General features: G+C 58.4%; 3 protein-coding genes across 16 annotated transcripts; 2 read left to right on the top strand and 1 right to left on the bottom strand.

Moving 5' to 3' along the window:
• Nucleotides 1-14,133: 14,133 nt before the first annotated feature.
• Nucleotides 14,134-18,773, top strand: LOC100359185 (insulin growth factor-like family member 4). 13 transcript variants are annotated; one of them, XM_089320539.1, is made up of 6 exons: nucleotides 14,134-14,208; nucleotides 14,513-14,578; nucleotides 14,865-14,915; nucleotides 15,012-15,274; nucleotides 15,437-15,503; nucleotides 18,162-18,773. In XM_089320539.1, the coding sequence occupies exons 1-6, from the start codon at nucleotides 14,181-14,183 to the stop codon at nucleotides 18,641-18,643; spliced, it is 957 nt and encodes a 318-aa protein (XP_089176665.1). In that variant the 5' UTR covers nucleotides 14,134-14,180; the 3' UTR covers nucleotides 18,644-18,773. The 13 variants fall into 13 exon arrangements, 8 of the variants coding, with proteins under 8 accessions (XP_089176665.1, XP_089176664.1, XP_089176666.1 ...); XM_089320538.1 differs by having other exon boundaries at nucleotides 15,012-15,316; XR_016225459.1 differs by lacking the exon at nucleotides 18,162-18,773 and having other exon boundaries at nucleotides 14,412-14,578; nucleotides 15,437-15,942.
• An 18,942-nt stretch (nucleotides 18,774-37,715) lies between these two features.
• LOC103346278 (insulin growth factor-like family member 1) lies at nucleotides 37,716-39,433 on the top strand. 2 transcript variants are annotated; one of them, XM_051837425.3, is made up of 4 exons: nucleotides 37,716-37,953; nucleotides 38,360-38,413; nucleotides 38,516-38,759; nucleotides 39,016-39,433. In XM_051837425.3, the coding sequence occupies exons 1-4, from the start codon at nucleotides 37,929-37,931 to the stop codon at nucleotides 39,035-39,037; spliced, it is 345 nt and encodes a 114-aa protein (XP_051693385.3). In that variant the 5' UTR covers nucleotides 37,716-37,928; the 3' UTR covers nucleotides 39,038-39,433. The 2 variants fall into 2 exon arrangements, with proteins under 2 accessions (XP_051693385.3, XP_051693387.3); XM_051837427.3 differs by lacking the exon at nucleotides 38,360-38,413 and having other exon boundaries at nucleotides 37,777-37,953.
• A 7,599-nt stretch (nucleotides 39,434-47,032) lies between these two features.
• On the bottom strand, nucleotides 47,033-55,997 carry LOC138846695 (insulin growth factor-like family member 4). Its single transcript, XM_070063200.2, has 4 exons — nucleotides 55,778-55,997; nucleotides 55,031-55,081; nucleotides 54,676-54,934; nucleotides 47,033-52,032 (listed from the first exon to the last, which is right to left on the bottom strand). The coding sequence occupies exons 1-4, from the start codon at nucleotides 55,803-55,805 to the stop codon at nucleotides 51,996-51,998; spliced, it is 375 nt and encodes a 124-aa protein (XP_069919301.2). The 5' UTR covers nucleotides 55,806-55,997; the 3' UTR covers nucleotides 47,033-51,995.
• Nucleotides 55,998-68,106: the final 12,109 nt, after the last annotated feature.

Raw genomic sequence — 68,106 nt, 5'->3', positions numbered from 1 at the left:
GGATAGAAGACCTCTCTCTCTTTGTCTCTGCCTCTTCCTCTCTGTAACTCTGACTTTCAAATAAACAAAAAACAACAACAAATAAAAAGCAGAGCCCTGTCATCCTGAAACTATGCAAAAGAGTTGACCAGTTGGCAGGCCCTCCCTGTGTAAGTCCCCAATGCCCTGAGCGGGACGGACCCCTCCCGACAGCAGGAGTCTCTGTTTCCTGATAATTATTTCCACTTGCTTTGTTCACACCACGCCTTCTCTCTGCATCGTAATTCTTCATCAGCCTGAGGCAAAGACTGACCCGAACTCCTGTAACACTGCTTATAGAAGAGAGAGTGATTCTGTGTGCATGAATGTTTCTTTTGTTATAAGTGTTTTTTTTTTTTTTTATTTGAAAGGCAGGGGGAGAGAGAGAGGTGCCTTCCATCCACTGGTTCACTCCCCAAATGGCGCAACAGCTGTATTTGGGCTAAGCTGAATCCAGGAGCCAAGAAACTCCGTCCTGGCTCCCACAGGAGGCAGAGTCCACGCACTGGGACCATCATCCGCTGCTTTCCCGGGCAAATCAGCAGGAAGCTGGATCAGAAGTGGAGCATCTGCTATGGAAGCCAGAATTGCAGACAGGACTGATCCACTGCAGCCAGCACAGGGGGGATGAGACTGATCCACTGCAGCCAGCACAGGGGGACAGGACTGATCCACAGCAGCCAGCACAGGGGGGACAGGACTGATCCACTGCAGCCAGTGCAGGGGGGGACAGGACTGATCCACTGCAGGCAGCAAAGGGGGGACAGGACAGATCCACTGCAGCCAGCGCAGGGGGGGATGGGACTGATTCACTGCAGCCAGCATAGGGGGACAGGACTGATTCACTGCAGCCAGCGCAGGGGGGACAGGACTGATCCACTGCAGCCAGCACGGGGAGGGGGGCGGGACTGATCCACTGCAGGGAGGGACGGGACTGATCCACTGCTGCCAGCGCCCACCCTGCCCGGCTACCTTCTACGTGTGTAACTATATTGAGTTTTTGGAAAAATACAAACACTATGTGGTACCCACAGTTACCTGCGGGGGCAGGAGGCGGACGGAGCGGAAGTGAGGGGAAGATGACCCTCACTCGCTGTGTGACTCTAGGGCTCAGAAGACAGAACGTTTTCCAGTTGAGTTATTGCCTGCATTATCTGTAATATGGGAGCGGCCCTGAAGGCTGAGAAGAGGAAAAACCAGTGCGGGACGGAGGAGTGGAGGGTGGGGGAGACGGAGCAGGGAGCTCAGGGCAGGAAGCCGGGTGGAGGGACATCGATCGGGGGAAGGGCAGAGATTCTGCCCCCAGCGTGGGCAGTGTCGCCTCGGGTGGGCCCTGGACCTAAGTCCTGCGATCCCTGCTGTCTGGGGGCAGAGGTGATGTGAGGGTTCCCGCGACTCTGTGCAGTGCTGGCTGGACAGCTCCCTGCGTGCTGCCCACATTGTATCCTGAGCCTGGACTCAGCAGCGCCCCTACAGGAGAATCCTGAACACAGGACAGCCGCACCCTTCTGGCCCCAAGCCCCTCATCCCAGCCCTAGCAGGGAGTAGCTGGACAGATGAGAGACGCAGTCCCAGGGCTCAAAGCGGAGGCGCCAGGCCTGGGAGGTCCTGACGCTGAGGAGGGGTCACCGGTGCCTGAGATCCCTGTTCCTCAGCCCGTGGAAAAGCACCGGATTGCCTCAGCCTGGGTTCCCAGCAACAGTGTCTGCCCGAGGGTATTGACAAGAATTCTCTGTGGGAGGAAGAGGTGGGTGGAGTATCTTAGAAGGTGGCAGGGGACACCCGGATGTGCAGCACGCCCTGACCAAGTTTGGAAGCCCTCCAGTTCTCTTCTTGAATATTGTTATTATCCTTAAAGATTTCTTCATTAGTTTATTTCAAGTGGGGAGAGTAAGATATATAGAGAGATCTTTCATCACTAATCACCTGCAGATAGCTATCATGCCCAGGGCTTGGCCAGGCTGAAGCCAGGAGCCAGGAGCTCCATCCTGACCTCCCAGAAGGGTGCAGGGCCCCATCCTCTGCTGCTTTCCCATTGCAGTAGCAGGGAGCTGGCTATAGGTGGAGCAGCTTGGACTGTGCCAGCATTCATTAAGGGTGCTGGCGAGGCAGGGAGCAGCTTAGCCAATGCCCCCGCGGCCCAGGGCTGCTGCTCTGGTTCTCCTTGGTCAGGGAAGGGCGGTGTCCCTGAGAGCAGGTCTGACATGCCAGCTGTCTGCCGTGCCGCAACCCGAGGCCCAGCGCTGCATGGCGGAGCCCGGGGCGGAGGGCAGGGGTGGCAGGGAGGTTCCTGGCTGCTGGGGATGACGCTGGGGCAGAGGGCCTGCAGGGCCGTCAGGTGCAGGGGAGCTGGGCTGAACGGGGAGGGGGCAGTGATGTGAGCTGGGCAGAGGCGGGACCTGGGGTTGGGGTCCCCTTAGCCAAGGCGCAGCTTCCGTGAGCAGCACCAGGGCACCAGGGGAGAGGGTGAGGCCCCGAATCCGGGCCTCTTTTTCTTCTCTGGGGTCTCTGACCTCTGCCGGTGGCGTCTCCCGCAGCACTCACAGGCCCATCTGTGGGCCCTCTGCCCTCACCCTTTCCCGCCCAGTCCTCCCGTGTCTCAGCGCTGCAGGGAGTTCTCTGGGTTCAGGAAGTCCCCTTTGCTCAGGGGGCGCCTCCTGTGATGGCTGACGGAGCACGCAGCTGCCGTCACGGGGCCTACGGGGGGACTGGCGATTCCATAAACGGCCGGGCTCCTGCAGCTCAGGGCGCAGTGGGCTGGGCTTGGCGTTACCGTGGAGGGCGAGTTTCCACGCTGTCCCTTGTCACATGCTTTTCTGAGTCCTTGAGATGAACGTTTTGTTGCAAACGGGAAGAAAGAACACTGAGGTACCCCGTCCCCAGCGCTGAATGTCTCCCCACTCGACCTCTTATTCCCTGACTCCCCGGCGGTGGAGTGAAGCCGTCCGCGCCGATCTGGCTCCCTTCCGTTGGGTCGATCGCTGTGTATTAGGTCCTTCCTGGCCGTGGTCATCAAATTAAGTTCGGGTCCCCTCTGCCGCCCCCCGTCCTGACCACTGGTGCTGCCGCCCGAGCCCCGAGGCCCTGGTCTGGATGCAGAGTGCATGGGCGCAGACAAGACAGACAGGACTATACCTGGGACAGGAGCCGTGAAGGGGTAGGGGCTGAGTCATTCCTCAAATATCTTTCATTATTGAGTGGCGACGCCCTGACAGAGAGAGCTCCCATTCGTACCAACTCCCTGAATGCTGCGACCACCAGGGCCAGGCCAGGCCAGGGCGGGAGCCCAGCCCTCCAGCCGGGTCTCCCGCATGGGCGGCAGGGACCCAACTACTAAAGCCATCACCGCTGCCTTCTGGGGTCTACGTTAGCTGGAAGCTGGAGTCAGGAGCCAGGGCTGGACTCCAACGCAGCTGTGGCAGCTTAGTCTGCGGGTGCTGTGACCGTGTCCCCACCGCCGGGCCGCACGCGGGCTCCTGAGGCGTCCCTTCTGCAAGTGCTCCCCGGAGAGCGGAGCTGACGCTGGGACCAGGGATGAGCGCAGGGGAGGGACTGCTCTGAGGACGAGCCTGCAGATTCTTCTGTATTTACTTAGAGGTAGAAACAGTGAGAGGGAGAGAGGGAGAGAGGGAGAGGGAGAGAATCGTCCACCCCTGGGTCACTCATCAAATGCCTCTCACATCCAGGGCTGGGTCAGGCCAAGGCCAGGAACCCAGAACTCCATCTATGGGTGGGAGGGGCCTTCATCCTCCCAGGGTTCCGTTAGCAGGGAGGGGCCGTCGGGAGCAGCGTCAGGACTTGGAGCCAGGAGCTCTGGGGTGGGATGCGGGAGCAGCATCTCAGCCATGAGGCCTAACGCCCGCCCCAGGAGGAGCTGCTTGAACTGAGCCAGCGATGACACAGGGCTGGAGTGGGCCGGAGATCAGTTATATGCCTGTGTGTGTTTGCAAGTGTGTGTTTGCATGTGTGTGTTTGGGTGTGTGTGTGTTTCTTTTGAAAAGGTTAAATGGAACATTAGTGGTGTCTGTGGGCACCTCTTGGTTTCCAATGAATGTAAGTGATTGACTGAGCGCCCAGCCTGTGCCCACGGGATTCCGAGCTGAGCGGGCCGTGAACCATCAGCCCTCCGCGGGGGGAGGGCTGCGGGAGACTGGGGCTGACCGCTGTGCACTCGACACTTCCACACGCAGCTGTGTTCCACTCTGCTGTTCCAGCCCATCCAGACCCAGTCGCCAGCCAGCGCCTCCCTCAGCTCTGGAGTCGCAGGTACGGTTGGATTTTACTTTAAAAATGGGTGTTTCTTGCCCTTTCTAGATTTGAAAGCCTAAAGCTCTTTTGGGCCAAATCCTGGGGAAAGACTAATAATTTCCTCAATTTGCAGACTTTCTTGTCCACAAGAGAAAATCGTAACAGCCTCTGGGACTCGGAGGGTTAAGGCGAAGAGGCTTGGAGCTGGCTGTCTTGCGGTGGGTTAAGCTAGGACCGGCAGCGCTAGTACATCATGTGGGTGCCAGTTCGAGTCCTGGCTGCTCCATTTCCCATCCAGCTCTCTGCTAATGGCCTGGAAAAGCAGCAGAAGATGGCCCAAAAGTGTGGGCCCCTGCACCCATGTGGGAGACCCAGAGGAAGCTCCAGACTCCTGGCTGCGGATTGGCTCAGCTCCGGCCATTGCAGCCTTTGGGGAGTGAACCAGCGGATGGCAGATTCTCTGTCTCTGTCATACCTCTCTTTCACTGGAACTCTGCCTTTCAAAGAAAGAAAGAAAGAAAGAAAACAAAACAGGAAGAGGGCAGATATGATCAGCTGGCTGATTACAGGGGTAGAGGAGGGGTGTGGAACTGTGGGTTCCACCTCTGTGCGGGGTAGGGCGGCTGAGGCAAGGACCGTGAGAAAAAATGCAAGTTGAGCTAAGTGTGGGAGGGGCCGGGCTGGATCTGAAACCAGTGCCCGCCTCTGGAAGGACCTGACCCACGGCCAGCACTGAGCCAAACAGCCCCAGCCCCAGCCCCGATCCGTCTCTGCCACCTCGCGCATCAGCTGTGTGAGGGTCCGGGGTAGGGTGACCCAAGCCTGGGCCCCCAGACCTTGCCCTCGCCCTCGCCCTCGCCCTCGCCCGCACTTCCTGATGCATTAGGAGGCACCTGCAGCACTGGAGAAAACGCGGGAGCTCACGGGGACCTGGGCCACACGTGGGGGCTCCTGGCCAGGACACACCGCTGACCTCCAGTGCACTGCAGAGGAGGGGGCACCTCCTGAGGGGCTCAGGTGGGAGCCCTGGTCAGAGCTGCACTGTGGGGCGACCCGCGGTGACCAAGTGCCCCGTGGGCGGAGGCCATGCCCTGACCTCGGCCCCGCAGGGCGCTGAGCACTGGACACAGGAGTGGGCGCTGACAGCCGGCATCTTCATTCTTCTCATTTCCACGGGCGTCCCGAGGCGTGCAGCACCCCGTGTTCCTGTTCCACCAGGGCTGCCAGCCCCATGGCTGCGTGTGAGGGTCGGGGGAGGGAGCTCCGTTCTCCTCACTGCTCCTCACCCGACTGCGCCCTGCAGAGACCAAGAGCTGTGAGTGGGCCCCTTCCCTGTAGCCCAACACGCAGGGAGCAGCAGGGACCTGGGCCAGGGCTCAGGGGTGCACTAGGGCCGGAGTTCCGATGACTCACAGGTTCCCTGAGCTCTGTTCACCAGACAGCTGTGGGCAGAAGCAAGAACATAAAAATGGGTGATGCTGCCAGCAGTCTCTTTCCTAATATCCTAAAGCTCTCGTTATATTTATCGAAGCCCGTGTTGAATATGCAATTAGTGTGCAGTTTGTTTCTTTGCTTATAGATTTATTTCTCTATTTGAAATGCAGTTTTACAGAAATAGGGAGGAAGAGAGAGCGAGAGACAGAGAAGCAGATCCTCCATCTGCTGGTTCACTCCTCAAATGTCCCGGGAGCCAGGAACTCCATCCGGGTCCCTCACGGGGTGCAGGGGCCCAGGCGCGTTGGCCATGGCCCAGAGCCTTTCCGGGGCGGCACCCGGAAGCAGGATCAGAAGCAGAGCAGCCAGGACTGCACAGGCGCCCCCTGTGCGGTGCTGGTGTTGCCAGCAGGGGTCTGAGCCACAGTGGCACAAGGCAGGTCCCCACTGGTAATCAAACTTCTGCCATGGTCACACATAAGTAAGTACACACACACACACGCGCGCGCGCGCGCACACACATGCACACACACATTACACACACATACACACACACTACACACACACGCACACACATGCACACACACATTACACACACATACACACACACGCACACACACAGTCTCTCCAGAAAGCAGGGATATCTGCAGGTGTTCCTAGAACCAGGGCACCCCAGTGAGTTAATCCCTGTGCAGAGCTTTGGCCCTAAGCCCTGAGGCTGGGCGCAGGTGCACACTTGGTTGTAAACTGAAATATCCCCGCTCCACCGCTCTGCAGACACGGAGGGACTCCCTGAGGTGCGGTGCAGGCAGCGGGACAGAGCGCATGGATGAGGACAGAGCTGCTGTCCTGGGGGGGGGGGGGCGTCCAGGTGACAGGTGCTGTCACCGTCCCTGTGAGAGGCGGGCAGGACCTCGTGACGGCCTTCACTCAGCTCTGTCTCCTGGGGCCCTGGCTCCCGGGCACGGACACAGCCCACGCTCCCCAAGCTCACAAAGCACAGCCAGGCCGGCTTCGCCGTGCGCTCACGGGAGCCCAGAACACACGTGCTGGGGGACGCCCAAGTTGTGCGCAGGCGCAGTGCCCACGGCAGCACCCTGCACGCCATGTTCCTCCACCTTCCACCACCGAGGACGCCCACGTTTCGTGCCTTCTCGCCGGGTCAGCTCGCCCTCGCCCTCGCCCTCGCCCGCGCCCTCGCCCTCGCCCTCGCCCTCACCGGCGCCCTCGCCCTCGCCCGCGCCCGCGCCCGCGCCCTCGCCCTCGACCTCACCGGCGCCCTCGTCCGCGCCCTCACCCTCGCTCTCGCCCTCCCCCCTGCCCCAGCACCCTCGGGCTCCCCTCCGCTCTCTGCGGACAGAGAAGCCCAACTGTGGCTCCCTGCGTCCCCGTCTTGCTCCCGCGTCGTTTGTGCCCCGCTGTGGGGCGCAGGTGAGCACGCGGGCAGCCGTGGGCACACAGCCAGGCTGGAGATCAGCAGGACGCCACCTCCCACAGCCGCGCGTCCAGGGAGGGGTCCGGTGCGCACCGTTGTGTGTTTTGTCCTGAGGTCCCCGAGGGGCAGAGGGTTCCCAGCTGCTCCGGGTGTGGACAGCAAGGCTGCTGTTGGCCTGGACACCGCAGGGGCCTCCAAGGGCTCCAGGCTGCAGCTTCCAGGCCGCGTGAGCTGGGGCTGGGGCAGCGTCCCTGGGTCCCTCTCATGGGCGGGGCTGTGTGCGCAGAGGGCGTGGTCTGCATGATTCTGTACCAGGGATGAGATAAGGTCATTGGACTGACGCCTGCTCCAGCTGAACCAGGGTGAAGACATGACCTGTGGAATATTTGACTTGATCCTGGCTGAGCCGGGCGTGAGATTACATCCAACACCGTTGTTGTCAGCTGGGGTTCCCAGGTGTCTTTGAAAGCCCTTTCAAATAGTTTCTTTATTCAAACTTCACACAAGCAAGGAACTTTGGGAGCAAGTGTTTCTGGGACTGACACTGTGGCGTCGGTGGTTAAGCCTCCACCTACAGTGCTGGCATCCCACATGAGCGCTGGTTCGAGTCCTGGCTGCTCCACTTCCAATCCAGCTCCCTGCTAATGTGCCTGGGAAAGCAGTAGGAGGTGGTTCCAGTGCTTGGGCCCCTGCCACCCAGTGGGAGACCTGGAAGAAGCTCCTGGCTCCTGGTTTTGGATCAGCCCAGTCCAGCCTCTGTGGACTTTGCATGGTGAACCAGTGGGCAGAAGACCTCTCTCTCTCTCTTTCTCTGTCTCTCTCTCTCTCTCCTTCTCTATGCATATATCTACCTTTCAAACAAATTTTTTAAAAAAAAAGTGGCCGGCACCGTGGCTCACTAGGCTAATCCTCTGCCTGCGGCGCCGGCACACCGGGTTCTAGTCCCGGTCGGGGCGCCGGATTCTGTCCCGGTTGCCCTTCTTCCAGGCCAGCTCTCTGCTGTGGCCAGGGAGTGCAGTGGAGGATGGCCCAAGTGCTTGGGCCCTGCACCCCATGGGAGACCAGGAGAAGCACCTGGCTCCTGCCATCGGATCAGTGCGGTGTGCAGGCCACAGCGTGCCGGCTGCGGCAGCCATTCGGGGGGTGAACCAACGGCAAAGGAAGACCTTTCTCTCTGTCTCTCTCTCTCACTGTCCACTCTGCCTGTCAAAAAAAAAAGTATAGAAAAATCTATTTTTAAATAAAGAAGTAGGTCTTCCTGTGAAGCAAATAGACACATCATAGAATTATCTGCGACTTACTCATCCAGCCACCCACGAGTTTTTAATAAGAATCAGCCCCTCCCAGGGCCTGAGTTTGGCATCGAGTCTGAGTCGGATCTGCCTTTTTCCAGCCAGCGTTCGGTTCTGCCTGCAACCTGTGGGCACCGACCCTGCTGCAGAACTTGGAAACACTAGACTGTCTCCAGAAACACTTTGTGAGAAATAAAGGGCAGATTTTGAACTTTCTTGAGTTTATAAAAATACAGAAGTCATAAGACAATGCAAATGTATCCAAAAAAAAAACAAGCAAAGAGGGGCCGGTGCTGTGGCGCAGCCGGGAAAGCCACCGCCTGTGGCACTGGGATCCCAGGTGGGTGCCGGTTCATGTCCTGGCTGTGCCTCTTCCAACACAGCTCCCTGCTACTGTGCCTAGGAAAGCAGCAGAAGATGACCACATGCTGGGCCCCTGCACGCACGTGGGAGACCAGAAGAAGCTCTTGTCTCCTGGCTTTGGATCAGCCCAGCTCCAACCATTGTGGCCATTTGGGGAGTGAACCAGCAGATGGACCACCCGCCCTCCCTTCTCTCATCCTCTTTCTCTGTAACTCTGCCTTTAAATAAATAAATAAATAATTTTTTTAAAAAGAAAGCAAAGAAAAATTGTTAACCTTGACTTGACTTTCTTTTTTTCTTCAGATTTACTTATTTATTTGAGAGAGAGAATCTTCCATTAGTGTTTCAAACCCCAAATGGCCACCATGGCCAGGGCTGGGCTAGGCTGAAGCCAAGAGCTCAGAACTCTGTCCCATGTGGGTGGCAGGGGCCCAAGGACTTGAGCCCAAATCTGCTGCCTTCCCAGGCACATGAGCAGGGAGCTGGATGCTCCCTGAGTGTTCCTGTGGCCATCAGAGGCGGCGCGGCAGCAGTCTGCGCGGAGAGCTCCCCTTCATCCTGCGTGGTCCGCTCTTCAGAAACCCATGAGCCCCTTGCCGCGTGCGCATCCCCGGGCTGCGTGTGCTGCACCAGGAGTCGGTGCCGGGGCAGCTCCTGCAGCCCCAGCTTGGGGTGCCGGCTCGGCCAGCTCAGTCACTCACGGCTGGCCCCGCCCGACATGCCTCACCTCAGCTACACAGGTCTAGAGCGGAATTTCTACATTACAAAAACGTGTGGCTTTAAAGGACACGGCCAGGAGTTCCCAGGTGGATGTACTCACGCCTGGTCCCGCCAGGAGGGGAATGAGCTTCCCAGTTTCCCACGTCTCTTCCCACAGCGGGTGTTACTGCTCTTCTCGTCTGTTCCTGTTTTTCTTGCTTCCGTAGTGATTCTAGTCAGGGCACCAGATTCTGTCCCGGTTGCCCCTCTTCCAGTCCAGCTCTCTGCTGTGGCCCAGGAGTGCAGTGGAGGATGGCCCAAGTGCTTGGGCCCTGCACCCCCATGGGAGACCAGGAAAAGCACCTGGATCCTGGCTTCAGATCGGTGCAGCTCCAGCCGTAGTGGCCATTTGGGGGGTGAACCAACGGAAGGAAGACCTTTCTCTCTGTCTCTCTCTCACTGTCTAACTCTGCTTGTCAAAATAAATAAATAAGCCGGCGCCGTGGCTCAATAGGCTAATCCTCCACCTTGCGGCGCCGGCACACCGGGTTCTAGTCCCGGTTGGGGCGCCGGATTCTGTCCCGGTTGCCCCTCTTCCAGGCCAGCTCTCTGCTATGGCCAGGGAGTGCAGTGGAGGATGGCCCAGGTGCTTGGGCAGTGCACCCCATGGGAGACCAGGAAAAGCACCTGGATCCTGGCTCCTGCCATCGGATCAGCACGGTGCGCCGGCTGCAGCGGCGGCCATTGGAGGGTGAACCAACGGCAAAGGAAGACCTTTCTCTCTCTGTCTCTCTCTCTCACTGTCCACTCTGCCTGTCAAAAATAAAAAAAAAAAATAAATAAAAAAATAAAAATAAATAAATAAATGGTAAATGTGTGTGTGAGAGATTTATCTGTCTACCTTCAAATAAAATGAAAACAAAATTTTAAACAGAAAACTGGAAAGCCATATACTGATTTCAAAAAATTTCATTTCAGGATTTCTTATTTTAAGAGTCAGACTTACAGAGAGACAGAGACAGGGAGAGAGATCTTCCATCTGCTGGTTCACTCCCCAGATGACCACCATGGCCGTAACTGGGCGAGGCCAAAGCTAGGAGCCAGGAGCTTCTTCCCTGTCTCCCAGGTGGGTGCAGGAGCCCAGGGACTCGGACCCTCCTCTGTGGCTTTTCCCAGGCGCATTAGCAGGGAGTGGGATGGGAGTGGAGCCTCAGGATGTTCCCGGCACCCGTGTGGGACGCCAGGGCCCAGGAGGCAGCTTTGCCCTCTGTGCCACAATGCAGCGCCGTGAGAAAGTTTTGCTGCAAAATAAACTCAGACTCCCTTGTTCTGATGGCTTGAACAGGACGTGACTGGAGGCACTGGGGAGGAGGCGCCCCCACCACGCGAAAGCCCAGACACCCGTGCGCAGGAAGCTTACCGGGGAGAACCACGAACTCGCTGCTGCTTCCCGGGACTCCTGGAGGGGACAACGCGCCTGGGGCCTCAGTAGTTTACAAAGGAGTCCATTCAAGCGGCCTGGGCCAGCACTGAAGCTGAGGTCCACAGGGCCAGACCAAACCTGCACACTGAGCACAATTAATCTTGACCAAGTCCTACGGCCGAGGACACATGACGGACGGCTCAGAAAACAGCAGAGCTGACCACGCGCACTGACAGAGCAGCCGCTGCCTTCTCTGTGGGAACCAGCGCTGGCTCTGCCCCCAGGAGCTGCACAGAGGACCTGAGTTCCCACGGGAGTTTAACCCAGCAGGACGGCGGAAACTCGCTTCAGTTTAATCAGCTGGTGCTGTGTCAGGGGTTGCGATATTGCACTGTACTCAGAAAATGCTCAAGGATTGCTAGTTAATAAAATCAACAAATTAAATCAAGGGCTGGGCGGCTGCGAGTCGCGACTGCGGAGCTCTGGGGACGCTCAGGTGTTGGCTCCTGGGCTCTCTGGGCGCCGAGCCTGATGGCTCCTGCTTATTGGGGCGGTGATGAGAGATCTCGCCTCAGCCGCAGCAGGAAGAGCACCTGGGAAGCTTCCCCGAGCGTCCTCTCCACCCGACGGCGCCCCCAGCACCCAGGGCGGCTCCGTGCGTGCGCTGCACGGGAAGTGACCACGCAGCCCCTGGCGGCCCTGACTCCGCCCCTCCTGGTGCTTTGTTGTTTTCTAATCTCGAGAGGAGCATTGTCGTGGGCGTGGTTCCGGAGCTGTCTGGGCACCCAGGTCCCATATCTGAGAGCCTGAGGGGGAGTCCACCCTTGAGCCCAGGAATTCACACCCTGGGCGGAGATGAGGCCACATAGCTGGGTCTGTCCTGCGCGGGAGTCCCAGCACCGGCTTTGGCTGGATTCACCCCAGCTGTTGCAGGCGTTTGGGCAGCGCCCCCTGGGTGGGAGGTCACTCCCTGTTTCACTAGCTCCACCCGCACCTTTCAGGTAGAACAAATTATTGTAATCTTTAACTATTTAATGGAGCTCCTTTCTCTTCAGCTAATCAAGACGGCACCACCACCGCGGCTCAGCCCCAGGACCCTCAGTTCTCAGAAATGCCCTGGAGTTCTGGAATCAGCGTCTTGACCTTGACCGAGCCTGCACTGAGAAAGGGAGTTTGTGTGTTTATTTTGATCTCCCGATGCTCTCTGTATTTTCTTAACAATGCGACATTCCCTTCTTAGGGAAAAAAAAGAAATGAAATCCAGTGCTGATGCGAGCGATGGACGCAAGCAGGTGTGGAGGGCGATGCCAGCAAACGCACACTGGGCCCTGCAGGCTGCAAAGTGAACCGAGGAACGGGCCCTCAGCACTCACACGGGGCTCCCTGCACCTGCCCAGCCCAACTGGCTCATGCATATGTAGTGGGGCAGTTCTGACGCACATGGGCTCACTTGGTCAGCATTGTTAGTTACTCAGAGCACATATGTGTGCACTAGAGGTTTCTGTACTGAAGAGTATCCATCCCCTGCAGAACCAGAGAGTGACCTTCAAGGCCCATGAGTGGACAGGTTGCACGAGGCTGCCAGGCGGCAGGGCAGGGACTGGCCTTGGTGAAGCCCCTCCTATGGGTCAGGCTCTGGCGATGTGGTCTCTGCACAGAGCAGCCCCGTCTCCCAGAACCTCCCCCTTGATGTCCTGTGCTTGGCAGGAAGCTGGAATTGGGAGTGGAGCAGCCGGGACTCGAACTGTGCCCATATGGGATGCCGGTACTGTAGACGGGGTGAACCGCTGTCCCACAGCGCCGACCCCATGTCCTATTATTCCCGTTCAGCTGTCTGGCTGTCTCAGTGTCACTTGGCGCAAGGGACACGGGTACCAGGAACCTATGGCTAGTCTTCCTTTCTCTGTGTAGGTAACGAACTCAATTTTTTTTCCAATTCGTTGCAAAAGTCAGCCATTTCATAACGAATGCTCCCTGCCCTCTACCCATCATAGCCCCCAAGTGTGCAAGAGGGGAGGAAAGCCAGTGTGAAGGGTGGAACAGGTGACAATCCGTCAGGGACTCCCCATCAGGCGGCAACTCAGCCACGTTTCTCCATTGAATGAGCCCAGCGTACACGTGTCCCCACTGGCTGTCACCTCTGTGAGGGCCTGACCCTGGAGCTTGGGCAAGCAGAGGAGGTAGAGCGGCCAGCAGAGGCGGAAGTCGGCAAATTCCAGCAGGCTATGTAGAACCCGGCAGAGGGGGCACCACCCGTAGTCCCTGTCTTTTGGGTGACCGTGGGAGCAGGCGTAGGGCGTGATCCACACGATGGTGGGGCCCAGCACCCCAGCCTAGCACCTCAGTCATCGGGCGAATGCATCTGGGACCGTGGCTCTCGCAGGCCTGATTTCCCGGCAGCTGCTCTGTCAGTGGGGGACGTCTGGCAACCAGGGGACTCCTGTTAGGGTGCAGGGGAAGCAGAGGCACCGACTTGACACCCGCAGAGGAGGGAGCAAGCGGCTCTGTACGCAGCCATCAGACCCTGCAGGTGGAGCCTCCTCCTCTGACCCGGGACAGGAGAGTCCCTGCCGCCAGCGATGCCCCCTAAGGCCTCTGCCCCAGTGCTGTGTCAGCCTCCCTGGGGAGCCCCGGAACACAGAGGGGCAGCCTCTGAGAACCCCACAGGCGTTGCACTCACAACGGAGTGATGCTGACGGGCAGACAGCAATGACAAACCGGGGGAACAATTCTCTGGTCAAAGACCCTTAGAGCAACAAGAAAAAGGCACCGTGGACCCCAGGGTCCCCCGTGACTCTGTCCCTGGCGACTCCCTGGTGGAGAGTCTGCAGCCCCGGAGGAGCCCCCGATCCTGCTGCACCTTCAATGTCTCCCACACCTGACTCTGCAGAAGCAGGAGCCCTGCAGGTGTGGACATGGGGGGGCCTTGAAACTTCTGGGATAAGGCATGTGGGGAGCCTGGAAACAGCCAGTGTTTGGGGAGGGAGGGTGCCCTCAGGGGAGGGTCTCTCCCAGCTGGGCACCCCCTCAGCTGTGCCCAGAAAAGGCTCTCAGGGCGGAGGGCGTGAGAAGGCGGCTGCCTCCCGGGCCAGATTCAGGAGCTGTTACTCAATGACTGCTGTCTGTGCCGTCCCCACCTTCCCAGGCCCTGCTGCCTGTGTTGCCACATGATTCACAGGTCTGAGTTTGTATAAAAACCACCTAGCCAGGTCCCGACCCACAGGTGCAGCTGCTCCGCCACCCACTGCCCTGCAGCCGGCTCAGAAGCATGGTGCCCGGAGTGCTCGGAGTGCTCGGTGAGGAGACCCCAGCCCCGGGGAGCCTCAGAGCCCCCAACCCTGCTGGGCTGGAAACCTGACCCTCTTTTCACTTGTAGAGAGGTACTTATTTATTTGAAAGTCAGAGTGACTGGGGGAGAGAGGGAGGGAGGCAGGGAGGTAGGGAGGAAGAGAGAGAGAGAGAGGTATTGAGCGCTTCCCTCTTCTGGCTCCCTGCCCAGGTGGCTGCAATGGCAGGGCCCTGAGCTCCACCGGGTCTCCCCCGAGGGTGCAGGGCCCACGCTCTCAGACCGTCTTCTGCTGCTTTCCCACTGCATAGCAGGAGCTGCATCAGACGTGGAGCAGCCGGGGCTTGAACCAGGACCCGTGGGTGATGCCGCTGTCTCAGGTGGCAGCTTAACCCCTGCACGGCGCCAGCCTGACTCTCTCCCCTAAGCAGTTCTTGTCTCCCTCCTCGTATCACCCCGGTCCTCTCTGATGCTGTGCCACCTCCCTCGTACCTGCAGCCTCAGAACCTTAACTCCTCCCGGAGCCTCCCTGCGTGTCCCCCCTGCCCGCCCACACCCCAGGACCCTGACCCACTCTGAGCGGCGTCCGTGAGCAGGGAGCTCCGTGCCGTCGCTGGGGCCTGGACCAGGTGTCCCAGCGCCGTCCTCATCCCCTCTGCTTCACAGCTGCCGTCTTCCTCTCTGCCCTCCTGGGCTCGCTCTCGGAAGGAGTCCCAGGTGAGAGCAGGTGCATGAGGCGGGAGGAGGCAGCATCACGGAGCTGGGGCTGGTCCCGGACACAACCCCGGAGCCCACCCAGCTCTGGCTTTGCAGGGCCTGACGATCTGTGGCTGTGCCAGCCGGCGCCCAGGTGCGGGGACCAGGCCTACAACCCCCTGGAGCAGTGCTGTGACGACGACACCATCCTGCCCCTGAACCGGACCCGCCTCTGTGGCCCCCACTGCCGCTACTGGCCCTGCTTCCAGCGCTGCTGCCTGGAGTCCGTGGGCTCGCACACTGACAGAGTGGTGAGGCTTAAGCTGCCCGGGGTGAAGTCCGACTGCAGGACGTCCCCCATCTCCAGGATCTGCGCCCAGGTGAGGGTCTGGGATCCAGGCCCTGCTGGAGAGGGGAGGAGGGTGAGTCCCACTCGGCGGGCAGACTCTCCCTTGCCATCTCTGGGTAGCCACGTAACCGCTGGCCTCCCGTCTGTCTCCCCCCATCCCCTGCCCCTCTGCCCCCCACCAACTTCCCTGCAGGAAAAGCCCCTGACCGGACCTCTGCCAGATTCCACCTCATCTGCACCGGCCTGGAGAGCAGACGCAGGTCGCCCCAGACTCTGATGTGTGGGGGTCACTTGTGCTGCACTGCTGTAGCCCCCGTGGTCCCTGGGTCAGATGTCACTTTCCCAGGACAGCAGTGTTGGGAAGTGGGCTGCGGGGGAGGCTGTCAGGTCAGGGGCAGAGGGGTCACCTCCCTGGAGAGTGGGTTGCTGCCCAGCCAGGCCGCCTCTCACATTCTGCTTCCTCCACGGGCTAACGCAGGGTTAGGACCCTGCTGGGTGCTGCTCCTTGTCTTCTACTTTCTGACCCAGCTGTCTCTTTTACAGCAACACAACTCATTCTAAGACAGCTACACATAATAACCTAAAAAAAAGATTTATTTGTTCAAAACACAGAGTTATAGAGAGAGGTATAGACAGAGAGAGAGAGAGGACTTCCATCTGCTGGTTCACTCCCCAAATGGCTGCAATGGTTGGAGCTGGGCTGACCAGAAGCCAGGAGCTTCTTCCGGGTCTCCCATGCGGGCACAGGGACCCAAGGACGTGGGCCATCTTCTGCTGCTTTCCCAGGCCACAGCAGAGAGCTGGATCAGAAGTGGAGCAGCCGGGACTCAAACTGGCACCTATGTGGGATCCTAGTGCTGTAGACTGGGCTTTAACCTGCTACACCACATCACCGGCCCCCAAATATTACTTTTTTTTTTGAAGATTTATTTATTTGCTTAAAAGTCAGAGTTACAGAGAGAGAGAAGGAGAGGCAGAGATTGAGACAGAAGTCTTCCATCCGCTGGTTCACTCCCCAAATGGCCACAATGGATGGAGCTGCGTCGATCTGAAGCCAGGAGCCAGGTCTCCCATGCAGGTGCAGGGGCCCAAGGACGTGGGCCATCTTCCACTGCTTTCCCAGGCCACAGCAGAGAGCTGGATCAGAAGAGGAGCAGCCAGATATCGAACCGGTGCCCATATGGGATGCCAGCACTGTAGGCCACGGCTTTACCTGCTGAGGCACAGGGCCCCCCCCCCTTGTTATTTCTTCTGCACGTCACTGCAGTGACACCCTGACCAGAGGGACTCCATTTTAGAGCCCCTGAGACTCCACCTTGAGAAAGAATCCCCGACCGTGAGACTCTGGTCTGAAACCAACTATAGTCCAAAACTAAGACAGTGACAATACACTGATCCCACTCGGCAGAACACAGAAACTACCTAGCATGGTCACTCAAGCTTAAAACAGAGGCTGTGGGGCCGGCGCTGTGGCACAGCAGGTTAACGCCCTGGCCTGCTGTGCTGGCATCCCATATGGGCACTGGTTCAAGTCCTGGCTGTTCCACTTCTGATCCAGCTCTCTGCTAAGACCTGGGAAAGCAGTAGAAAATGGCCCAAGTCCTTGGGCCCCTGCACCCACATAGGAGACCTGGAAGAAGCTCCTGGCTCCTGGCTTCAGATCGCCACAGCTCCGGCCCTTGCAGCCAACTGGGGAGTGAATCATAGGATGGAAGACCTCTCTCTCTCCCTCCCTCCCTCCCTCCCTCCCTCCTCTCTTCTCACTGTGTAACTCTCACTTTCAAATAAATAAATAAGTCTTTTTAAAAAAAATTTTTGACAGACAGAGTGGACAGTGAGAGAGAGACAGAGAGAAAGGTCTTCCTTTTGCCGTTGGTTCACTCCCCAATGGCCGCCGCAGCCGGCGCACCACGCTGATCGGATGGCAGGAGCCATGTACTTCTCTTGGTCTCCCATGGGGTGCAGGGCCCAAGCACTTGGGCCATCCTCCACTGCACTCCCGGGCCACAGCAGAGAGCTGGACTGGAAGAGGAGCAACCAGGACAGAATCCGGCGCCCCGACTGGGACTAGAACCCGGTGTGCCGGTGCCACAATGTGGAGGATTAGCCTAGTGAGCCGCGGCGCCGGCCTCTCCATGCATTCTTTCCATTAAAGGCATCGCTGTGTAATTCATACGCTAGACCACTAGCACAGCCTCCCATTTCCACGTATTTGTGGTTCCTGAGAGCAGAAAGTACAACAGTGAGCTTTGTACATTGATTTTATAGCCTCCAAATCATTTCATTTTGTTCCTTATGATAGTTTTGAGTTTCCCACATTTGCTAGATATGGATTTTTTTAAAACAACCTTTATTTATTTTTTGGAAAGTCAGAGTTACAGCAGAGAGCTGGATGGGAAGTGGAGCAGCCAGGACTGGAACCAGCGTCTATTTGGGATGCCGGCACTGCAGGTGGTGGCTTTACCGGCTACGCCACAGCGCCAGCCCGAGATAGATACATTTTGCTACCTGAATTAGTAATTGTGTGTCACTTGACTAATAACAGCAGTAATTAACAGTAATCAGCATGAACTCCTGTGTCGGGCACTCATTTGTAGCATAACAGACGCAGAACAATTTTAAATAACAGAGACGTCCTCTCTCGCTGTTTTCCCACACATGTTCTTGCTTTGTTTACCACTTTGTTAACCTTTCGCAATCTGTAGTCCTGGTAAAACTCGTCCGGCCAGGTTGTTTCTCATTTATTTGTCCTGTTTTATTGTCCCTTTATTGTCTTGATTTTCATTTATTCATCCCATACTACGTGCCACTTAGGCCGTGGGAATAAGGAAATAAACAACAAAAAAGGAAGTCCTTGTCCACAATGAGGTTACGGAGAGACCAAGAAATTCAAAAGGAAATACATATTGTTTGGTCAGCTCCCGCAGGGTGCGCTGGGAACCGAACCGCTGTCGACTGTGCGCGTCGGGGTCAAACACGGAGGCTTCGCTTGGATCCTCGTGTAGTGGCTGCGACCAGCAAACCGCTGGGAGCCGGGGACCCTCGGGGAAGCCGCAGGACGGGACCCCCGCCCGGCGCCCCCGGGGGGGGGGGGGGACTCACCTGGATGGCGCGCCCCCTGGCGGCGGGGAACGGGGCGGGGGGGACCACGTCCAAGCTCAGAGCTGGCCGCGAGCCTGGGCCCCACTGGGAGCCGCGCCTAAGGTGTCACTCCGCGAAGCCTGAGTATCTGGGCGGTTTAGCAGTCACCAGGGGCTTTTACTCGATTTTCTGTCTTCCCCACTCGGATGCCGTGCGCAGGATCGGCGATTTTGTCCAGGACCACAGAGGAAGCTGGGGTGAACAGTTAAAATTGTATATGTGCGGGTGTAAAAAGTTAAGCTTAAGCTTACAGGTTTAAACCTTCCTGGTACAGCTGTGAAAATAAGACAGAGTGAAGTAGCACCTTGACAGTAGGGACTCCATTTTGGAGCACTTGAGACTCCATTCTGGGAAAGCACCCCCCCCCCCCACCGTGAGACTCTGGTTTGCAACCATGATCTCAAATAGTCGGACAATAGCAGTGCACTACATCACCCTTGGCAGAGCACAAAAACCCCCTAGCATGATTGCTCAAGCTTAAAAGTAGAAAGGTTGCACCTGGGTTACCTGGGCTAATAATAAAGATGTGATTTGTCTGTGTCTTACATTAATGTCAAGTCCTAATTGCTAATTGTAATATTGTAACTGGTATTGTCAAGATTATGGTCAATATTAATTTCACTTAGGTTTTAGGTTATGTTGACCCCAGTAACCATATACTCTCTTTTGATTTTATGTACTCTCTTTTGATTTTAGCAACTGTGTATAACAACCGTGCATAGCAACCATGTATTCCCCCCTTCCCGGTTTTGCGGTTTTTGCCTTTATAAACCCTAACCTTTGGTTATTCGGGGCTGCTCTGCTTTTGTATGATCAGGCAGCCCCAGCATGCTGGATAATCAATAAATCTTTAGGGCCGGCGCCGCGGCTCACTAGGCTAATCCTCCGCCTAGCGGCACCGGCACACCAGGTTCTAGTCCCGGTTGGGGCGCTGGATTCTGTCCCGGTTGCCCCTCTTCCAGGCCAGCTCTCTGCTGTGGCCAGGGAGTGCAGTGGAGGATGGCCCAGGTCCTTGGGCCCTGCACCCCATGGGAGACCAGGAGAACCACCTGGCTCCTGCCATCGGATCAGCGTGGTGCGCCAGCCGCAGCGCACCAGCCTCGGCGGCCATTGGAGGGTGAACCAACGGCAAAGGAAGACCTTTCTCTCTGTCTCTCTCTCTCACTGTCCACTCTGCCTGTCAAAAAAATAAAAAATAAAAATAAATAAATAAACCCTAACCTTTGGTTATTCGGGGCTGCTCTGCTTTTGTATGATCAAGCAGCCCCAGCATGCTGGATAATCAATAAATCTTTAACCCTTTGCTGGTTGCATGAGAGAAAAGTCTCTTGGAGTCATTCCTCGGGCAGTGGGCTTTTTCAGACTCTAACAGGGGCACACAGCAGGTGCACGGCTGCCCTTAGTCTCCCCTCTCAGGGCAAGGACTCCCCAGGAGCAAGGGGCTGTGCCTGTCCTGGCTTCTGGATCATGCTAGGGCCCTCAAAACCCCCAAAATCAGGCAGCCCCCTGCCCCCTGCCAGGACCTACACCCGCCTCTCTCCTGGCTCACAGACACAAGGAGCCCTGGACTGTAGGGGGCCCCTATTTCTGGGGCCGTGGACAAGCAGACGGGGTGCACAGGAGCTCCTCAAGGTGGGCCCCGGGGAGAGGGCTTGGGCAGAAAGAGCTGGGCGTGAGCTGGGAGCCAGCGCCTCTGTGTGAGAACTCTAGGATGTCTGAGAGCCCTGGATTCCAGCGGCCGGTTCCTCGGTTCCTAGGAGGAACTTAAAAGGGTGTTGTCTGCAGGACGGGGGGGAGGGGGCGCCTGGAGAACAGAGGGTGCCTGAGTGACCCAGGCAAGGGGAGAGGACCCTCACAGGAAGTGCCTGGTGGGGGTGGGGAGGCGGGATGGGAGAGCAGCCTTAGGGGAAGAAGAAATGAGTGTTGGGGCAGGTGCTGTGGCTTAGCGGGTAAAGCCACTGCCTGCCAATGCCAGCATTGCATATGGGCACCGGTTTGAGTCCTGGCTGCTCCTCTTCTGAGCCAGCCCCCTGCTAATGCACCTGGGAAAGCAGCGGAAGACAGCCCAAGCGCTTGGGCCCCTGCACCCACATGGGAGACCCTGATGGCTTCAGCCTGGCCCAGCCCTGGCCATTGCAGCCATTTGAGGAGTGACCCAGCAGATGGAAGACCTCTCTCTCTCTCTCTCTCTCTCTCTCTGTCTCTGTCTCTCTCTCTCTCTAACTCTGCCTTTCAAATAAATAAATAAATCTTTAAAAATAATAAATGGGTGCTTGTTGTAGCGGTTCCCAAGCTGCCAGCAGAGGGCGCCTGGAGACTCAACACCTGGGTGCGCAAACAACTCCATAAAAATGACCGCTCCGCTTCTCCCGCCCTGGGTCCCGTGGGGCAACCACGCTCTTTGGCGGAAAAGAAAAGTCCGTTTTGAAACGGTGCCCCCTGCCACCCCCTCTCCCCCGCCACCGCACTTATGCGGTGTGGGCTGTGGCTTCGCACGCCTCTCTGTGTTCTGCCTTTTTGCAGGTGTGTGTGTGAGGCTTGGGTCACATTCAGTGCCTGACGTCTGACTTTTAAACATTCTGCAATCCGGCACGCGGCCCTCCAGCCGTGCCCTTGTCCCCGGACAACCGTTGCGTCCATTCCACAGATGGACAGACTGAGGGAGGATCCGTGGGCGGGATTCACATGGACGTTGCCCCAACGAGATGCTAGGAACTGCAGACAGCGTGGCGAGCAGGAAGGAAAACGGAGCCCCTTCTGTCTTTCCATGTCCTGGCCTGGGGCGCGGTTCCTGGGACTCCGACGGCCCGGGGCATTGTTGAAAACTCCCCACTTCGCTCTCAAGGATCCTGTTTAACAGAGCTCATCAAACACAAGGAGCCCCCAGAAGTCCCCGGAAAATGCACATTACAAAAAAAAAAAAAAAAAAAAAAAGCCGGCGCCGCGGCTCACTAGGCTAATCCTCCGCCTAGCGGCGCCGGCACACCGGGTTCTAGTCCTGGTTGGGGCGCCGGATTCTGTCCCGGTTGCCCCTCTTCCAGGCCAGCTCTCTGCTGTGGCCAGGGAGTGCAGTGGAGGATGGCCCAAATGCTTGGGCCCTGCACCCCATGGGAGACCAGGAAAAGCACCTGGCTCCTGGCTCCTGCCATCGGATCAGCGCGGTGCGCCGGCCGCGGCGGCCATTGGAGGGTGAACCAACGGCAAAAGGAAGACCTTTCTCTCTGTCTCTCTCTCTCTCACTGTCCACCCTGCCTGTAAAAAAAAAAAAAAAAAAAAAAAAAAAAAAGGCTGGATTTTTAGAAAACGTTTATACCAAACCAAACTTACCTCTTTTTTTATTTGAGAGAGAGAGAGAGAGAGAGAGAGAGAATATCTCTCTTTCAATGGCTTACTCCCCAAATGGCTGGCCCTGAGCCAGTTTGAAGCCAGGAGCCAAAAACTGCACCCAGGTCTTTCACGTGGGTGGCAGGCACCCAACTACGTGAGCCCCGCTGCTGCCTCCCAGGGCACACATCAGCCAGAAGCTGGAGGTGAGCCCACAGCCGGGACTCCACCCCAGGCACTGAGATGCGGAAGGCGGGCGGCAGCACCACCGCGCCAGACGCCAGCCCCTGCGTTACCTTTTCATGCCCTTTTCATTCTGAGAAATAGAAGTTCATTCGAAATTATACAGGGAACTCTCGAAACGGCTGCTGGGATAAGTGCGAAGGACAGGAAGTGGTCGGGGGGGCAGCAGAGAGGGGCTGTGTCCTTGCCCCGGCATCAGAGAGGAGGGGTCGCCGAGAGCGGGCGGTCAGCGAGGGGCCAGCGCCAGGCTCAGGGACAAGGCAGGAGTCTGAGCTGCACCTTGAACTTCTCCTTGCTGTCTTGACTATTTTACTCCTCTCACTTTTTAAGACTGATTTATTTGAAAGGTAGAGTTAGAGAGAGGCAGAAAGAGAGAGAGAGAGAAGTCTTCCACCCATTGGTTCACTCCCCAATTGGCCACAATGGCCAGAGCGGAGCTGATCCAAAGCCAGGAGCCAGGAGCTTCTTCCAGGTCTCCCTTGTGGGTGCAGGGGCCCAAGCAGTTGGTCCATCCTCTGCTGCTTTCCCAGATGCATTAGCAGAGAGCTGGATCGGAAGTGGAGCAGCCGGGTCTCGAACCGGCCATTTGGGGGATGAACCAACAGAAGGAAGACCTTTCTCTCTGTATCTCTCTCTCTCTCTCTCACTATCTAACTCTGCCTATCAAAAAAAAAAAAAAAAAAAAGAGCTGGTTCTGAGAAAATCATGAGACGTCTTGCACCACAGTTGCCAGTGGGCCCCAGATCCAGGACTCAGCTGACAAAACTGGGGGTGGGCTGCGTGGTGGTGTGGACGCACCTGGCAGACCAGGTGCTGGATGATGGGGGGCAGGGCGTTGAGTCCAAAAGGAGAGGAAGTCAGAGAAGCGGGCCTCGCTCACGCACACTCACACACAGGACTGGGACTCCAATGCCCCCGGTCAGGGCCCGACTGTCCTCGCTCCCGATCCCGGCTCCCCCTGGTGGTCAGTGGTGGGAGCGCACCCGCGCACTCCGCGCCCAGTGCACGGACCCAGGGCAGGCACTCATTCCCCGTGCAGAGCCAGCCCTGCTGCGGGAGTCCCTGCTCTCATCCCGAACACGGGGGACGGGAAACGAAAAACAGAAAACAAGGCCTTGCGCTCGGGAAGCCATCCCGGACGCCCGAGCTAGGGTCCTTCTCCGACTTTATTCGTCTCTGGGGCTTCTGGGCAAAACCCGCACCCCCTGCACCCCACCAGAGGACAGCGGGGTCTCCGCGGTGCTGGACCACGCTCCCAGGGAGCGGGGGGCTGAGGGAGGCCGCCAGGACCAGGCTCCCAGGGGGCGGGAGGCTCCGAGGCCGCCAGGGCACGCTGGGCCCACGTACCTCTGCCTGCTTCTGCCGCGTGTGTCTCCTGATGACCTCATAGCTAACTTTGCTGGGAACTGCAGCCTCAGGGCAGGAACCCAGCACTGAGAAGGCTCTGAGCCCCGCCCCGCCCCCTCCTGCGGGGGCCCTGGAGCTCCTGGTGCCTGGGTCCCTGCAGCTCTGCAGGGGGTTGGGTGAGCAGGGGAGGGGCCATGCCCGGGGCCCAGATGTTCCCCAGCTTCCCAGGGAGCCCGGGAGCTGCAGCCGCTGTGTCAGGGCAGGCAGGGTTGAGTCAGCACACGCGGAGCCAGGCCTGTCAACCATCCACTCCCTGCTCATTCCTGGAGTTGGACTCTGTGTTCATTGATGCTGGGCCACAGTGCACTTAGTGCCAGGCCTGCTTCTCTTCCCAGTGGAGACCTGGAGTGGGCGGGGCTGTGTCAGGGGCTTAGGGCACCGGGAGGGCTTCCTGGAGGAGGGGACTTGGAGGGACCTGGGCAGCCCAGCTTTGCCCTCTCCTTGCCTGGGCTCTCAGGGTAGAAGGCAGGGGAACCCACAGAAGGAGTCCATCCTTGTAACCCTCTTCCTCCTAGGGAAGTCACTCCTAGGCTAGCCCGCCCCTGGGGGCTTAGCCAGCTTGGGCACCAGCTTATCCTGAACCCTAGGCTGCTGTGGTCCCTGGATTCCTGCCTGTGAGGCGTAACCCACTCCCTGTAGATTGTCGCACTTTCTGTCTCCCTGGTCTCAGGTAAGCAGCAAAGGCGTGGCTGAGACGCGGTGGGCTGGAGGACCCGCCTGGAGGACCGGGTCACCCCTACGGGCCCAGCAGAGGCCCTAAGGAAGGGACAGGTCACCTTGCCTGTTGGACGAGATGGAAAAAGTTCGTGAAAAACACCTGTTCTGAAAACACTATGCATGCGTTCAGATTTCCTTAATTCCCTTTTCCCATGAACTCATCGCTGTCCCTTCACGTATGATGGCACTGGAGGGAGGGAGGGAGGGAGGCCCCTGCAGATGGCGACCGTGTGGGATTGGAGCAGAAGGAAGCCTGGCACAAGGAGGTGTACACATGGGTGGAAGCACTGGCCACCTCCAGCCTCTCCAGGACAGAGACCTTCTTGGGTAGAGGGATCCAGGTACCTTAACCACACCTGTCCAAGCTGAAACAGGTGGGGCCAGCGCTGTGGCACAGCAGTGCCAGCATCCCATAGGGGTGCCGGTTCGAGTCCCGGATGCTCCACTTTCAATCTGACTCTCTGCTATGGCCTGGGAAAGCAGTAGAAGATGGCCCAAGTCCTTGGGCCCCTGCACACGTGCAGGAGACCAGGAAGAAGCTCCTGGCTCCTGGCTTCTGACAGGTGCAATCCAGCCAATTGGGAGTAAACCAGTGGATGCAAGATCTCTCTCTCTCTCTCTCTCTCTCTCTCTCTCTCCCTCTCCCTCTCCCTCTCCCTCTCCCTCTCCCTCTCCCTCTCCTGTTTAATCTGACTTTCAAGTAAATAAATAAACCTTAAAAAAAAAAAAAAAAAAGGCATGAAGGTGGGACCAAGAGCTCCACCTGTTGGCCGCTCACTGATGCACCTGTCAGCGTGACGAGGGCGGGGCCTTCACTGTGGGTCCTCTCCCTGCGGGAATGCATGCGTGTCACGTGACTCTGGACATTTGGGGAGGAAGGTCTGAGGATGCCAGCTGGGGAGGAGCTTGCTCCACATGGGACGACTCTGGGCTGCTTCAGCTGCATGGATTGCAGGGGGTGATGTCCTGGGTCCCGCCTGCTGGGCTGTGCCATCACAGTGGGACGGGGCCATCATCACCGTGTGCCCCCTAAACCCCATCAGGCAGCCCCACGATGTCACGTCGCTGGGAGAGAGAAGGACGCCACACTCCTCATGCAAGACCTAGTCAGGCAGCACTCTGTGCTTCTTACAGTGTTTGTGGAACATCCCGGACCTCCTGTTATGAAGCAGGTGCACCTGAAGGTTGACCGGAGGCAGGAGCCCGGGGGGAGGCTGCGGGGGCAGAGATGGCCGTGCAGTCCCCAGGGTGCTGTAGGTCCAGTCTGAGCCCTGGGCTGGGTTGTAGGCCACATGTACCGCCCAGCCCGTATCTCTCCCTGCCTTCCCCACCCCTTCTTGACAGCCACAGGATGGAGCAGGTGTGTCGGGACACTCGCCGGTGGGTGTGTCCCAGTGGGTATTTTTAAAATCAGACTGGAATAGTTGGAAAGTGGACAAGTGCTCACAGCACGGAAGCTTGTCAGCCATTGTGAAATTAACCTTGCTTGTGGCAGATGTCGTCACCACCCCGACGCCTCCTGTGGAGTCACGGCCACGGTTAAGGATCACAGGAAGGGAGCGGGCTCCTGGCCCACGCACAGCGCTGCCTCTGCCCCTGCAGCTGCCTCACTATCCTCCCTGCCTACGCTGTCCACGCTGGGTGGTCGCTGTCTCGGGGCAAGTCTTCCACCTCCGCTGGACCTAGAGCTCAGCGGGGCAGGAATCGGGCCAGCCACATCAGTCACGGCCATGTCCCCTGCTACTGGGGACCCCGGGCCAGAGGATGCTCATGGGAAATGAGCGCTCAGCCAGCTGGTCCCCTCCACGCAAGGCAGACACTGGACAAGGCCCACTGCGTGTTGCCCAGCTCAGCGACCTGCACATATCCTGACCCACACAGCCTAGGAAGGGTGAGCAGGCCTTGGGCTCAGGTACTTCTGGGCCAGCCCTGGTGAGGCTTCCCGGGCCTCCAGGTGGAGCTGGGAGATCCGCACTCCTGGGCCGGGGAGCACAGGGCGGGAACCTCGGGACTTCCCCTCCTCACCAGCAGCAAATGAGACGCGTCCGTCCCCTGGCTGCAGCACCCGGCCGCAGGCAGGGGTTTAGTGGAAGTTCTGGGTTTCAGGAAGAATGGCAGGGGTGCAGGACATTATGGTGCAGGGGAGGGGTCTCCCAGGCGTCACAGAGGCACCTCCCTACGGGTTGGGTGGGGCAGGGGCTCTCAGCTCCACCTGCACACTGCCAGCTCACAGACTGCTCCAGCCACGGGGTCTCGGGTCCAGTACCTGCGTGGTTGGACGGATCCCCGCTGCCCTGCACCGCTACCCTGTGGCAGCAGTGGGAACAGCAGCCAAAGCGAGGCTGAGACCCACAGGGGGAGGTTTCCTGCAGGGACCCGGTGCTGACCGGGGTTTCTCGGCCCTGCCCGGGAGGGGCCGTGGAGGCTGACACTGCTGCCCCGAGGTAAGGTTCTCCACCCCGGAAGTCTGACAGCACCCTCTGTGGCCCCTGCAGGACACGGCACCTGCTCTGTGCCATGCACAGGTGCAGGGGGATCCCTTTGGTCTCTCCTGCACCTGCCACCTGCCCTGCCCAACAGGGGACAGTGCTGTGGAGCAAGCACAGAGGCACTGGCTCCCTGGCTCTGAGCTGATCTCTGGGGCTGGGGGGAGAGCCCAGCTCTGTGCCCACACAGTCCTGCGTCAGGCCAGGTTCTGCCAGGCCATGGCTGGGTGACCCTGGGGAGGTGACTTTGCCTCGCTGAGCCCCGGGTTCCTTCCCGCTAAGTGGAGTGGAGCCTGCCCAGGTGATGCGTTGTCAGCAGGACTGACAGACATCATGTGTCTCAGGGCCTGGCCACAGAGGGTCACCGAAGACCACCCCACGCCCAGGACTGGACCCTCTGGCAACAAGGACACCCGGCCAGTGGAGGACGAGAGAGACGATGGTGCTGGCTGGAAAACAGCAGAGCAGACGATGGCGCCTCCTGCACTGAGGGCTGAGCTGTGTCACCTGTGACAACCCTGGAGGAACCTGAGGCTGGTGATGATGTCATCGCTATTTTTCCCACAGCGAGTCACAGCCAGCGCTCCTGCACTGGGGATTCTAGAAGGTTCCACCATCCTCCTCCTCGGCCAAGAGCCAAGACACAGCTGCCCTGTCATGTCTTCCCAACAAGGTTCCGGTTCTCAGGTTCTCGTTCCAGCATTTTTAGAGTTCTGGACTGGGGCCATGGGACAGGACCTGCTGTCTCCACCGGGGTTGGGGAGGCCGGGCCTGACTGGAACCTGGGTGAGGCAGAGGCCCCGTGACCCGGGCAGGCTCCTGGCCGCCCTGCTGGGGAGGAGCCCGACCACACTGCAAACCCTGCATTCTGCTGTCTCGGGGCTACTGGGGCAGACCAGGCTCAGTCCCCGCTGCTGCGGGCAGGGGCTCTGGGCTGGGGTGCGGGAGGGCAGCAGGCACAGCCCAGGCCTCCGTGGGTGCTGACAGCCCAGACTCAGTGTCATGAGGCTTTGGGGTCAGAGAGTCCTGGGTCACATCCTGTCCCTGCCCCTTTTCACATGGCTAAAACGCTGCCCACACACTGCCCACTTCCTCCCCCAGCACCTCTAGCCCCTGCCCGATCCTGCCGGCTCTGGGGTCACTCTCTGGGGACAGGTCTGCCTTGCACACGGGCTCCAGCTCTGAGACTGTTAAGTAGGAAGTCAGTTATGAGCTTATGCGTGTGTGACATAAAGGCCTAAAGAGAAGACATCTATGTCCAGCATATGCATCTGATCTCAAAGTCATCCTGACAATGTTTCAGGGGCAGCCCGGTATTCGCATCCTGCCCTGCCCTCTTCTACCTGATGACCTGCTAGGTGGAGATCCCCCCCACTTCTGCCTGACAAACCTTCCACAGTCTCCCAGGTGCAGCCCAGTATCTGCACTTCAAACACCCTGCTTCTCCGAATCCCCGTTCTCCAGGGGTCTTGCTCACCCTTCCTCTGAACCCAGAATGGTGCCAGCTAGGCTTCCTCCTGTCTGATACCTTCAGGGGAAAACTCAAATAGAATTTTTTCTATTTACATCCAAAAAGCCCTTTGTTCCAAGAGGAGCAGAGGTGGGGAAGCAAGACCTATCTCCTTAAAAACCCTCGGCCTCAACTGGACTGTGCACTCAGCCCTCTGCCTCTCTGCTGAGCCGCCCACCTGGTCTCGCCAGGTGTACTCTCTCTACTCAACCATGTAACCTGCCCCCTATCCCCCCGCTCAGTCCGAGCGACTGTGCACTATCTCTCAGGTCCTGTCTGGAGAGGTGCCCATCCATCCTTACGGATGTCCCTTCCCTAATAAACCTTGCTATTTTACCTCCCACTACTCTCTGTCTTATATCTGAACTCTTTCTTGCGCGAAGACAAGAACCTTGCAGTTTCTCCGGTAACAAGACCAGGAACCCGGGCTGTGCTAGCTGCCGTGGACTCTCAGGTCTTGGTCCCTGGCTGTCCCATGAATGAAGAAGGCCCTGTATTCCCGGATGGTCAATGTGAGATCCTGACCTCAGATGGCCCTGGGTTTAATCCTCCATCTCTGGATGCCACCTAGACCCTGGCTGAGGTCCCACTGCTGGTCAGTGTCTTGGGCTGCACTGGAACCCAGGTCTCCTGAGCTGCCACCCAGGGGCCTCCCAAAGCCTTGCAGGAGAGCCCTGCTCACAGACACCCCTGGAGGAGACCCAGGGAGGAGGTCCCAGGCTCCTGGGTGGGGCTGGCAGAGCCAGGCTCCTGGGTGTGAATCTGGGTCAATGCAGACTCTGCCTGCTCCTACCTGCTCACCCTCCCCCCAGGAGGAAGCAGGAGTCCCCCTCCTGGTGGTGGGGCAGTTCTCTCCACCTGCCCCAGCGAGCCCCGCCCAGGGCCCAGGGAAGAATGTGCTGGGGAATGTCAGGTATGCAGCAGGAGGGGGAGGGCTCCCCAGGCCCAGGAGTGCCCTCCCCTCTGGCTGCCCAGGAGGAGGCCTTGTCAGTGTTTGCTCAGGCTCAAGGTCAGCATTTCAGGGACTGAAGAGCCTGCTGCCTGTGGGGCCTGGTGGTCAGGCTGGACTCCTGCCCTGGTGTGTCCTCATAACGTGGTGAGGAAGGACCCCATGTCCCAGAGGGGCTGTGTCTCCAGGAACGAGGCCAGCACAACCTGCTGGGCTGTGACCCAGGACCCAGAGGCCACTGCTGCAGCCCCAGTGTCTTCTCAGCAGGTCAGGGCTGGTGGGGGTGAGCTGCGGAGACCCCCGGTGTCCCCATGACTGTGCTGCCCAGAGCGGCAGAAGCACCCAGGACCCCAGCTTCAATGGCCCTGGTAGGGGAGTCCTAGGCTTCCAGCCTCTGTAGACAGGGAGGCCCTGACGGGTGTGGGCAGGGTGCCAAGTGCCACCCACCCCATCCTGCACACCCCCAGGGCTCCCTCTCCCCTCCTCATCACAACCCTGTCTCCTGCCTCACCCCAGCCACGTCATCGCCCTGCCATCTTCAGACTTCAGTCTCAATCTCACCCCCCTCCCATCCCCTCTGAGGGCAGCCCAGGCTCAGGTCAGACTCCTGTCAGTCCTGACAGCTCCCGCCCAGCTCCTGTCTCCCCTCTCTGTGGCTTTGCTGTCGGGGCGGACACTTGGGAGTCAGGGGCGGCTGCGGATTTGATCGTCAGCGAGAAGGGAACTACTTCAGTGCCCAGGGTGGTGCAGGCCTTTCCCTTCTTGAACCTGAACGAGTCGGTCAGCACCAGGGGCGTGGACAGCTCCTCTGCTCCGCCTGCTCCTCATGTCCCAGGATTTTACTTAATTTGTCTTTACGGGTCTGTATGTTTCTCTGTGTGTTTATGTGTGTGTACTTGTCAGTGTGTGCCCCTGTGTGTGTCTTATCTGTGTGTCTTTGTGTATATATGTGTGTGCATGTGTGAGTGTTTGTGCATGTATGAGACTTTGTGTCTGTGTGTGTGTCTATATGCATGTATGTGTGTGCGTGTTTGTGTTTATGTGTATGCGTGTGTGTGTATGCCTGTGTCTGTGTGTATATATGTGAGTGTGTGTGTGTGCATGAGTCGGTATGTATGTGTGCATGCGTGTGGGTAGCTGTGTGTGTATCTGTGTGTGCATGTGTGAGTTGTGTCTCTGTGTGCATGTGCGAATGTGTGTGTGTGTGATAAAACACAGCCACAGAATGACACCTCACAAGGTGCCTTGTGTCTGGATCTGCAGTCAACACCGGGTCTGTGTTCTCAGGGTTCATCCCCGCGGTGGCCTCCGTTGGGCTTCATTCCTCCTCATGACATTCCCTCACATGGATGTCGCATCTTCTGCCTTCCGGTCGGCAGTTGGTGTCCACCGGCGGTGTTTGCATTGTGGACATTAAGCTGATGTGACTCTGACCACCAGCGTTTCTTTGAGCACCTGTTTTCCGCTCTCTGGGGGCACACGCTGCGGGAGCAGGGCCTGCTCAGGTGATGTCTGTCTAAGGGGGAACCACCTGTCTCCAACAGGGACTGCACCATCACACACTCCCGGCAACAAGGCACAAGGCTTGTGGCTTCTCTGCTTCCTGGCCAGCTCCGTCCCACGTCCTCCAGCCCCAGTTTTGAAGCCTCACCCTCCCCGTGGTGCAAAGCGGCCGTTCCTTGTGGCTTTCAAGCAGTTTCAGTCCATACAGGGTTCGCGATATTCCTCATGGATCTGGAAATCAGCGGAGACACTGCTGCACAAAGCAAGGGTGTGGGGCTCCCGGAGGGGCCGTGCTGGGTCTGTGGGTTGCGTTGGGGGTATCGCACCCTCAGTGACATTAGCTGTCCAAGGAGAGGTCACAAAGGTGTGTTCCTTGCTTAGCCTGCCCTTAACTACTTCCCTGCCCTTAACCACTTCCCCGCCCTGCACTTGATTCTGGCATTTCCTTGTAAAATGCATTGGCAATGACTTTGTTTTCTTTGTAGGGCTCTAATTGTGAGCGCTGTGTGGGATCTTTTTAGTAGGACAAAGTCACTGATGTGTGTGGGTGGATGCCGTGTCCCTGGTCTCCATCAGCTCCCTGGCCTGCCAGGACCAGCCCAGGACCCAGAACTCAGGGGCTGTCCATCAACCCTGGCTGCTGTCTCTCAGGGGAAAGGCACCGTTGCGGCTGTGTCCACACGTGGGGAAATCCCAGTCTGAATGAACAGCAAACTGGGCGGCCTCTGAGGACACTGCGGGCCTCGCTCACACACACTCACACACAGGACTGGGACTCTGATGCCCACCGTCAGGGCCCCGCTGTCCTCAATCCCGATCCCGGCTCCCCCTGGTGGTCAGTGTTGGGAGCGCACGCGCGCACTCAGCGCCCAGTGCATGGACCCAGGACAGGCGCTCATTCCCCGCGCAGAGCCCGCCCTGCGGGAGTCCCTGCCCTCATCCCGCACACGGGGGACGGGAAACGAAAAACAGAAAACCAGGCCTTGCGCTCGGGAAGCCCCCGCGGACGCCAGAGCCAGGGTCCGTCTCCGACTTTATTCGTCTCTGGGACTTCTGGGCAAAACCCGCACCCCCTGCACCCCACCAGAGGACAGCGGGGTCTCCGCGGTGCTGGACCACGCTCCCAGGGGGCGGGGGGCTGAGGGAGGCCGCCAGGACCAGGCTCCCAGGGGGCGGGAGGCTCCGAGGCCGCCAGGGCACGCTGGGCCCATGTACCTCTGCCTGCTTCTGCCGCGTGTGTCTCCTGATGACCTCATAGCTAATTTTGCTGGGAACTGCAGCCTCAGGGCAGGAACCCAGCACTGAGAAGGCTCTGAGCCCCGCCCCGCCCCGCCCTCTCCTGCGGGGGCCCTGGAGCTCCTGGTGCCTGGCTCCCTGCAGCTCTGCACGGGGTTGGGTGAGCAGGGGAGGGGCCATGCCCGGGGCCCAGATGTTCCCCAGCTTGCCAGGGAGCCCGGGAGGTGCAGCCGCTGTGTCAGGGCAGGCAGGGTTGAGTCAGCACACGCGGAGCCAGGCCTGTCAACCATCCACTCCCTGCTCATGCCTGGAGTTGGACTCTGTGTTCATTGATGCTGGGCCACAGTGCACTTAGTGCCAGGCCTGCTTCTCTTCCCAGTGGAGACCTGGAGTGGGCGGGGCTGGGTCAGGGGCTTAGGGCACCAGGGAGGGCTTCCTGGAGGAGGGGACTTGGAGGGACCTGGGCAGCCCAGCTTTGCCCTCTCCTTTCTGGACTCTCAGGGTAGAATGCAGTGTTCTGAGCTACAGGGGAACCCAGCAAGGAGCCCCTCCCTGAGAGAGAGGTCCATGGCTCCCTGCTCGGGTGCCTCATGAGCGCCCATTCCCGCAGTGCAGCCTTGGAAGGGCGCTCAGGGTGGCCCTGAGGGAAGCAGGAAGTCCTGCGCTGGTCTCCGAGGTGTTGTGGGGGTGGTGGGTGGGCTCATTTCCCTCTTTAAGGAAACCTGTGGCTGCGGGCTGAGCCCAGTCCCATGCTCATCTTCCCAGAGAAGTTGATGTGTGTAGTGGCCGTGGAAGCGAAACAGCAGGGAAGCCGTGCTGTCGAGGTCATTTGGGTGCTGGTGATGAGGCCAGGTGCTGTGCTGAGCTGAGCTGAGCGGTGACCCCAGCAGAACGGGCTCACAGCCCCGCGCAGCCACCGCACGCCATCAGGCTCATCCGACAAGCCCCGGCCACCGACCCGACAGCCCAGGACCCGCAGTCGCTGCTTCTTTGGCCGCACCTGGCAGTATGGCTGCCTGCCCCGCCCGGAGGATGGGGTCTTGTGCAGGGGCGCAGGCCCCTGGCTCCCACGTCCAGCGTCTCCACATTATCTAGATGCAACAGCAAGGAGTTCCCAGCCTGGGGCCCTGCCTCCGTCTCTGGCATCGGCCTTGGTAAAGCCGTGGACAAACCATTCCCATGCAGCCCGTATCACAGCAGAGGGAGGACTGGACCTCACGAGTGTGGCAATGAAAACGCAGCAGGGCAAACCCGCGGGTGGCACAGGAGGCCGGCTGGGTGGTCCTGCAGACACATCAGTGGGGCTGGTGGTCGCAACAAGGGCATGGTGAGTTAAGCCCCCACCCCCTGCCTGGCAGCCCACACTGGAGCACAGGTTCAAGTCTCAGCGGCTTCGCTTCTGATCCAGTTCCCTGCTATTGTTCCGGAAAGGTAGCTGACGATGGCCCGAGTGCTTGAGTTTCTGCCACCCATGTGGGAGACCCGGATGGAATTCCAAACTCCAGTTCCAGCCATTGGGGCTATTTGGGGAATGAACCAGCAGCTGGAAGATTCTCTCTCTCTCTCTCTCTCTCTCTCCCCTCCCCCTCCTGCTGCCTATCACTCTGCCTTTCTACTTTAAAAAATCCTTAAAAAGGAGTTCCTAGGGGAGAGAAGGTCCTGCATCCCCACCAGGTGTGGGTAATTGGCCCCAGGCAGAGGGAGTGAAGAGCGGAGCTGGTGCAGGAGGGAGACCCAGAAAAGGAGGTGATGCCCCCTGGTGGACTCGAGGACTCTGCACCCACTCCTCTCCAGATTGAAACAAGGGTCACAGTGGGGCCTGGGGCTCCTCCAGCTGCTGCCCAGGCACCGAGGCCTGGATTGCATGGATATTTCTCCCAGGGGCTTCATCTGGGTCTCCCACATGCATGCAGGGACCCAAGCCTTTGGGGACATCTTCTGCTGCTTTCCCAGGCACTTAGCAGGAAGCTAGATCAGAATTGGAGCAGCTGGGACTCACACGGGCTCCTATATGGGTAAACTTTTATTCATTTTATTTGAAAAGCAGAAACAGAGAGAACAGAGAGAGAGAGAGAGAGAGAGAGAGAATGATCTTCCATCCACCAGTTCACTCCCTAAATGTCTGCAACAGTCAGGGCTGGGCCAGGCCGAAGCCAGACTACAAGAGCTCAGTGCAGGTCTCCCATGTGGGTGGCAGGGACCCAAGTATTAGAGCCGTCACCTGCTGCCTCCCAGGGTGCACACATTCCCAGGAAGCTAGAAATGAGAGCAGAGCTGAGGATGGAACCCAGGTACTCTGCCATGGGATGCGGGCAGCTCAAGTGGCACCCTGGGCTCTAGGCCAAACACACCCCTAAAATAGTGAACTTTATGTGAGTATTATAACACACACACAGTCACACACATGCACACACAGAGAGACACATGCACACAGAGACACAGACACACATACACTCATGCACACACACACAATGGTAAGGTTAAACCTTCTGACATGCGGTGGGGAGGGTGGAGGTCAGAGCAGAGGAGCTGTCCACGCCCCTGGTGCTGACCGTCATGATCAGGTTCCATTGAATCTCGGTGATGATCAAATCCGCAGCAACACCTGACTCCCAAGTGTCGGCCCCAACAGCAAAGACACAGAGAGGGGAGATAGGAGCTGGGCGGGAGCTGTCAGGACTGACAGGAGTCTGACCTCAGCCCTAGCCGCATTCCCAGTGATGAGGGGGATGGGATGATAGGGAGACTTAGGGCTGAGATGAGGAAGAGGACGGGGAGTCAGCTGACCTGCAACTGGGGTCCTGGGTGCTTCTGCCGCTCTGGGCAGCACAGTTGTGGGGACACCGGGGTCTCCACAGCTCACCCCCACCAGCCCTGACCTGCTGAGAAAACACTGGGGCTGCAGCAGTGGCCTTTGGGTCCTGGGTCACAGCCCAGCAGGTTGTGCTGGCCTCGTTCCTGGAGACACAGCCCCTCTGGGACATGGGGTCCTTCCTCACCACGTTATGAGGACACACCAGGGCAGGGGTCCAGCCTGACCACCAGGCTCCACAGGCAGCAGGCTCTTCAGTCCCTGAAATGCTGACCTTGAGCCTGAGCAAACACTGACAAGGCCTCCTCCTGGGCAGCCAGAGGGGAGGGCACTCCTGGGCCTGGGGAGCCCTCCCCCTCCTGCTGCATACCTGACATTCCCCAGCACATTCTTCCCTGGGCCCTGGGCGGGGCTCGCTGGGGCAGGTGGAGAGAACTGCCCCACCACCAGGAGGGGGACTCCTGCTTCCTCCTGGGGGAAGGGTGAGCAGGTAGGAGCAGGCAGAGTCTGCATTGACCCAGATTCACACCCAGGAGCCTGGCTCTGCCAGCCCCACCCAGGAGCCCGGGACCTCCTCCCTGGGTCTCCTCCAGGGGCGTCTGTGAGCAGGGCTCTCCTGCAAGGCTTTGGTAGGCCCCTGGGTGGCAGCTCAGGAGACCTGGGCTAGTGCAGCCTGAGACACTGACCAGCAGTGGGACCTCGGCCAGGGTCTAGGTGGCATCCAGAGATGGAGGATTAAACCCAGGACCATCTGAGGTCAGTATCTTACACTGACCATCTAGGAACACAGGGCCTTCTTCACTCCTGGGACAACCCGGGACCAAGACCTGAGAGTCCATGGCAGCCAGCACAGCCCGGGACCTGGTCTCAGAGCCGGAGCCTGTGTGCAAGGCAGACCTGTCCCCAGAGAGTGACCCCAGAGTGGGCAGGATCGGGCAGGGGCTCGAGGTGCTGGGGGAGGAAGTGGGCAGTGTGTGGGCAGCGTTTTAGCCATGTGAAAAGGGGCAGGGACAGGATGTGACCCAGGGCTCTCTGATCCCAAAGCCTCATGACACTGAGTCTGGGCTGTCAGCACCCACGGAGGTCTGGGCTGTGCCTGCTGCCCTCCCGCACCCCAGCCCAGAGCCCCTGCCCGCAGCAGCGGGGACTGAGCCTGGTCTGCCCCAGCAGCCCTGAGACAGCAGAATGCAGGGTCTGCAGTGTGGTCGGGCTCCTCCACAGCAGGGCGGCCAGGAGCCTGCCCGGGGCACGGGGCCTCTGCCTCACCCAGGTCCAGTCAGGCCCGGCCTCCCCAACCCCGGTGGAGACAGCAGGTCCTGTCCCATGGCCCCAGTCCAGAACTCTAAAAATGCTGGAACGAGAACCTGAGTACCGGAACTTCTTGGGAAGACGTGACAGGGCAGCTGTGTCTTGGCTCTTGGCCGAGGAGGAGGATTGTGGAACCTTCTAGAATCCCCAGTGCAGGAGCGCTGGCTGTGACTCGCTGTGGGAAAAATAGCGATGACATCATCACCAGCCTCAGGTTCCTCCAGGGTTGTCACAGGTGACACAGCTCAGCCCTCAGTGCAGGAGGCGCCATCGTCTGCTCTGCTGTTTTCCAGCCAGCACCATCGTCTCTCTCGTCCTCCACTGGCCGGGTGTCCTTGTTGCCAGAGGGTCCAGTCCTGGGCGTGGGGTGGTCTTCGGTGACTTTCCGTGGCCAGGCCCTGAGACACATGATGTCTGTCAGTCCTGCCGACAACGCATCACCTGGGCAGGCCCTCTACACTTAGCAGGAAGGAACCCAGGGCTCAGCAAGGCAAAGTCACCTCCCCAGGGTCACCCAGCCATGGCCTGGCAGAACCTGGCCTGACGCAGGACTGTGTGGGCACAGAGCTGGGCTCTCCCCCAGCCCCAGAGATCAGCTCAGAGCCAGGGAGCCAGTGCCTCTGTGCTTGCTCTACAGCACTGTCCCCTGTCAGGGAGGGCAGGTAGCAGGTGCAGGAGAGACCAAAGGGATCCCCCTGCACCTGTGCATGGCACAGAGCAGGTGCCGTGTCCTGCAGGGGGCACAGAGGGTGCTGTCAGAGGATCGTGGACATGGTGGAATCTGAGTGACAGTCCTGGCACTTTGGAGCAGTGCCAGCCTCCACTGCCATCCCTGCGTCTGGCTGGGGACACCTGTGCCTCCACCTGGGACCACTGGAGCTCAGACATGGATACCCCCAGAAATGACCACCCAGTGTGCTCCTGAACCTGGCTTCCTGCTGAGTCTGGACCCTTGAGTGGCTCCCTCATCCAGGATGGCCCAGCTCTGTTCCTGCTCCCTTGGTCCCTCTGCTTATTCGCGACTGGAATGGATGCAGCCCCAGAGCAGCCTGAGGCTGGGCTTGGGCTCCAGACGGGCAGGGCTGGAGTCTGGGTGTTGAGGACCTGCTGTATGAGCCGCGGCACGGGGAAGGGGGTCTCCAGGGGCAGGTGGGTTGGAGAGGAGCTGGGAGGCACCCTGGGCGCTGGGAGAACCTGTGAAAGCATTGCATCTGGTTGTGGCCTCTCTCCCGCGGACCCTGATCGACAGATGTACGACAATAATGACATGGAGCAGGATTACCAAGCGACGACTCTTTACTTTCCCTTTCTGTCCCTGCCTGTGTGTCTCTTCTGTGCCTCAAGCATCATGAAGACACGGCCTTGGGGTAGCCTGCACAACCTCAGCAAAGCCGGGCACTGCAGACTAAATAGACAAGCGCTCCTCATCCGATGGGCATTAGTGAAGGGACAGGAACTACATGGGAAGAGCCGTGGTGGATTCTGAGGCCCCAGGTTGTGCCCAGGTCTGTCCCCACTCCAGTCTCCTGAGCTACCCAAGCAAACTTCGACAGGACCCCCTGCCTGGCCCCGCCTTGTGCTACCTGGGATTCCCAGTGGTACAGAACTCAGCACGGTTTCTTTGTCCTGAATGCCACAGGGGCTTGGGCTGTGAAGTCAGAGGGGAGTGGAGAGGCCCCTTTGGGAAGATGTCAGGAATCTGCAGCCTGGCACAGGAAGTGGGGAAATGCAAAGACTGAATGGGATGGGGGGGTGAGTTGTTGGGCTGTCTCAGGGTGAGTGGACGGGGAACCACCTGCCCTGCTGTTGGCCAAGGCAGCCAATGCAGTTCCGGGAGGGAGAGGGAGGCCTTTGGGGCAAGTGATGGAAAAACACTGGTCCTCTCTCCACTCTCGCTGTTCAGCCACAAGATCTGCCCCAGGGCCCCACAAGTCTCTACATGTTGAGCAGCAGGGCTGAGATCCAGTGACGTCACCAGCTGATCTGTGGATAAAAGGACCTGCTGAGATGCGCAGGTCACCCCCGACTCCACGGCAGCCGCTCTGAGCCATGAGTCCCCGCTGCTGCACCCTGGGTAAGGAGACAGGGTCCTGGGCCCAGCTGACCCCCTCCTCCCAGCCTTCTCCCAGGCCCCTGCATCCCAAGCCCTGCCTGCCCTCACAGGCGACTCCAGCACAGCACTGCCTGAGCCACAGCCCCTGAAAAGACCTCACCCCATCCTGCTTCCCACCCTCACCCCAATGCCCACGCAGCCCCTCTAGCTGCACCCCCGTCTCTGCAGCCTCTTCCTCCCAGTGCTCCCCTCCTGCCCAAAGCTCTTAGCCCTTCTTGTGCTGTACAAGACCCTGGACCACAGGGAGTCTGGATCCCACCCTGGGTCTGCCTCTAAGGCTTCCCCGAGCCTCAGTCCCCGGCCTCAGGCTGGGCTCAGGAGGCCGGCCCAGGCTGCCATCCCCCATCCCGCCCTCTGCCCTCCACAGCTGTCTCAGCCGCCCTCTGCCTCCTCATGGTCCTCTGTTCCCAAGGGGCCCCAGGTGAGCCGGGAGGGGCAGGGATGCTGGCGGGGTTGGGGACCTCAGGCTGGGACCAAGCTGCCCCCCTGCTGCCCCGGGCCACACCTGCTCTGTCTTCCGCAGTATCCCCCACGGGGGCTCGCCGGATAGTGTGTGAGCTGTATGGGAGGTGCGGGGACGAGTTCTACGACCCGGCACACTACTGCTGCCATGACCAGGCCGTGGTGCCCCTGGCCAGGACGCACGGGTGCGGCAACTGCACCTACAGGGTGTGCTTCGAGCAGTGCTGCCCCTTGTCACTGACGGTGAAACTCAGAGACCAGGACTGCTCGGCGGCCGCGGGCCCTGGGGACCGGCTGTGTCGCAGGTGAGGGCCTGGACCCCACGGGGTGAGGGCTGCCCAGCAGCGGGGAGGGCCCGTGCCTGTCCTGTCCATCATGGAGTCTAACCCTCCATGAACCCCGGGGCCTCTGTTCACCCCTCTCCCCCATACTTCTTTCTTCTCTGCTCCTGTTTCTCTCCGAGGGTCTCCCTCCCCCAGCTCTCTCCCCCACTCCTCTGCACCTGTTCTGCCCACCCTGTGTCTGCGACCCTGTCCTGCTCACTCCTGTCTCTCTCTGCAGCATCCGCTCGCGAGTCAGCTAACTCCCTCCTCATTGGGTCTCCTCGGACCTCAGCCTGCACCTTCCTAGGAGAGGCAATGGGGGTGTCACCGACCAGGAGCCCCGCGGAGCCCTGACCTGACGCCAGCCCCCAGGCCAATGTGCACACGCACAAGGTGCAGCCGGCCCAGTCCCTCTCCTCCAGCCCCGGGAATAAAGCACAGGCACTCTCTAAAGGTTGCCTCCTTTATGTCGTGATCCGGGGAGGGGGGGCGCTGGGGCGTTGGGGAGGGTCCTGAACGACGACCCGGGGCCGCTTGTTCCCGGCAAGCGCGCATTTTGGCACCAACAGCCGGGTCTCCTGGGTTCGCGAAATAAAAAAAAAAAAAAAAAAAACAAACAAACAAACAAAAAAACAAAAAAACAAACAAAAAACAAACATCTCAGGCGCGATTCTTCCCTCCACTTCGACTTCGCCAAAGCGGAAGGGGTGGGGGGGCAGGGTAGGGGCTTCAGCGCGGAGCCAGCGCCTCACCTGCGTCCTCAGGTGGAGGGGGCGGGGCCCATGAGTCCTCCACAGCCTGCGGGGAGAGGGGCGCGGGGTGGACCAGAGAGGGGTCGCTGGCGCTGGGAGAGACGAGTCGCCAGCTCTGGGTCCTGGGGACGGATTCGGAGGCCTTTGAGGAGACTGAGCGAGAGCGAGGAAACCATCGCGACCCACCTCAGCGCCCCCCGCCCGCCCGCCCGCCAGCGCGAGGCCGGGGACGCTGGTCCCGCCCCTGTCTGATGCCCCACACCCTCTCCAGGCCCCGGGCCTCTCTCTCCTGGACCTGTGCAGACCGCCCAGCCCCTCCCACGCCCAGGGCCGCCCTGTCCACTTGTCATCGACTGCCCAGTGTGGTGAGGGGGGGTTGAGACCCTCCCAATAGGAATTATTTGCCTCCAAACGGATTTGCTTGAAATGAACCTGGAAAGTGCTGGCTTATGGCATTCTGGAAGCCAATGAGAATGGATTTAGTGGGGCCGGCGCTGTGGCGTAGCAGGCAAAGCCGTTGCCTGCAGTGCCGGCATCCGATATGGGCGCCAGTGCTAGTTCAGGCTGCTCCTCTTCTGATCCAGCTCTCTGCTGTGGCCTGAGAAAGCAGTAGAAGGTGGCCCAAGTGCTTGGGCCCCTGCACCGCGTGGGAGACCTGGAAGAAGCTCCTGGCTTCTGGCTTTGGATTGGTCCAGCTCCTGCGGTTGCAGCCATCTGGGGGGAGTGATCCAACAGATGGAAGACTTCTCTCATTGCCTCTCCTTCTCTCCCTGTTTAACTCTGATTTTCAAATAAATAAATAATTAATTAAAAAAGAAAAGAAAATCAATGTAATAACAGAGCACAGCAAACAGGCCGTGCCATGGTGGGGCAGGGGCTCTGACTCCCCTTCCGGGAGGAATAGATTCAGGGTCTCTAGGATCAGCTCTGCTGGGGAGGGGGCGGGCTGGCAGTGTCAGGATGGCTGAACCACCCCTCCCCCATGCCACTCAGCTCAGGCCCCCGGGGGTGTCCCCCAGAAGCCAGCTCTTCCCTCTGGGTAGGAGACCCCACCCCAGGTGACCCCTAGCATCTCCTAATTGCTTCACAAACAAAATTATCACAGAGCAAATCTTGCTGCTTCCATCACAGGGAAAGAGTGAGCCCCTAAGTCCTGGGCAGAGGAGGGGAGGGGCCGGGCCAGGCAGGGTCCCTGGAGTGGGAGGAGGCTGGGCCCCCCCACCCCCCGTGGGGAGGGGGAGCTGGGTCCTGCTTCCAGCCCGGGGCTGACAGGAGTGGGCTCTGTTGAGAGCTGAGCTGAAGGCAGGAGTGGGGGGAGGGGAGGCAGAGGGCTCTGGCTCAGCTTTGGGGGTAGGCTCCACTCTGGATTCAAGTGCGGGAGCCAGGGCCCAGTCTCAGAGGCTCGGGGGCGGGGCAGGGCAGTGAGAGGGTGAGGGGCGGCCCGGGTCGGGGTGGTGTGGGCACCTGGCGCTCAGATTCAGCTCCCCGGGGCCCCGCCCCTAGGGTCTCCAGGCCCCACCTCTCGCCTCTGCCTCTGCTGTGTCTTTCCCATTTCCCCTCTCATTCTCCACTCTGCAGTTTCTTCCCGGTGGGAAGAAGGAGCCAGGCCCAACAGGGAGGGTGGGAGGAGGGGCTTTGGACTCAGGATGGGGGTGGGCTGAGGCCCCATTCCCAAGGTGGAGAGAGACCTGCCTGCCGCCCAATCGCCCAATCCCTGCCGACGCAGCCTGGAAACGCGGGTCTGGGAACGCCCCGGGCTCTTGGGCCTGCTGTAAGACCACAGCTGTGCGGCCCTGATGGATCCGTCGTTGACAGAGAAGCTGAGAGGTGACCACGAGGAGGGACGACCCAGGGAGGACGCTGTGGCCACCCTGGCTCTCGGCTCCCCGTGACCCAGGGAGCGCTGTGCGGAGAACTCCCCGTGGACCTCCTGGTGCGCCCTGGTGCAGAGCCTGCTGTTACTGTGCTCAGCGCTTTCTGGAGAGTTCCATGCTTGTACACACCGTCCCAGCGGACTGACAAAATGCCACTGAACGTGTCCAGTGATGTTCTGGGGATCCTAATACATTTCTTCTAAATACTGATTTTTTTAAAATTTTTTGACAGGCAGAGTGGACAGTGAGAGAGAGAGAGAGAGAGACAGAGAGAAAGGTCTTCCTTTGCCGTTGGTTCACCCTCCAATGGCCGCCGGGGCTGGCGCGCTGCGGCCGGCGCACCGCGCTGATCTGAAGGCAGGAGCCAGGTGCTTCTCCTGGTCTCCCATGCGGGTGCAGGGCCCAAGCACTTGGGCCATCCTCCACTGCACTCCCGGGCCACAGCAGAGAGCTGGCCTGGAAGAGGGGCAACCGGGACAGAATCTGGCGCCCCGACCGGGACTAGAACCCGGTGTGCCGGCGCCGCAAGGCGGAGGATTAGCCTAGTGAGCCGCGGCGCCGGCTCCGATGTCTTCTCGGCACTTGCTGGGCGACAGGGACAGGACACCTGGCTGAGTGACTGTCTTGTTCATTTCTGCATCAGGGGTGGGGCTCACACCACACACACACCATGCACATCCCCGAAATACCAGGCTGCTCACTTCTTTCCTAGGGGAGTTGCCACCCTGACCCCACACACAGGGCACCCTAGGGCTTCAGGCCACCCTGCCCAGTGGGGGCAGGACCCTCCAGACCCAAGTGGCCACTCAAATTCTTCCTGGCGTGGAGCAGAGGTGCACCTGCCACCCCAGACACTGGAGTTGGTGCCTCCTTCCCTGCAGGTTTCTGTGAACAACCGAGGGCCCCCTCGGGCTTTAGGGGGCTGCAGGCAGGGTCAGGAGGGGCCCACAGCCACACCCACGTCACCGCTGGGAGGGCCGTTGCTGCGGCCTCGGCTGCACTTGCTGCTCCTCTGGCTGCTTCCACTCTGCTCCCTGTGTTGTGGCCTGGAGGAGCCCAGGTGAGACGCACGCCAGGTGCAGTGGGCAGGAGGTGGACTCTGATTTCTGTCTCGGCTGTCACTGGAGACAACGCTCTGTTGTCTCATCTTCTCCCTGCATTGATGGGAGAGGAGTACACCAGGCTAAATTAATTGCATTAGCACCCTTTTTACAACCTAACCAAATGGGTGAAGGGATTTAAGCAGTAACCACACAGGGTTTCCAACATTGAGCTGAGACAACCGTGTGTTTGGCGCCCCCTGGTGGAAGCGCAGAGCACTACCCACGATGTGCACCTCCGAGGATCCCTGCTCTCCTACAAGCAAAGGGCCAGGGGCATACTAGAACATTCCACTGACCCTCGAGCTGATATTTCTTACTTCTTCCCCTTCCCTTTCTTTGAGTTAACTTGCCCTTTCTCTTCTAGTTCCTTACAGTGTAAGTTGCAGGTAGCGATCTGAGCCCTTTCTTTTACAATGTAACGTTTGCGGCTGTAAAGTCCCTCCGGGGGACCTTCGCTGCCTACCTGCTGGTGCTGTGCTTCCCCCTCTAAATCGTCTTGAGTATTTTCTAATTTCTTTTGAAAGCTGCTTGTGCTCCTCGGCTGTCTAATTGCTCCTTTTCCAGCTTTTTCTTGTGTGCTGGCGTCTGTGTTGTTCCGCGTGGCCGGGGGAGACGACTGGCTGCCTGCAGTCTTGTGAGTCCACGGAGACGCTCTGTGGCCCGCAGGTGCTGGCCCCGAGGGAAGCCCCGTGTGCGTCGGAGGAGAGTGTGTGTCCTGCGCTGACGGAGTGGGGGCTCTGACCACGTCTGTTAGGTCTGACAGTTTGTGTTTTTGTCCAAATCCCTGTTATACTGAGCCTCTGTTGATTCTTCTACCATTGTTGAAAGTTAAGTATTGAATTCTCCAACACTTATGATAGGACACTACCCACTTACCCCTTAAGTTCTTTGTATTCTTCCTCATATAGTCTGTGGTTTCATTGTTTGGTTAATATAGATATATATTTAAATTCCTTTATCTTTTTAATGTATTGATGCTTTTTATCAATACATATTGCCTTTATTTGTCTTTTGTAACCATTCTTGACTTAAATTATACACACGTATTTAATGATTTATCTATTTGAAAGGCAGAGAGAGAGAAAGAGAAATCTTCCATCCACTCTCAAATAGCTGCAATGGCCAGAGCTGGGTCAGGCCAAAGCCAGGAACCTGGAACTCTATCTAGGGCTCCCATGTGGGTGGCAGGGTCCAAGCCCTTGGGCCATCTTCCACTATTTTCCTAGGCACATTAGCAGGGAGCTGGGTCGTAAGTAGAGCAGCCATGACTTGAACCAGCTCTCCTATGGGATGCTAGTGTCACAGGCAGCAGCTTAACCTGCTGCACCACAATGCAGACCCCAATTTAAAGTGTATGCTGTCTGGGTCGGCGCTGTGGTGTAACAGATAAAGCCACCGCCTGCAGAGCTGGCATCCTATATGGGTGCTGGTTCGAGTCCCGGCTGCTCCACTTCTGATCCAGCTCTCTGCTGTGGCCTGTGAAGGCAGGAGAGGTTGGCCCAAGTCCTTGAGCCCCTGCATCCACGTGGGAGACCTGGAAGCAGCGCCTGGCTCCTGGTTCAGATCGGCTCTGGCCATTGCAGCCATCAGCAGATGGAAGACCTCTCTCTCTCTCTCTCTCTCTGCCTCTCTGTAACTCTGCCTTTCAAATAACTACATAAATCTTTAAAAAATGAATAAATGAAATAAAATAAATAAAGTCTATGCTGTCTTATTTCACAAAGGTAACAGAGTGGGATGTGTTCTCCAGCTGTGGATCACGACACTGAGGTTGTAGAACCAGTTGAGTTGTTTCATAGCTAACATCAAGTCAGAACCTAATACCGTGGTCCTTTTCTTTGGGACTGTGTGTCAGCCAGCAGGCAGCAGGGGGCGCCAGAAACCCAGAAGAACATTCCCAGAGCAGGTACCTGGTCATCCTCCCTCCCTGAGGTGCCCGCCCTGGCTTTGTCACCATCTGAGGACGAGTCTGCCTGCCTCCCTCCCTGGGACAGGAGCTCTCTGGGGACAGGAACCAGGGGCTGCATTGGTCACTGCTGCGTCCCCAGGTTGTTGGGGGACACTGTCTGGTGCTGGGGTCGGAGGATGGGAAATAAGAGTAAACTCAGTCCAGATCATGGGATCTGTCACCCTCCATCCCACCCCGCCCTGAGGGCTGACCCTGGCCCGAGGCCACTGCGCTCACAGACATCACTCCCAGACACCAAGCTCCCAGCCCTGCAACCTCCACCAGGGACTTTGGGGCCAGCTGCCCACCCGCCAGTGAGACGTCCCACCCCTCCAGTGGAACTGAGAGACCTGTGCTGCAGGACGGGGGGCACGGGGAGCTCTGCCGCCCCTCCACACAAGCAGCAAAACAGCCCCGTCTGTCTCCTGGTCCCCCCAGGTGCTGCTTCCTCCTGGCTGCAGGGAGCCACTCCCAGGTGCAGGCCAGAGGGGAGGCTGGTGGACTCCCAGGGTCTCATCTCAGAAAGAATGTCAGCTATGCAGGACACCCTCTGAGAGGGAGGGGCGGGCTCTCCTCGCTGAGAGCCGAGAGGCCACTCCCAGTCAGGTTGGGAGGGGCAGAGGCTCTGGGCTCCACCCGCACCCCACATGCTTGCTGGCGGCTCCTGCCACCTGCCACAGGGCCTTAGGGGCCAATACCTGCTTGGCCAGCTAGGATCCCTTCCTGCCTATATGGTCGCACAGCGGCAGCGGCAGGAACAGCCGGAGAAAGCTGGGTGAGACCCACGGGAGGAGGCGCCTCTGCGCAGGTGTTGCGAGCCCCACCCTCGCCCTCTTGCAGCCCAGGAGCGAACGCTGCAGATCCCTGCCAGCCAGTGCTGCCTTTGGAACCCCGTTCCGCCCAGCAGCCTTGTCACTGCCTTGCAGAGCTAGGGTGGAAAAGCAGAGAAAGACAAAGGATCAGGCTTGCCTCAGCCCGCGTGCGTGAGTAAGCCGTGCCTGTCCTCCCGAAGCCTCGGCGCCGTTCGGCTTCTGCGGTCTTCTGTCTGTAAGATTTGGTTCCCTGACCGGGAAATGGACCGCGCTGGCCCTGAGAGCCGCCGCTTCGGGGCGTGGGCGGAGCGAGGTGACCCCGGCGGGGCGGACGGCTTGGCGCCTCTGCCCGGACCTCAGGGAGAAGTCCCCCAACGGCGCGGGTAGCTGCTTCCCGGGCCGCCGACACCAACCCGGACGCCGGGAGACTCGGGACGATGGGACCTGGGGAATCGGAGGAGGTAAGGGTTCCCGGGACGGAAGCACGGTCAAGGGTCCCGCGGGCGCGGGGGACTAGACCCCGGACCGGCCCTGGTTTTGCGGAGCGGCCCCTCCAGGGAACCTCAGGAGAGACACAGACGCCTCGCTGACCCTTCGCAGGCAGAAGGAAATTTGGGAATGCCGCACTGGTATTTATTCTTTTTTTTAAATTAATTAATTAATTAATTAATTATTTTTTGGACAGGCAGAGTTAGTGAGAGAGAGAGAGAGAGACAGAGAGACAGAGACAGAGAGAAAGGTCTTCTTTTGCCGTTGGTTCACCCCCCAAATGGCCACCATGGCCCGCGCTGCACCGATCCGAAGACAAGAGCCAGGTGCTTCTCCTGGTCTCCCATGGGGTGCAGGGCCCAAGCACCTGGGCCATCCTCCACTGCACTCCCGGGCCACAGCAGAGAGCTGGACTGGAAGTGGGGCAACTGGGACAGAATCCCGTGCCCCAACATGACTAGAACCCGGGGTGCCAGCGCCGCAGGCAGAGGATTAGCCTAGTGAGCCGTGGCACTGGCCTATTTATTTATTTTTAAAGTCAGTTACAGAGAGGCAGAGGCAGAGAGGAGAGAGAGAAAACCTTCCACCCTTTGGTTATTCCCCAAATGGTCGCAACAGCCAGAGCTGGGATGATAGGAAGCCAGGAGCCGGGAGCTTCTTCCGGGTGTCCCGCAGGAGTGCAGGGGCCCAAGCACTTGGGCCATCTTCCACTGCTTTCCCAGGCCATAGCGGAGAGCTGGACCGGAAGTGTAGCACTTGGGACTGGAATTGGTGCCCATATGGGATGCCGCCACTGGCAGCCACAGATTTAACTGCTGCACCACAGCGCGGGCCCCTGAGCTGGTTTTTCTCCTCTGATAAGTGGATAGCACTCGCTCCACATCCCGGTGTGCCTCTCTGTAGTCCTACCTCCTAAGCAGGGCTCAAGGCCCACGGGCGACACGGCTGTTCCGGGTTGGCAAGGCTGCTGTCTGTGTGGGGAGCCCCCTTGGTGCAGTGCAATCCCAGGGAGCCAAGACACAGGTTCAGATGGTCACTGTGCAAACAGGGTCTGTGTGGGGAGCAATCCGGACTAGACTGTTACTCGAATTAGGACTTATTCTATGCATCTGCTCTCCCACAATATGGCGCTGGGAGAGAAGTAAACAGCTTCCGCACAGCTGCCTCCAGTTCAACCAATTAACTGTAGGACTTGCTCCTGATTGGAGAGCAGCGTACTCAGCCGAGTTGGGATTGGCGGAGGAGGACTATAAAGGAGGAGAGAGACGGCATGCACCGGGAACATCTATGGGGAACATCTAAGGGAACCCGTGCAGCCCCCGAAGAAAGCCGGCCGGCGGTGTGCCGCTCCCCTGCGGAAGTGGGGAATGCGGCCAGGGGGAACTGCCCTTCCACGGAGGTGGAAGGGATAGTAGCCAACCCGGGAAGAACCAGCGGCAAACCCGGGGAGGGCCGAGCAGACGAAAGAACAGCGCAGGGTCCTGTGTCGTTCCTCCACGAAGAGGGGGAGCGACATAATGGTGCCGTGACTCGGATAGGAAACCTGACTCGGATAGGAAACTTAGGACGGATAGGAAACTTAGGAGAGAAGAAACGGGAAGAACTGGGAAAATATCGGAGAGAGAGACTAGCAAACAGCCAAGGGAAAATACCGGAGAGAGAGACTAGCGAAGAGCCTAGGGGAAAGCCGGACGAGAAAGGTGCCGGAAGAAGCTATTGAAAGCCTAGGCATAGACTTGGATATGGACTGTGGGAAAGAAGTCAGGATTTGAAAGCGAAAGTGAAAGCTTTCATAGACTCGGATGCGGACTATGGCGGGGAAGCTAGGAGATTGAAGGCGAAAGTGAAACCTGGAGGAGGCTTGGACTCGGATACGGACTGTGGGGAGTAGCCAGGAGAAATGAGAGGAATATTGTTGGAGGAAAACTTGGGGAAACATACCGGGTAGAGAAAAATGTTAGGGAAATTGAAGCCGCGGGGGGCAGGCCGAGGCGGAAACGAAAGCCACTTTGGGGTTCTCAGGTTAGCCCGGGAATAGGGGGCGAAAAGTTGAAACCAGAAGCTGAGACGTAAGCCAGATTGGGATCCGTCTGATTAGCCCGGAGAGCAAAGGACGGGAAGCCAAATCGTGGGGCGGAGACGTACGCTGGGTTGAATTCGCCAGGCTAGCCCGGGGAACTTAGATTGAATCCTAGTGGCGGAGACGCAAGCTACGCTGTGTTACTCGCGGAAGCCGCCGCGTGCAGAGAGAGCACGGGGCGTGAATAGATAGGGAACGCTGGCGTAGGCCGTGGTTCAGACGCGAAAGGGTTAAGCGTGGAGACCGCGGACCGCGCGCAAAGCCGGGAAGCCGCGCAGATGAGGCGCGGGCTGAAGCGGCTCAGAGCCGGCGAGGCGCGGAGAAGCAGCCTCGGGGCGGAGCCCGCTGGCGGGGCGAGGCGCCGGGAAGCTGCGCGGAGCCGTGAAGCTGCCGGCAGGGCGAGGCGCCGGGAAGCCGCGGGGATAAGAGAAAACAGAAGTTTAGAAATGGAATGAGAGCGGGAAGCTGCGGGGATAAGAGAAACAGAAGTTTGGAAGTGAAGTAAAAGAGAAATGGGAATGCTGGAAGATAGAAGTGAAATGGGAGAGGTAGGAATGCCCGGAGATAGAGAAATAGAGAAAAATAAGGCCTCCCCTCAACATGCCAATTAGAAGGCTTGGATTCGGTCTGCCTAATCAAGTGAGGCGATGAGCACATGCGGGCAGCTAGCAGCTTATGCGCCGCAGGTCACCGAAGACAGGCACGAATTAACATCAGTAAGGCTTCCCCACAATACAACAATATTAAGCTTGGATTCGGTCTGCCTGATTTAAGGCGGTAAGCGCCAGCAAAGCTCGACCAGAGTATGAGCTGCAGGTCACCGAAGATAGGCACGAACCAACACTAATAAGTCTCCCCCACAATAAGGCAATGAGAAGGCTTGGATTCGGTTTGCCTGATAGGTCTTGTAAGTCCCCTGCGGGCAGAGCAGAGCATGCGCTGCAGGGCACCGAACACAGGCACGCATCAGCGCCTAAAAACCTCCTCACAATGGCGAAGAGAGGACCCGGATTCGGTTTGCCTGATAGGACTTGTAAGAGCCTGTGGCAACTCTAGCAAGTACAGCAGAGTGTGTGCTGCGGGACACCGAAGACAGGCGCGTATCAACGCTAAAAAATAAAAAGAAAGGGGGATCTGTGGGGAGCAATCCGGACTAGACTGTTACTCGAATTAGGACTTATTCTATGCATCTGCTCTCCCACAATATGGCGCTGGGAGAGAAGTAAACAGCTTCCGCACAGCTGCCTCCAGTTCAACCAATTAACTGTAGGACTTGCTCCTGATTGGAGAGCAGCGTACTCAGCCGAGTTGGGATTGGCGGAGGAGGACTATAAAGGAGGAGAGAGACGGCATGCACCGGGAACATCTATGGGGAACATCTAAGGGAACCCGTGCAGCCCCCGAAGAAAGCCGGCCGGCGGTGTGCCGCTCCCCTGCGGAAGTGGGGAATGCGGCCAGGGGGAACTGCCCTTCCACGGAGGTGGAAGGGATAGTAGCCAACCCGGGAAGAACCAGCGGCAAACCCGGGGAGGGCCGAGCAGACGAAAGAACAGCGCAGGGTCCTGTGTCGTTCCTCCACGAAGAGGGGGAGCGACAGGTCTGTGCTGAGCTGCCAGCCCCAGGGGGCCCAGGGTGCTGTGTCCCCCCCCCCCCAGCTGCTCTGGGTCACGGTCAGGGAGACTCAGGGCTCCGTACAGGAGTCACGGTCTCCACACCTCAGCTCTGGCCTTAAGTAGCCCTGGCAAGACACCAACGCCCAGTCCTGGGTGAGCCAAGAGTTGCTACAGTAATTAAATACGAGAGACAACCTCCCCTCCCAGTTCAGGGTTGCAGCCAGCCCTGCTCAGGCCCTCCTCCTCCCCCAACCCTCCTCCATGTGCCAGTGCCCACAGCAGCTCCTTTCGGGGAGGAAGTCGCCAAGGACGGGGCCCCACCAGGATCCACTTTGTCTCAGATGAGGAGGAGAGGGGAAGGAGACTGGTGGGGAATCCAGATCCTTCCACGACACCTGGATGTGTGCCCAGGCCCAGCCCTGGGCCAGGCCTGCCCCAGCCAGCCATAGCCTGGGGACAGCTGTCAGGACAGAGAGACTGGGTGTGAAGCCACAGCCAGAGCAGGTTTATGCAGAAGACTGAAGCCTGGGTGAACGCACGCACGGCGGCGGAATTGCCAGTGAACGCACAGCAGAGAGAGCCCCTTCCCTACAGACCAGCGATTTAAACAGTGCAAAGCACTGGGAAGGGGCTTGGGGGTCTGAGCTGAAGCTGGGCTGCTGAGATAGAGGGAGAGCCTGGGCTCGTTCTGAAGGTCCCGCGAGATCACAGTGGGAGCTGGGAGGGGTTCGGGCTGAGGCTGACGCTGGACTGCGGAGCCCAGCTGCTGAGCTCGGGGCAGAGACAGGCTGCTGGCTGGGCTCTTCAGACAGGGGAGTGTCCAGCAGGCTGGGCAGGGTGCGGCTGTGTTGGCAGGGCAGAGAAATGGGGGCCTGCTTGCTGCGTGTAGGAGAAGACGCCCAAGTCCTTGGGCCCCTGCACCTGCGTGGGAGACCTGGAAGAAGCTCCTTGCTGCTGGCCTCTGATTGGTGCAGCTCCGGCCCTTGCGGTCACCTGGGGAGTGAAGGAGCGGACACAAGACCTCTCCTTCCCTCTCCCTCCCTCCCTCCCTCTCTCCCTCCCTCCCTCCCTCTCTCTCCCTCCCTCCCTCCCTCCCTCCCTCTCTCTCTCTGCCTCTGCCTCTCTGTAACTCTGCCTTTCAAATTAACAAATAAATATTTTTTAAGAAATGGGAAAATGTCTCCACCCTCGAGTTTGTAATCAGGACACCTGCTGCCTACGGTGTCCAGAAGCCCACGGGGTAGGGAGGAGGGTTCCAGTGGGCCGAGCGCGGATCACCCGCCTTTGCTCTGCCTTCCACACCTGTAACCTGCATCTGTAGTCACCAGAACAGCTGCAGGGAGAGCCTGCTAGAACCGGGACTGCTGCCTGGAGCGAATGATACTGTTGCTGCTTTGCGCCCCTGCAAGGAAAGAAACAGTTGCCTTGCACTGCCTCACCTTGACCATGTCCTGTGTGCACCGCCTAACCTTGACCATGTCCTGTGGGCCTGAATTTGAAAATGTGCCCCCATGATAAGAACCATAAATCGGGTGTTTCAAGCAAGAGTTTGGAGGGAGGGCACCAGTCCTGGCCGCCCCTCAGGCTGGTGACTGAGCACTGAAGGAATAAAGGGGCACAGTGGTGGGGGATACAAATCCTCCCCAGTGAGCTACCTCTGAGGTATAGACTGCACAGGAATGCTGAGGGAGGTGGACCCAGAAGAGGGAGGGGCCTGCAGAGGAGGGAGGAGACCTGCAGCACAAAGTGTTAGAGTCGACCGCCCGAAAAACGTCACCAAGAGACACGTCTCTTATGCAAACAACACAGGGAAGTTTTATTGATTATCCAGCATGCTGGGGCTGCCTGATCAACAAAAAACAGAGCAGCCCCGAATAACCAAAGGTTAGGGTTTATAAAGGCAAAAACCGCAAAACCGGGAAGGGGGGAATACATGGTTGCTATGCACGGTTGTTATACACAGTTGCTAAAATCAAAAGAGAGTACATAAAATCAAAAGAGAGTATATGGTTACTGGGGTCAACATAACCTAAAACCTAAGTGAAATTAATATTGATCATAATCTTGACAATACCAGTTACAATATTACAATTAGCAATTAGGACTTGACATTAATGTAAGACACAGACAAATCACATCTTTATTATTAGCCCAGGTAACCCAGGTGCACCCTTTCTACTTTTAAACTTGAGCAATCATGCTAGGGGGTCTTTTGCGTTGCCAAGGGTGATGTAGTGCACTGCTATTGTCCGACTATTTGAGATCACAGTTTCAGACCAGAGTCTCACGGTGGGGGGTGTGCTTTTCCAGAATGCAGTCTCAAGTGCTCCAAAATGGAGTCCCTACTGTCTAGGTGCTACTTCACTCTGTCTTATTTTCACAGCTATACCAGGAAGGTTTAAACCTATAAACTTAAACTTAACTTTTTACACCCGCACATATACAATTTTAACTCTTCACACCCTTCCAGACTGTGCGAGTCTGGTGTCCAGCCAAGAGACATCAGGAAGCACTAGGATGCTCCATGGCCAGGATCCGTCAGTCATCTCAAGGCCTTCTCCCGGTCCCTCGCAAAGGGCTGGTCCTGCAAGGAAAGAGATAGGACAGAGTCTCAGCTCTGGGGGACTGGTCCAGCCCAGGTCAGCAAGCCCGCGCCCTGAGTCTTAAGGCTGGCAGCTATGGTGACCACTCTTAACTGACAGGGACCTGGTGAGAGAGAGACAGAGAGGGGAGAGAGTGGGAGAGGGGAAAGAAGGAGAGATGGGGAGAAGGGGTGGAATGAGAAGGCCATGCCAAGATAGCCACTAGCAAGCAAGCATCAGTTACTCAGGAGTGGCTTCAGAAATCCACTGAGAAACCACCTGGCAACAGAGCCTGCCTGGCAACAGGCTGTGATTGGTTAGGGTATAGACCGCCCCTTGACCAGATTGGCTGCCTTGGCTATATAACCTGCTGCACCAACTGAAATAAAGGAGTCTGCGGGCTGCTCGCTTCTGGCCCACTTTCAGCCAACTCCTGGGGTCTGTGTGGTGGCTCCGTGCCTCTTGCCCCACCACACTCCTCCTCTCAGAACGAATCCACAGCAACAGGGAGAAGGGTTGAAGGCGGAGGGGAGAGGGGAGAGGGAGAGAGAGAAGCAATGGGTGAGAGAGGCTCTCTGAAAAACAGAGGCGGGAGCAGTCTGCTTGCTCAGCCGTCTGCCCAGGCGATCTGATGCTGCTCAGAGTCAGACCTGAGTTGAATCCTGGCCATGGCACCAAGCTGTCACGGGAGAGTGAAGACAAGTCCCCTCTCAGTTCCCATCTCACGGCTGGAGAGGAATTCCAGAGCAGACAAGGAGAGCAGAGTGAGCAAAGTCGGTCTATTGCAAGTGAGGAGCCTCCTGTCACAGCAGCCAGGAGGGAGGCTCCCAGGGCGCTGGCTCTTTTATACACAAAGTGGCCCCCTCTGGTGTCTTTCTGAAAACCAGACCCAGATTTAACCAATCAGAGGAGGAGCAGAATAATAGCTAATTGAAGAACCTTAAAAATCAAACCAAGATGGAGTGACTTAAGCCAATACCATTAAAAACAAGAAGTCACCTTTGCCCCAAATAAAAATTAAAGTTTAAAATTACAGCCCTAAACATTTTCCCCAAAGCTAAAATTAGGTGCAGCTATAAAATAAGGGACCCTATGCTTAGCTAGCTGTGACACTTGTGCCTGGCTGTGCTAAGACCTAACCCAGTTTGTATACCTCCTAATACTCAAATAACGGTGTGGGAAGCGGGACGCCGCTCTCCCACAAGGGGAACAAAGGGAGCGAGATGTCGTCCCCCTCAGGGTGAACAAGATGGTGCTGGCAGGGAAAGGAACTACTAAAGAAGTAAACAACAAAGTGGCGATGAGGTGCATGCCTCCCGTGTGATCCCGTAGCTGATTGGATAGAAGACGCATGCCTTTCACATGATCAGCTCACGGATTGGACTGCTGTGTGCATGGACACTATAGTGCTTTTGATTGGTCGCTGCGGGTATATAAACCGTGTGGCTTGTACTGGGGGTGCTCTCCGGACTCCCGAGTTCAGAAGGCCCGTCTGCGCAGACGCCGAATAAGTCCTCTTGCTTTTGCATCAGCTGGTCTGGAGTCTGAGTCTCTGGGGTGTGCCTCTCAACGTGTTAGCATCCTCACTCCGAGGGTCTAACACTAATCAGAAGACAGGGATTGCAATCCAGTGTAGCCTTCATAAAACTCAGTGCAGTTAGTGGACTGAACTGTTTTCCGATTGACCTAACTGCCCGTCAGCCCGTCTAACTCCTCACCATGATTCTCAGCCCAGAGCAGTTGAAGGACCACTGGCCCAGGCCCAGAGGGGCACTCGGTGTGCACAGAAGCTACCATGATACCAGGCTCTGTGGAGGTTGGCTGCTGAGCAGGGGCACAACCATGGGTCTTCATGGCTGGCGTACATTCCTAAAGCTGTACCTATGAAAAGTGCATTCATTAAATAAAAGCTTTAAAAGAAAAAAAGAATTCCATGGGGATTCTTAAGGGACTGACCGAGGCTGGGTGGGTGACCCCCTTCTTGGGCTGGAGGCGGGCAAGAGGTTGTTGGGAAATCTAGCAATCAGAATAATTAGTTACCAGTTACCATTTGAAATCCACTCCGGTTCTCTCTCTCTCTCTCTCTCTCTCTCTCTCTCTCTCAAAATTTATTTATTTATTTGCGAGGCGGAGTTATAGACAGAAAGACAGAGAGACAGAGAAAGAGGTCTTCCATCCACTGGTTCACTTCCCAAATGGCTGCAACGGCCGGAGCTGGAAGCTTCTTCCAGGTCTCCCACGCGGGTGCAGGCACCCAAGCACTTGGGCCATCATCCACTGCTTTCCCAGGCCATCAGCAGAGAACTGGATCAGAAGTAGAGCAGCCAGGACACGAACCAGCATCCCTATGGAATGCTGGCACCATAGGTGGAGGCATAGCCAACTATACCATAGCGCCGGCATTGCTTCCACCCCTGCCCCTCTTTTTGGGTTGCCTTAGTGGAAGTTGATTTTCTGGGAAAGCATTCTTCCATGTAGGAAAAACCAAGAGATTATGAATCATAGATCAGGAGAAGAACAACCACACGAAATCCGACTGCAGGACCACAATTCTACAGAAGCAGAGATGTCAGCATATGGACTACCAACCCCCCTCCACCCTCCCTGCCTCAGCCCAATGCCACGGCCAGGGGCCACCCCCTTACCTGTCACAGACCGTGGAGATGGGGGATGAGTGGCACTGGGAGCTGACACCCAGGACTCTCAGCCGCACAACAAGTCTCGGGTGACCGACTGACTCAGGACAGCACAGCTCAAAGCAGGGCCAGTAGCGGCAGTGGGGGCCACAGAGGCGGGTCCGGTTCAGGGGCAGGATGGTGTCGTCGTCACAGCACTGCTCCAGGGGGTTGTAGACCTGGTCCCCGCACCTGGGCGCCGGCTGGCACAGCCACAGACCGTCAGGCCCTGCAAAGCCAGAGCTGGGTGGGCTCCGGGGTTGTGTCTGGGACCAGCCCCAGCTCCGTGATGCTGTCTCCTCCCGCCTCATGCACCCTCTCTCACCTGGGACTCCTTCCGAGAGCGAGCCCAGGAGGCCAGAGAGGAAGACGGCAGCTGTGAAGCAGAGGGGATGAGGACGGCGCTGGGACACCTGGTCCAGGTCCCAGCGACGGCACGGAGCTCCCTGCTCACCGACGCCACTCAGAGTGGGTCAGGGTCCTGGGGTGTGGGTGGGCAGGGGGGATACGCAGGGAGGCTCCGGGAGGAGTTAAGGTTCTGAGGCTGCAGGTGCGAGGGAGGTGGCAAAGCATCAGAGAGGACCGGGGTGATACGAGGAGGGAGACAAGAACTGCTTAGGGGAGAGAGAGTCAGGCTGGCGCCGTGCAGGGGTTAAGCTGCCACCTGAGACAGCGGCATCACGCACGGGTCCTGGTTCAAGCCCCGGCTGCTCCATGTCTGATGCAGCTCCTGCTATGCAGTGGGAAAGCAGCAGAAGACGGTCTGAGAGCGTGGGCCCTGCACCCTCGGGGGAGACCCGGATGGAGCTCAGGGCCCGGCCATTGCAGCCACCTGGGCAGGGAGCCAGAAGAGGGAAGCGCTCAATACCTCTCTCTCTCTCTCTCTCTCTCTCTCTCTCTCTCTCTCTCTCTCTTCCTCCCTCCCTCCCTCCCTCCCTCCCTCCCTCCTTTTCTCCCCCAGTCACTCTGACTTTCAAATAAATAAGTACCTCTCTACAAGTGAAAAAGGGTCAGGTTTCCAGCCCAGCAGGGTTGGGGGCTCTGAGGCTCCCTGGGGCTGGGGTCTCCTCACCGAGCACTCCCATCACTCCGGGCACCATGCTTCTGAGCCGGCTGCAGGGCAGTGGGTGGCGGAGCAGCTGCACCTCTGGGGTGGGACCTGGCTCTGTGGTTTATATAGGAGCCCAGGGACCTGTGAATCAGGCGGCAACACAGGCAGCAGGGCCTGGGAGGGTGGGGACAGCACTGACAGCAGTCATTGAGTAACAGCTCCTGAATCTGGCCCAGGAGGCAGCCGCCTTCTCACGCCCTCCGCCCTGAGAGCCTTTTCTGGGCACAGCTGTGTTAGAGTCTGAAAAAGCCCACCGCCCGAGGAACGACTCCAAGAGACTTTTCTCTCATGTTACCAGCAAAGGGTTAAAGATTTATTGATTATCCAGCATGCTGGGGCTGTCCGATCATACATGAACAGAGCAGCCCCGAATAACCAAAGGTTAGGATTTATAAAGGCAAAAACCGCAAAACCGGGAAGGGGGGAATACATGGTTGCTATGCACGGTTGCTATACACAGTTGCTAAAATCAAAAGAGAGTACATAAAATCAAAAGAGAGTATATGGTTACTGGGGTCAACATAACCTAAAACCTAAGTGAAATTAACATTTATCATAATCTTGACAATACCAGTTACAATATTACAATTAGCAATTAGGACTTGACATTAATGTAAGACACAGACAAATCACATCTTAATTATTAGCCGAGGCCGGCGCCGCGGCTCACTAGGCTAATCCTCCGCCTAGCGGCGCTGGCACACCAGGTTCTAGTCCCGGTCGGGGCGCCGGATTCTGTCCCGGTTGCCCCTCTTCCAGGCCAGCCCTCTGCTGTGGCCAGGGAGTGCAGTGGAGGATGGCCCGGGAGTGCAGTGGAGGGTGGCCCAGGGGCTTGGGCCCTGCACCCCATGGGAGACCAGGAAAAGCACCTGGCTCCTGGCTCCTGCCATCGGATCAGCGTGGTGCGCCGGCCGCAGCGCGCTGGCCATGGCGGCCATTGGAGGGTGAACCAACGGCAAAGGAAGACCTTTCTCTCTGTCTCTCTCTCTCACTGTCCACTCTGCCTGTCAAAAAAAAAAAATATTAGCCCAGGTAACCCAGGTGCAACCTTTCTACTTTTAAGCTTGAGCAATCATGCTAGGGGGTTTTTGTGTGTTGCCATGGGTGATGTAGTGCACTGTTATTGTCCGACTATTTGAGATCATAGTTTCAGACCAGAGTCTCACGGTGGGGGGGTGCTTTCCCAGAATGGAGTCTCAAGTGCTCCAAAATGGAGTCCCTACTGTCAAGGTGTTACTTCACTCTGTCTTATTTTTACAGCTGTACCAGGAAGGTTTAAACCTGTAAGCTTAAGCTTAACTTTTTACACCTGCACATATACAATTTTAACTCTTCAGCTGAGGGGGCGCCCAGCTGGGAGAGACGCCTGGGCCCTCCCTCCCCTGAGGGCACCCGCCCTCCCCAAACACTGGCTGTTTCCAGGCTCCCACATGCCTTATTACAGAAGTTTCAAGCCCCCCGCCATGTCCACTCCTGCAGGGCTCCTGCTTCTGCAGACTCACGAGTGGGAGACCACGAAGGTGCAGCAGGATTGGGGGCTCCTCCGGGGCTGCAGACTCTCCACCAGGGAGTCGCCAGGGACAGAGTCACGGGGGACCCTGGGGTCCACGGTGCCTTTTTCTTGTTGCTCTAAGGGTCTTTGACCAGAGAATTGCTCCCCCGGTTTGTCATTGCTGTCTACCTGTCAGCATCACTCCGTCCGTGTGAATGCAACGCCTGTGGGGTTCTCAGAGGCCGCCCCTCTGTGTTCCGGGGCTCCCCAGGGAGGCTGACACAGCACTGGGGCAGAGGCCTTAGGGGGCATCGCCGTCGGCAGGGACTCTCCTGTCCCGGGTCAGAGGAGGAGACTCCACCTGCAGGGTCTGATGGCTGCGTACAGAGCCGCCTGCTCCCTCCTCTGCGGGTGTGAAGTCGGTGCCTCTGCTTCCCCTGCACCCTAACAGGAGTCCCCTGGTCGCCGGACGTCCCCCACTGACAGAGCAGCTGCTGGGAAATCAGGCCTGCGAGAGCCACGGTCCCAGATGCATTCGCCCGATGACTCCTCGGAGCCCTGCGCCTGCACCAGGGAGCTCCTGACCATGGATGGAGACGCACCCCCCCAGGGGGGTGGGCAGGTAGGTCACATGGGCGGAGGAAAACGCAAAGGTGGTTCCTGGACTTCCTCTGTGCCTTCCTGGACTGTGTGCAGGAAATCCACGGAGCCTGCGGACACGGAGCGGCCAGGCTGAGCAGTCATCCCTGAGCACAGAGCCCGTGTGGCCCAGGCTGTCCGGTCTGTCTGATCGCGGGCGCCTCAACGTGGAGCCATGGGAGGCCTGGGGAAGCAGCAGAGTGAACGAGGCTCTGCCGCCAACTGCATCACCTGGAGCAAAGCCGGGAAGAAGCTGCAGCGGAGTCTGGTGATCCGGGCACTGTGCATCCGGGAGGGCATTTACTCGCAGGAGCCCAAGCACAGGACGATGGGGAACAAGGGCTCCAGACACTGTCTATCTCATCAAAGACATCAAGTTCCTCCTCCCGGAGCCCAGAGCCCAAGAGACAAGGGTTTGGGAGCCCTACAGGAAGAGAGTGGAAACCGTGGAGCGTCGGAAAGACAAGCCCGACCATAAACTTGACCACAGCATCAAGGAGCAGTGCTCCATGTTCACTGATACTCTGCAGGACCAGCGGTGCCCTATCCATGTGCCGTCCACTTGCAGCGGACGGGCAAGTGCCACGTGCAGACCCCTCAGCTCTGCCGCCGGCTCACCGTGGAGTTCCTGCACAAGGCCTTCCTTGTCCTTCATGTCCATCCAAGGCGTCTGCGTCCAGGCTGGGGAGCTGGGCCCTCTCCCTCTTCCTCTCCTTCTCCCTCTTCCTCTCTCCCTCTCCCTCTCTCCCTCTCACTGTTTCTACCTCTAAGTAAATACAGAAGAATCTGCAGGCTCGTCCTCAGAGCAGTCCCTCCCCTGCGCTCATCCCTGGTCCCAGCGTCAGCTCCGCTCTCCGGGGAGCACTTGCAGAAGGGATACCTCAGGAGCCCGCATGCGGCCTGGCGGTGGGGACATGGTCACAGCACCCGCAGACTAAGCTGCCACAGCTGCGTTGGAGTCCAGCCCTGGCTCCTGACTCCAGCTTCCGGCTAACGTAGACCCCAGAAGGCAGCGGCGATGGCTTTAGTAGTTGGGTCCCTGCCGCCCACGCGGGAGACCCGGCTGGAGGGCTGGGCTCCCGGCTGTGGCCTGGCCTGGCCCTGGTGGTCGCAGCATTCGGGGAGTTGGTACGAATGGGAGCTCTCTCTGTCGGGGTGTCGCCACTTAATAATGAAAGATATTTGAGGAATGACTCGGCCCCTACCCCTTCACGGCTCCTGTCCCAGGTACAGTCCTGTCTGTCTTGTCTGCAGCCACGCACTCTGCATCCAGACCAGGGCCTCGGGGCTCGGGCGGCAGCACCAGTGGTCAGGACGGGGGGGCGGCAGAGGGGACCCGAACTTAATTTGATGACCACGGCCAGGAAGGACCTAATACACAGCGATCGACCCAACAGAAGGGAGCCAGATCGGGGTAGACGGCTTCACTCCACCGCCGGGGAGTCAGGGAATAAGAGGTCGAGTGGGGAGACATTCAGCGCTGGGGACAGGGTACCTCAGTGTCCTTTCTTCCCGTTTGCAACAAAACGTTCATCTCAAGGACTCAGAAAAGCATGTGACAAGGGACAGCGTGGAAACTCGTCCTCCACAGTAACGCCAAGCCCAGCCCACTGCGCCCTGAGCTGCAGGAGCCCGGCCGTTTATGAAATCGCCAGTCCCCCCGTAGGCCCCGTGACGGCAGCTGCGTGCTCCGTCAGCCATCACAGGAGGCGCCCCCTGAGCAAAGGGGACTTCCTGAACCCAGAGAACTCCCTGCAGCGCCGAGACACGGGAGGACTGGGCGGGAAAGGGTGAGGGCAGAGGGCCCACAGATGGGCCTGTGAGTGCTGCGGGAGACGCCGCCGGCAGAGGTCAGAGACCCCAGAGATGAACGAGAGCCCTGATTTGGGGCCTCACCCTCTCCCCTGGTGCCCCGGTGCTGCTCACGGAAGCTGTGCCTTGGCTAAGGGGACCCCAACCCCAGGTCCCGCCTCTGCCCAGCTCACATCACTGCCCCTCCCCGTTCAGCCCAGCTTCCCTGCACCTGACGGCCCTGTAGCTCCTCTGCCCCAGCGTCGACTCCAGCAGCCAGGAACCTCCCTGCCACCCCTGCCCTCCGCCCCGGGCTCCGCCATGCAGCGCTGGGCCTCGGGTTGCGGCACGGCAGACAGCTGGCATGTCAGACCTGCTCTCAGGACACCGCCCTTCCCTGACCAAGGAGAACCAGAGCAGCAGCCTTGGGCCGCGGGGACATTGGCTAAGCTGCTCCCTGCCTCGCCAGCACCCTTAATGAGTGCTGGCTTCAGCCCAAGCTGCTCCACCTATAGCCAGGTCCCTGCTACTGCACTGGGAAAGCAGCAGAGGATGGGGCCCTGCACCCTTCTGGGAGGCCAGGATGGAGCTCCTGGCTCCTGGCTTCAGCCTGGCCAAGCCCTGGGCATGATAGCTATCTGCAGGTGATTAGTGATGAAAGATCTCTCTATATATCTTACTCTCCCCACTTGAAATAAACTAATGAAGAAATCTTTAAGGATAATAACAATATTCAAGAAGAGAACTGGAGGGCTTCCAAACTTGGTCAGGGCGTGCTGCACCTCCAGGTGTCCCCTGCCACTTCTAAGATACTCCACCCACCCCTTCCTCCCACGGAGAATTATTGTCAATACCCTCGGGCAGACACTGTTGCTGGGAACCCAGGCTGAGGCAATCCGGTGCTTTTCCACGGGCAGAGGAACAGGGATCTCAGGCACTGGTGGCCCCTCCTCAGCGTCAGGACCTCCGAGGCCTGGCGCCTCCGCTTTGAGCCCTGGGGCTGTGTCTCTCATCTGTCCAGCTACTCCCTGCTAGGGCTGGGATGAGGGGCTTGGGGCCAGAAGGGCGCGGCTGTCCTGTGTTCAGGATTGTCCTGTAGGGGCGCTGCTGAGTCCAGGCTCAGGATCCAATGTGGGCAGCATGCAGGGAGACGTCCAGCCAGCACTGCACAGAGTCGCGGGAACCCTCACATCACCTCTGTCCCCAGACAGCAGGGATCGCAGAACTTCGGTCCAGGGCCCACCCGAGGCGGGCACTGCCCACGCTGGGGGCAGAATCTCTGCCCTTCCCCCGATCGATGTCCCTCCACCCGGCTTCCTGCCCTGAGCTCCCTGCTCCGTCTCCCCCACCCCCCACTCCTCCGTCCCGCACTGGTTTTTCCTCTTCTCAGCCTTCAGGGCCGCTCCCATATTACAGGTAATGCACGCAATAACTTAACTGGAAAACGTTCTGTCTTCTTTTTTTTTTTTTTTTTTTTTTTTGACAGGCAGAGTGGACAGTGAGAGAGAGAGACAGAGAGAGAAAGGTCTTCCTTTGCCGTTGGTTCACCCTCCAATGGCCGCCGCTGCAGCCGGCGCACCGCGCTGATCCTGGCAGGAGCCAGGAGCCAGGTGCTTTTCCTGGTCTCCCATGGGGTGCAGGGCCCAAGCACCTGGGCCATCCTCCACTGCACTCCCTGGCCATAGCAGAGAGCTGGCCTGGAAGAGGGGCAACCGGGACAGAATCCGGCGCCCCAACCGGGACTAGAACCCGGTGTGCCGGCGCCGCAAGGTGGAGGATTAGCCTATTGAGCCACGGCGCCGGCTCCGTTCTGTCTTCTGAGCCCTAGAGTCACACAGCGAGTGAGGGTCATCTTCCCCTCACTTCCGCTCCGTCCCCCTCCTGCCCCCGCAGGTAACTGTGGGTACCACATAGTGTTTGCATTTTTCCAAAAACTCGATATAGTTACACACGTAGAAGGTAGCCGGGCAGGGCTGGCGCTGGCGGCAGTGGATTAGTCCCGTCCTCCCTGCGCTGGCTGCAGTGGATCAGTCCCGTCCCCCCCTGCGCTGGTTGCAGTGGATCAGTCCCACCCCCCCCACGCTGGCTGCATTGGATCAGTCCCACCCCCCCTGCGCTGGTTGCAGTGGATCAGTCCCAACCCCCCTGTGCTGGCTGCAGTGGATCAGTCCTGTCCCCCCCTGCGCTGCCTCAGTGGATCAGTCCCATCCCCCCCCTGCCCTGGCTGCAGTGGATCAGTCCTGTCCCCCCCTGTGCTGGCTGCAGTGAATCAGTCCCTTCTGCTCTGTGCTGGCTGCAGTGGATCAGTCCCGTCCCCCCTGTGCTGGCTGCAGTGGATCAGTCGCGTCCACCCCTGCGCTGGCTGCAGTGAATCAGTCCCGTCCCCTCTGTGCTGGCTGCAGTGGATCAGTCCAGTCCCCCCTGCACTGGCTGCAGTGGATCAGTCCTGCCCCCCTGCACTGGCTGCAGTGGATCAGTCCTGTCCCCCCTGCACTGGCTGCAGTGGATCAGTCCTGTCCCCCCTGCACTGGCTGCAGTGGATCAGTCCTGTCCCCCCTGCACTGGCTGCAGTGGATCAGTCCTGTCCCCCCCTGCACTGGCTGCAGTGGATCAGTCCTGTCCCCCCTGCACTGGCTGCAGTGGATCAGTCCTGTCTGCAATTCTGGCTTCCATAGCAGATGCTCCACTTCTGATCCAGCTTCCTGCTGATTTGCCCGGGAAAGCAGCGGATGACGGTCCCAGAGTGTGGACTCTCCCTCCCGTGGGAGACCAGGATGGAGTTTCTTGGTTTCTGGATTCACCTTGGCTCATCTCCAGCTGTTGGGGTCATCTGGGGAGTGAACCAGTGGATGGAAGACACCTCTCTCTCTCCCACTACCTTTCAAATAAAAAAAAAAAACCACTTATAACAAAAGAAACATTCATGCACACAGAATCACTCTCTCTTCTATAAGCAGTGTTACAGGAGTTCGGGTCAGTCTTTGCCTCAGGCTGATGAAGAATTACGATGCAGACAGAAGGCGTGGTGTGAGCAAAGCAAGTGGAAATAATTATCAGGAAACAGAGACTCCTGCTGTCAGGAGGGGTCCGTCCCGCTCAGGGCATTGGGGACTTACACAGGGCGGGCCTGCCAACTGGTCAACTCTTCTGCATAGTTTCAGGATGACAGGGCTCTGCTTTTTATTTGTTGTTGTTTTTTGTTTATTTGAAAGTCAGAGTTACAGAGAGGAAGAGGCAGAGACAAAGAGAGAGAGGTCTTCTATCCACTGGTTCACTCCCCAAATGGCTGAAACAGGAAGGGCTGGGCCAGGCCAAAGCCAGGAGCCAGGAACTTCCTCCAGGTCTGCAACATGGGTGCAGGACCCAAGCACTCGGGCCATCCTCAGCTGCTTTCCCAGGTGCATCAGCAGGGAGATGCATTGGAACTGGAGGAGCTGGGATTTGAACTGGTGCTTATATGAGATGTTGGTGGTGCAGGTGGTGGCTTTACCTGCTCAGCCACAATGTCTGCCCCTATTTTCCATTTTATAAAGAGATTATAATTTATTTCATTTGTTGTCTCCTATTGACAATGGTTCCTAATTTTTCAGCCTTGCCTTAAATACTGTAATCAATGTCTCTGTACCTGTGTCTCTCCGAGTGCATTTGGGCGTTCCCTTAGCACCAGCACCACAGTGGAAACTCTGAATCAACTTGTGTGGCAGCTCTGAGCACTATGTAAATGCAATTAAACAAACCTGAAATACTAATGAGCTGACACGTGCAGCAGGCAGGGCCCAGCTTCTGTGCTATGAATTTCACCGCCTTTTGTGTGGCTGCCAACAAAACACAGGCCTGCAACCTGCAACAAAGGACAGCCTGGAGCTGTAGCCCAGGGCTGTGCAGCTCCGCAGGTGCACAGAACCCGTGACTGGACTCTCCCGGGTCAGACGACGACTTCTGTCCTCGGGAAAACCAGGAACACACAGAGATCTCGAGCAGCAGCACCCTCCGTGCCTCGCGGCGTCAGAGTCGCACACGCAGGCTCCTGAGCTCTGCCGCGTTGGTCACAATCAAGCTCCTCTTACACGTGCCGGCCAGGGTTAGGGACCGGACACTTCCTGCTCCACTTCCCCTTCAAGGGCGGTCCTAGGTTCTCCCCATCAGGGCAGATGGATTCCACCTGTGTGTGTGTGTGTGTGTGCGTGTGTGTGATGCATGTATATGATATATAATGTGCACGATGTGTGTGTGCTGTGTGGTACGTGTGTGATGTATGGATGTGATATATGATGTGTGTGTCATGTGTGTTAGCGTGTGATATGTGATGTGTGTGCTGTATGCATGCTAGGTGGTCTGTGTGTGTGCTGTGAGTGGTGTGTATGTGACAATGAGGTATGTGAGTGACATGTGTGCTGTATGGAAGATACATGATGTGAGTGATGTGTGTGTGTGATGGTGTGAGGTGTCCTGGGGGGGGGGTTGCAGAAACGATTCGTATGGGGAGGAAGACAAGTCCTCCTCAGGGACAGGTGACCGTGACCCCCAGGGGACCCGTGATGGCTTCACACAGCCCTGCAGCCTCCATGCGGGCTGCTGTCTTTGGTCTGTTGTGGGGGTCTGCGGACCCAGCTGGGAACAGCCCTCAGGACTCCCGGGAACCGGGAACTGGGAACTCGGGAGGCGCTGCCTGGCGCCCTGCAGCCGCGGCTCGGAGCCCATCCTCCGCTGCCCTCGCCCCGCGGCTGCAGGACCAGTCAGCCAGGCCTGGGCTCAGCGAGCCGCGGCCCTGAGCACCTGTCTCGCCCGGGGCCCGGGGCCGAGGGCTGAGGAGCCGGTGCCTCTGCAGAGAGCACTGCCCCCGGCGGCGCCCCCTCTCCGGTTTCCTGTTCTCTTTCCACTGGCTCCTGCGGTCTCTCCTGGGCTTCCACACCAAGCCAACGAACAAACAACCCTCCCCAAGTGGTAGTGGTGGACTCGGAAGAGAGAGGTGGGGCGGAGGCGACCTGACATCAGGGGCTGCTCCTGGGCTCTGCTGACCGAGGGCGCGGTGAGAACTCACGACCCTGGCATCCCAGAAGAACCTGCCCCTGTTAAGGGGCGCAGAACCACAGCCAGGTAGACTCGCGCACACGCCCCAGCGGCCTCCAAGGAGGTGAGGACATTGTCGCCTGGAGCCGCGACGGGCACCAGAGCCGCGTCCCTGCCTTTGACGGCGGCAAACCTGGACGGATTCCGGAGGCCGCCGTGTCAGTCACGCACGGAGGCGGGGAAACCCTCGCGCGCCCGTGAGCACCGGGATGCGCGGCTCTGCCCGGGCCGGCTCCCGGCTGGAGCGGGCGCGGGGACAGCAGCGGAGCCCCGCGGCCAGGCCTGAGAAGCGGCGGACACTCCCCAGGGCTGCCCAAAGGAGAGGCAGCCCCAGAGGTGCACGCGGGATGTGTGGGAGTCGCGGCACAGCAGGGCCACCCGCAGGCGGCCAGAGAGGGGAGGGCTGGGGAGGACTGAAGTGCCCCCAAGCCCGCAGGATTGCCGTCTGCGGGGGTGACGGGGGGGCACGTCAGTGTGCCTCAAAGACAAGCTCCCCATCACTCGGTTTCCCTGGAGCAGAATCCCAGCATCCCGAGTCCCTGGTTCCCACCTGGGCCCTAGACCCCCGCAGCAGACCAAAGACAGCATCCCGCATGGAGGCTGCAGGGCTGTGTGAAGGCATCACGGGTCCCCTGGGGGTCACGGTCACCTGTCCCTGAGGAGGACTCCCCATACAAGACATTTCTGGGAAGCGGTGGGGTTGGCCAGGGACAGAAGCAGGGGGAAGGGGCGGGGCCAGGCCAGGGCTCTTGTTGAGTTTCCTGTGGGAAAGGCTAGGGGGAGGGAGGTCCAGCCTAGATGGACAGTTGGAGGACAGCAGCAGGCCTGGGGTAGAGGGGAGCCTGCTTGCTGGCCAGGGTTGATGCCGGGCGGGAGGTGTTTGTGTGATGGTGCGACTGGGTTAGTGGGTTGCTCAGAGCATCCTCTGGACTGTGGGAGACATAAAGAATGTTAGCCGCGTTACACCTGCTGCTAATGGACACTCAAGGGACACCAAGTCCCTTCCTGCTGGCAGGGTGCACAGGAGTCCTGATCATGTACAGCAGTGAGATTTATGGTTGGAATCTGGAGCAGGACCCCCGACAGCTCTCAGACCAGACCTGCACGTGACGTAACTGTGGACGCCGAGTCCTCTGGGGACAATGATTGTGTTAGGGCTCTGAGCAAAGTGAACGCGGGGGGCAGCCGAGCTGAATGATGGAAACCCCGCCCTCCTCTAAGTGAGGTAGGTTGTGAATTTCTTTCAAAATGGCAAACTGGAAAACTTCCAAGTGGCCACGGAGAAACCATGTCAGGACGATGAGTGTGGCGCCCCCTAACTGTCACAGGCACGGCCCCTCCTCAGGCTGCAGATCCGAGTCAGCGCTTCCACCCTCTCGGGTTCTGTGTGCAGGGCGGCCGGGCTCTGCTGTGGCCGAGGGTGCAGCAGCCGATTCCTATCACGTGGTTCTCCCAGAGCCCTGGGGTCAGGCAGGGAGCCAGTGACACAAATGAGGTCACTGACGAGTACCTGGGTCAGGTCCAAGGGCAAAGACAAGGCTGAGCTCCCTGCGCATGAGGGTGTGGTCCTGAAATCTCAGGCCGGGACTCGTCCCAGAGTCACAGCTGACTCAGATCACTCCTGCAGCCTGACCCTGCCCAGCTGTGCCGTCGGGGTGGGGGGGGAGAACAGCTCTCCCAGCCCCGTCTCTGCACCCGGGACCCTGACAGAGCTGCCTCTGGGACCACAGCAGGGACCTGCAGGCCTCTCATCACTCCTGGACACAGCACACTCGCATCTCGACTTCTCCTGGGGACGGTGATTGTTTTAAAGATACAAAAAGATGTTTATTGGCCAGTGCTGTGGTATAGCAGGTAAAGTCACCTGTAGCGCCGGCACCAGTTCAAGTCCCAACTGTTCCACTTTGGATCCAGCTCTCTGCTGTGACCTGGGAAAGCAGTAGAAGATGCACCGAGTCCTTGGACCCCTGCAGCCACATGGGAGACCTGGAAGAAGCTCCTGGCTCCTGGTTTCGGATTGGCTCAGCTCCAGCCATTGCAGCCATCTGGGGAGTGAACCAGCAGATGGAAGACCTCTCTCTCTCTCTCTCTCTCTCTCTCTCTGCCTCTTTAACTCCATCTTTCAAATAACTTAATAAATTTTTTTTAAAAGTGTGTTTAAGTGAATGAAAGCATTCTCTGCTGAGGCAAATTACTGTAACCTTAAAATAGAAAATTGTTCCCAAAACCTGCTTGATTCATGGAACATGATTCCAAGCATCTATCGCCTTTGTCCTTCTTCACAGGGATCTTACATGCTCAGGACATGGGGGATGGGGCAGGCTCAGCCCTGCTTCCCTCACACCATAGAGCTGGTGGGGGTGGGGGGGACTGATGGGACCTGCTGGGGACCTTCTGGAATGATCTCGCGTGCTTGGGGAGCAGCTGCTCTCGGTGGGGGAGGGGCCTTCATCCCTCCCCACATGGGCCTCTCCTGGGGCTCCCGGGGCTTCCCCCCAGCCTGGCAACTGGGCTCCATCATCACAGATCTTATGGACTATCATGGAGTCAGTCATGGATTGAGGAATCGTGTCACTGACAGGGAAATAGCATCATTTCACCCCCACTCCGCTGGTCAAGGTCGTCACTAAGGCATGACCAGGTTTAAGAGGAGGGTAGTGGAGTCTACCTACTGCTAATGGGAAGAACAGAAGGAATTTATGGCCATTATTTTATTTATTTATTTGAAGGCTGAGTTGCTGAGAGGGAGAGAAAGAGAGATCTCCCATTCACTGGTTCATTCCCCAAATGGCCGCAATGGCAGGGGCTTGGCCAGGCTGAAGCCAGGAGCCAGGAGCCAGGAGTTTCATCTGGGTCTCTCAGTGGGAGGCAGGGACCCCAGGACTTGGGCCACCTGCTGCTGCTTTCCCAGGAGCATTAGCAGGGAGCTGGATTGAAAGTGGAGCAGCCAGGACTCCAAGTGATGCCCACTTGAGATTCTAGGATTGCAGGTGACAGCTTAACCTGCTATGCAGAAACGCTGGCCCCGAGGCTATCTTTAACTCAGCACATATTGGAGTTTTCTGTGTTAGTTAACTGTGTGACATCAGGTTAGTCTGCTGGCTGTGTAGACGGTTTTAGGATTATGTCGAGGTGAACATTAGGGGAACCGATTAGAATGAGACTGAAACTGCTGTCCTCACAACTTTTTTCTAAATGTGAAATTCACTTTTTTTTTTAATTTGACAGGTAGAGTTATAGACAGTGAGAGAGAGAGAGAGACAGAGAGAAATGTCTTCCTTCTGTTGGTTCACTCCCC

This window comes from Oryctolagus cuniculus, chromosome 18 (genome assembly GCF_051225735.1).
Source record: "Oryctolagus cuniculus isolate XC-2025 breed Fujian yellow rabbit chromosome 18, ASM5122573v1, whole genome shotgun sequence".
Taxonomy (NCBI): Eukaryota; Metazoa; Chordata; class Mammalia; order Lagomorpha; family Leporidae; genus Oryctolagus; species Oryctolagus cuniculus.
Note: the sequence above shows the minus strand (reverse complement) of the source record. Positions and strands in the feature narration are given on the sequence as shown.

Coding starts and splice junctions, on each gene's coding strand:
- LOC138846695 (XM_070063200.2), bottom strand. CDS start 55,805: ATGGTGCCCGGAGTGATGGGAGTGCTCG. Junction 55,082..55,777: donor CGGAGTGATGGGAGTGCTCG/GTGAGGAGACCC, acceptor TCTGCTTCACAG/CTGCCGTCTTCCTCTCTGGC. Junction 52,033..54,675: donor ATCTCCACGGTCTGTGACAG/GTAAGGGGGTGG, acceptor CTTTCCTTGCAG/GACCAGCCCTTTGCGAGGGA.
- LOC103346278 (XM_051837425.3), top strand. CDS start 37,929: ATGAGTCCCCGCTGCTGCACCCTGG. Junction 37,954..38,359: donor TCCCCGCTGCTGCACCCTGG/GTAAGGAGACAG, acceptor TGCCCTCCACAG/CTGTCTCAGCCGCCCTCTGC. Junction 38,414..38,515: donor CTGTTCCCAAGGGGCCCCAG/GTGAGCCGGGAG, acceptor TGTCTTCCGCAG/TATCCCCCACGGGGGCTCGC.
- LOC100359185 (XM_089320538.1), top strand. CDS start 14,181: ATGGTGCCCGGAGTGCTCGGAGTGCTCG. Junction 14,209..14,512: donor CGGAGTGCTCGGAGTGCTCG/GTGAGGAGACCC, acceptor ACTGCATAGCAG/GAGCTGCATCAGACGTGGAG. Junction 14,916..15,011: donor GCTCTCGGAAGGAGTCCCAG/GTGAGAGCAGGT, acceptor CTGGCTTTGCAG/GGCCTGACGATCTGTGGCTG.